The sequence below is a fragment of the Salvia splendens genome, chromosome 17 (genome assembly GCF_004379255.2).
Source record: "Salvia splendens isolate huo1 chromosome 17, SspV2, whole genome shotgun sequence".
Classification (NCBI taxonomy): domain Eukaryota; kingdom Viridiplantae; phylum Streptophyta; class Magnoliopsida; order Lamiales; family Lamiaceae; genus Salvia; species Salvia splendens.
In genome coordinates, this window is record NC_056048.1 from 26426790 (window position 1) to 26487737 (window position 60948).

At 35.4% G+C, this 60948-nt stretch overlaps 5 protein-coding genes and 1 long non-coding RNA gene across 10 annotated transcripts; 2 read left to right on the forward strand and 4 right to left on the reverse strand.

The window, feature by feature from the left end:
* Positions 1–440: 440 nt before the first annotated feature.
* On the reverse strand, positions 441–4073 carry LOC121773715 (ribulose bisphosphate carboxylase/oxygenase activase, chloroplastic-like). 4 transcript variants are annotated; one of them, XM_042170633.1, is made up of 8 exons: positions 3893–4073; positions 2625–2756; positions 2372–2482; positions 2167–2265; positions 1961–2071; positions 1542–1845; positions 1290–1429; positions 441–1186 (listed from the first exon to the last, which is right to left on the reverse strand). In XM_042170633.1, the coding sequence occupies exons 2-8, from the start codon at positions 2751–2753 to the stop codon at positions 650–652; spliced, it is 1431 nt and encodes a 476-aa protein (XP_042026567.1). In that variant the 5' UTR covers positions 2754–2756; positions 3893–4073; the 3' UTR covers positions 441–649. The 4 variants fall into 4 exon arrangements, with proteins under 4 accessions (XP_042026567.1, XP_042026565.1, XP_042026568.1 ...); XM_042170631.1 differs by lacking the exon at positions 3893–4073 and adding an exon at positions 2974–3284; XM_042170634.1 differs by lacking the exon at positions 3893–4073 and adding an exon at positions 2907–3281.
* A 5667-nt stretch (positions 4074–9740) lies between these two features.
* On the reverse strand, positions 9741–11314 carry LOC121775504 (expansin-A4-like). Its single transcript, XM_042172582.1, has 3 exons — positions 11086–11314; positions 10640–10958; positions 9741–10309 (listed from the first exon to the last, which is right to left on the reverse strand). Exons 1-3 carry the CDS (start codon positions 11225–11227, stop codon positions 10000–10002), a joined length of 771 nt encoding a protein of 256 aa, XP_042028516.1. The 5' UTR covers positions 11228–11314; the 3' UTR covers positions 9741–9999.
* A 15322-nt stretch (positions 11315–26636) lies between these two features.
* LOC121775381 (telomere repeat-binding protein 3-like) lies at positions 26637–31312 on the forward strand. Its single transcript, XM_042172462.1, has 10 exons — positions 26637–27045; positions 27886–28026; positions 28113–28953; positions 29057–29218; positions 29311–29358; positions 29459–29538; positions 29707–29945; positions 30105–30431; positions 30552–30615; positions 30919–31312. Exons 2-10 carry the CDS (start codon positions 27946–27948, stop codon positions 31111–31113), a joined length of 2037 nt encoding a protein of 678 aa, XP_042028396.1. The 5' UTR covers positions 26637–27045; positions 27886–27945; the 3' UTR covers positions 31114–31312.
* Positions 31313–33866: 2554 nt separating this feature from the next.
* LOC121774647 (scarecrow-like protein 14) lies at positions 33867–37800 on the forward strand. 2 transcript variants are annotated; one of them, XM_042171501.1, is made up of 3 exons: positions 33867–34003; positions 34979–37410; positions 37490–37800. In XM_042171501.1, exon 2 carries the CDS (start codon positions 35079–35081, stop codon positions 37308–37310), a length of 2232 nt encoding a protein of 743 aa, XP_042027435.1. In that variant the 5' UTR covers positions 33867–34003; positions 34979–35078; the 3' UTR covers positions 37311–37410; positions 37490–37800. The 2 variants fall into 2 exon arrangements, with proteins under 2 accessions (XP_042027435.1, XP_042027436.1); XM_042171502.1 differs by lacking the exon at positions 33867–34003 and having other exon boundaries at positions 34029–37410.
* Positions 37801–39788: 1988 nt separating this feature from the next.
* Positions 39789–42098, reverse strand: LOC121774648. Its single transcript, XR_006044967.1, has 2 exons — positions 40665–42098; positions 39789–40302 (listed from the first exon to the last, which is right to left on the reverse strand). It is a non-coding gene; the product is annotated as an uncharacterized LOC121774648 (long non-coding RNA).
* A 12151-nt stretch (positions 42099–54249) lies between these two features.
* LOC121773488 (actin-related protein 5-like) lies at positions 54250–59632 on the reverse strand. The gene is made up of 12 exons (XM_042170356.1): positions 59435–59632; positions 59260–59330; positions 58703–58827; positions 57706–57750; positions 56842–56944; positions 56543–56652; positions 56326–56435; positions 56153–56243; positions 55625–56056; positions 55326–55453; positions 54903–55248; positions 54250–54834 (listed from the first exon to the last, which is right to left on the reverse strand). Exons 1-12 carry the CDS (start codon positions 59533–59535, stop codon positions 54337–54339), a joined length of 2160 nt encoding a protein of 719 aa, XP_042026290.1. The 5' UTR covers positions 59536–59632; the 3' UTR covers positions 54250–54336.
* Positions 59633–60948: the final 1316 nt, after the last annotated feature.

Below are 60948 nucleotides of genomic sequence, written 5' to 3' on the forward strand. Positions count from 1 at the left end.
TGATTTTTTTGACACTTAGATAGTTAGATACCTTTTTAAAAAATGAATTAGGAGGGTTGATTTTCTAAAATAGATGCCTTTTTTATAATGTTCATATTTTTTACAAAATATTCAACCTGATTTTGGACAGCGTAGTTCAAATATGGATGGATTAAAAAGTTAACAAACTTGGATTTACAAGAACACTAGGTTCAACCATTCAAGTTTAAGGATCTAGGAGTGTTGGTTCTGAAGAATATGCAAATCATATACTTATATTTTTATTTACTTTTTTTGATTTAGGAGAGACGGTAGACATTAAATCCTCTAACTAATTCGAATCATCGACGTGCTAATTATATAACGAAACATCTTACCAACTAAAACACGCTTCATTATCACTTCAGCCGTTCATCGCATAGATAAAACTTAATTAACTCAACAAGAGAAGACCTCTTAGATACATAATCGAATAGTTGCAATGAACCATTAATCTCAGTAACATACAACAAAATATGCATCAATAAGCATCGTCTGATGAATCAACATGAATTACATATTTGAGTGAATACTCATGAAAAGAAAACCAAACATTACAAAAAGATACACATATTTGTATGGTCTACCTGTGACAGTAGGCAAAGAATGAATAGCTCCGACTTTTCGCCACTCACCTCGTTAGCAACCGAAGCCCCATTGTCAGATCTTCTAATGTGATGGTAACCAAAGAATCTGTGTCTATGCATTCAAAATCAATCCTCAAATCCAGATTCTCTCTAGCATTTACCAGCATTGGATCTACCAGACCTCCATTCATCTCTCTGCGCTGTTTTTCACTCGTTTCTATTTCAATCATCGCTTGGATGGCCTCTGCGCTGCATGAAGGATGCAACTTAAATCCGTACAAAGGACTGCTTTCACCCTGGTTGCTCATTTTAAGATGAAGAATATTGGCCAAATCTGCACTACTGAAGTCATCAAATTGGAAAAATTTTGTCACCCTTCTGCAGAAGCCCTCGTTTGAGGATATTACGCGCTTCATGGGTTCGCTGTACCCAGCAAATATGACGACTACTTTTCCGGTGTCCATGACAGACATGATCTCCTCCAATGCTTCTAATCCGTAATCTTTATCATCCGACTTTTGCATTGGTATCAGGCGATATGCTTCATCTACAAAGAGGATGCCACCCTCGGCTTCTTGAATCTGTAAGAGTGTAAGGAGTTAGTATCGTTAAGAAGTGAAGATAGTTGAACTATAATTGGCTAATTGTTTTTACGAAAAGTACAAAATTTGTCGAATACTTTACCTTTCTTCTTGTCTTTGGACCTGTATGCCCAACAAATTCTCCAACTAAATCTGTTCTTTGCACTTCTGTTACTTTATCTGTCGGAAGTATTCCCACCATGTGCAATAGTTTTCCTAGGACTCGGGCGACCATAGTTTTACCTGTAAGAGAATATCAACAAGATCAATCGTAAGAAATTATAGCAGAACATGCAAGTTTTGCATACTAACTAATCCAAAAAGTAAGGAGCAATTCAAGACAGTAGTTCAGTACCCGTTCCAGGATTTCCTAGAAAGGCCATATGAGGCGGTCTTCTGGCTCCAACTTTGAGTCCAAGGGCTCGCCGCCTCTCATCCAAAAGCATTCCCTTTGCCCATTTTCGTAGTTGTAGCTTCAGCGCATCTAGGCCCACTATATTTGACAATTCATTTTCGAGTGCATCCATCTTGTCTTTGGTCTGGTCGCATGCTTCAATAGCTCTTCGTTTTCGCTGCTCTTCAAGATGTCGGAGGAGAAGATCGCGCAATTTATCATTACCTGGTCCTTGTGATAGATGATTAAGAGGAGTCATTCCCTCCTGCATGTGAGGGTATTTAGAGTTAGCATCAACCAAGAGGATACAATAAAGAGTGCAATGTATCTAGTAATCCAAAAGAGACCATAAGAATGAAATATTAAAGCTAAGCTCGTACATTATCTTCAGCACTACAATTGGCATTATACTCTAGGAGTGTATTAACAGTTGAGCAATCTTCAGCTCGAAGTGTGTGCCAGACAGCAAGATGTAAAGGAGTCATACCATTCTGCCAAACAAATCGGACAAATGGAGTAAGAAGAAATCAGTAACCCAAGACAAAATAAAAGTTGAAAAAGGACAACTTAAGAAGCCAAAGCTCACATTTGCCTTGGCCTCAACAGTAGCACCGTGAGCAAGGAGCAACCTTGCAGCTTCGTTACACCCATTCTTTGCTGCCATATGCAATGGAGTTTCTCCATACTTTCCAATTCATAAGATGAAGATGCATAAGTGAGTCAACAAAAATGTTTTGTTTCTTGAAGAAAGTACGAAAGCAATGCTGATTAAACAACTTATAATGTACTACCATATTCTTGGCCTCCATTTCCACTTTCTCAGGCCCTCGCCAACCGAGAAGAAGTTTTACTATCTCAATGTTGTTGTAACCCGCGGCAACATGTAGGGGTGTCTGTGCCATCTGTATGACATAAGTTAAAAGACTTCAACATGATACTATATTTACTTTGGCTGACTATGAAAATTATTTTCTGGCATAATTCTTTTGAAAGATGGGCATGAGTACACAATGGGAAGGGAAGAAAGAGAAATAAGGATCTTACGACAGGGTTACAATCATTGAGAAGAGAGGGGTTGTTCTGAAGCAACTTCTGGAATGCATTGATATCTCCAGACTGCGCTAAGCCATGGATTGTGGTAGGCTTCAAAGATCTGGGCCGTTGATCCTTCATTTTCTGCATCGCAATGATTGATCTAAGTCAAAATGTCTACATATTGATTGTAAGACAAAGTTGCTTCAAAACTATGCACAAATTCATATTATTCCTAGACATAAAAAGTGGAAATCCTCATTCTAATGGTACAACAAGAATCTTATATCATACATCTTGAAAATCATAGCTTTAAGGCACACGCCACTATGAAATTTTGTAGTCAAGGCTTCGGACGTACCCACATAGACATAGTCAAGTATAATCAACATAGACACATAATCCCTTAGACATTACAGGTTAACAATGTGATTTCTCTAAAAAGTAGTTGTGTGTACAATGAAAGCTTAAAAATATGATATCTAAAGGGCATTAATGACAAGATTTAGCCTTTCCAGGCCAAAAGGTGGGGCCTTTTCACATGAATATCCCAATATGACATTTGTCCCAAGCAAAATCAGTAACTATTTAAACATGAGCCTGGAAAGGAATGTCTTTAGACACTTCTCAATAAGCATTTATAGACATAATCAAAGACAACACAACGAAGAAAAACATCTCAATTCGAAGAAACTGCAAACTATGACAGCCACTTTTACAAGATAGTTACCTAAGTGAAATGTGCACTACTATTTGTCTACAAATTCAGATAGCTAGTAAAATCTCTTAACAAGGATGTCCATAAACCAGCTAGCTCCCACCCTACCACTAATGCCCATCACTATCAGAAAAAAACTTATGAAACGAAATACAACAAGCACCTATTATTTCCATCCAATATTTTCTATGGCATACAACCTACAACACAAACCGAATAAAAACACCATAAACTAGCTGTACTCCACAAAGAACCAATCGAATTATCAAATTATTACAAAATCGATCCTTATTTATATGCAATTGAACGAATGAAACTAGCTGTACTCCATAAACTAGCTGTACTCCACAATGAAATGCAATTGAACGAATTCCAGCTATCCACACGAATTATTGTTGACTAGCTTTCCCAAAATCACGATTCTCAATTAATAAAGCACAATCTAATAAACGAATAAGGCTAATCAATTCAGAAAATAAAAAACTCCAAATTTAGCAATAGCTCCAATCCAAATTGTGAGAAACAAAACCCAAAAAAACTGTCGGAAAAATGCGAAGCGAACCTTCAATTCGAGGTGGAGAAAATCTGGATCCAACTCCCAGCCTTGATGATCCCTATGCTTTGGCGGCCGCGGCAACGAGAGGGGTACAACAATCGGTTTGTTGTCCCTTCTTCGCCTGGGAGATGGATCTGGTATTCTCTTTGAGGGCGTTTCCTTCTCGAGTTGCAGAGGGGAGAGACACAAAATGGGATTTCTCTTTATTTATATTAGTGTAAAAAAATAGTAATGCTACTATTTTTATTGTTATTTTTATATGGTTACATGCACATTATTAGTATACACGTGAGATCATTTCCAATTTCACAGTTGTTTAAAATATTTTAGTGTGACTGTGTGAATACCAAATTGTGACCAATAATTGATGAAACACGCAAAAGTTAACAACTTACAGCAGGAATACAGATATATTTACACAGATTTACATACATGTCCCAAAAATTTGAATGCTGATTTTATTTAAACGAGATATGTTATAATTTTGTTTAGAGTGATGCTAAATGGTCATAATGTGGCCGGCCATAAAGAGTTAATTTAGTCCATTTACATGTATAAAAAAATTAGAATTACCGATATAAACTTATATGTGTGTGAATGGACTTGTGAGTTGATACTTATCTTTGAATTCCATTACGTAAAACACATTAATATCACGAATTACTGTATACGTTGAGCAACAATCAAGAAATGACAGTAGTAATAAGTTGAGCAAAAACTACGAAAGAGCAACACTAACATGTTGAGCAACATATAATGAAGATGATATAAAAGTAAAATCAAGTAGTATTAAATAAAAAATAACAAAAAAATCAATTTTTTTTTGTTATTTAATTAATTTATGGCTGGCCATAATGTTGCCGCATAGCTTTATTCTTTTGTTTATGACTAATCTGCCCATGTGATATATTTTTGGACATAATCACTAATATAATTAAAAGTCAAAGGAAGAAGAGTTTTTTTTGGACATAATCACTAAAGACATCTATACAGTAGTTCGGAATTTGTTATCAACAATTGAATATGTCGCGTCACTTTTTAGTTAGTACTGTATGATTTTGTTAATATAATTAAAAGTCAAAGGAAGAAGAGTTTTATTTTTCCTTCCGTCAAAAATCAAAGTAAATTTCCGCTCTTGGATCCTTAGATTGGATGGTTGTGATAAGCTATATTATTAGACTAAGAAGTTATATTATTAGCCAAGCTATATTATTAGACAAAAATGCTATATTATTTTGCTAAAATAGTACATTATTAGCTAAGTTACATTATTAGACTAATAATCTATATTATTAGATGACATGTGACATTAATCTAACGGTTACTTCACAATATCCAATGACTGAGATTTACTTTGATTTTTGACAGAATTTCACTTATTAATCTGATCACGTCCCATTAATATCTACATTTTCAGAAAATTACTATTAAATTTATAAATTTACCTAATTAAGAACGTATACCTTATCACTCGTCTTTTTGACTGGATTAAATGATTACTTACTTACATTGTACAGGTCATAAATGGGCTTCCACAGGCCCAAATTTGATGTCACCACTACTATATAACTTCAACTATAAATTGAACTTACCTTGTACAAGGTCGTAAATGGGCTTCCACACAGGCCCAAATTTGATGTCATCACTACTATAAATTCAGAGAGATACAACCCTAGAATTATTTACAACATTTTCTCTGCAACTGAAATCAATTTGTTCTCTTCCCTTCCACAAACTTCAATTTTCATTTCCAATCTAGATTACCTTTGTGTTCATAATTTTACACAGATTTAAGAAATCTGCATAATTTGTGTGAGAATAGGGGCTGTGATTGGAAAGAGAGAGGCTCGAGTGGGATGGGCTGGTTTTCTCTCTCTAGAAAGTGAAGCCCCCATGAGAGAAGATTGACATGAATGTTTGAAGATTTGGATGCCGCCCCCTTTCATCTGGAATTGGCTGGCTATTTGGCGCCTTCTCTCATCACATTCATCTCCTTCTTTCTCTCTCCCCACAGTGAATACGCCAAAATTTACACTTGATATGAGCCCTTTTTTCGACTTCATTTTCATTTGTTTTTGCCATTTTCCATCTTATATTTACCAAAGCCTTTATTTAAAATTGGGTTTTTCATCTAATTTTATCAAATCTATAGTGTAAACTGTAATGTGATTATTGATTTGTATTTCGTATAGTAGTAATATTTAAAATTGGTGGTATGGTCATAATTTTCTAATGAAATTTTATTCAAGTGTTTCTTGTATTTGTTCCATATACTATGCTAAATATCAAAATCGATTAAAAATTTCAAATTTACAGACCGTTATTCCTATTTTAAATTCTAAAAGAAATTCCATCCTAATAGTATTGTAATTAGGTCTCAGTTAAGTTAATCAATTCTTCAAAAAATACGTTGTCCATCAAATCTATGATGGAATAACATCTTTGCAATCTTATGTAGTGTATTTAAATACTTTGTTGTATTGTTTAATATATTCATGTATGAGCAGTATGACATTCACAATTATTTAAAATTAAAATATATAAAAGCTGACTAGTTGTTCTTCAAATCTCTCATGTAATTAGGTCATTAAAATTAAAATATAAAATCTATAAATTAAAATGATTTCACAGTAAAACATGTATACAATCTATTTAGAGAGCAAAATAGTAAGTACTTATTTGCTACAATTTCCTAGCTAAATGATAATGGAAACACTCATTTATATCATTTGAAGTTCATAAAAATTTAACGTGGGTTGAGGATTGCAGCACATGAAAAAATATTTCACCAAAAATCTAAGTATACAATAGAGAATCAAGATTCCCGATTCTGATTAGCTAATCTTATTAGATAATGATATTGCTAAAATATGCACATCTGATTTTAGTTTTGTCACAGTATATGACGTTATATTTAAAATTTATAGCTAAATAAACATGGCAATAATTTTTAGAATACCAAAATGTTCTGGTGTAATATTTTTTGTTGGGTCATGGTCTCTAAAATTATAAACCTTGATCGAAATCTCGTATTTTCTACAAACTTAAAACTTGATTGCTAATTTGCACCTTGTAGGAACTTCCCACGATATTAATTTTTCCCAAGATTTAATTTGATGTGACATGTCAAATTATATAGTTGAAAGAAATGGTCAACATAAGAAACGACGCCGATGTTAATGGTTGTAAATGATGTTGTTTTGTCGTTACTCGAGTTTTACAATATCTCCCAATTTTCACTGAAATTCTAAATTGTTGGAAAACTTAGCACACTTCACAAGTTCATGAATTTTGTGACCAAGTTTTAAGTTTGTGGGAAATATATCAAAAATCGATTGATTTTATGAAACTAATTCCAAATTATAAGATGCCCATTGTCCATATCATTCAGCTGTCCCATTCTGATTTGCATAAAGTGAAAGAATAAGCCATATTGTAAATCAATAAAGCTATCTCAGTATATTACTCAAAAGTAGAAGATGATCACATGATGATGACATTTTCTATTACACTTTTTAACTCCCATCTCTACAAAGTATGCAAATATATGTGCAATTCCTCAATATTTGTGACAAGAATGGTGACATTCTCATCACATTTTACATGTAAAAACAAACAATAAATAGAGGAGCTGCCAAAGGCATAGCTCATTCCAATAAAACACCCCTTTCTCTCTCTCTCTCTCTCTCTCACACACACACACAAACCCAAATACAATGCTCATTCTAACAAAACCTCCTCTCTCCAAAATATGGCTCTCTTGCAAGGGTTGTGGTGAAAATTTTAATTTTAGTCACATAATGTGTCATATCTTTATTAGTGTGGTAGTTGCAAGGGTATCAAACCAAATAGTCTGGCATTATTGAGTGACGCCATAAATAGTTTGTTATCAGATGTTGTTTTCTTCGTTATCTCATTGTGGATTGCAGGATGTGAAGCTACCTACGCAAGTCATTGAAATTAATTCATGTGATTTGTGTGGAGAAGCTTCCCATCTTGATTCATGCAGCCCACAATGAGATACCGATGGAAGGAACATATGGTAGCAAATAAGCCATGCGCGCGTCAGTCAATATTGCCGGACTATTGGCTTTGTTATGCAATTCATATCCATCCATCCATCTCACAATTACCTTTCTCAAGCCTTGTTGCATCTGGGAATGCTCTCCATCCTCGTATCCTATTTATTTACCAATAGCTTCGGCGCGTTGTTTACACGTGTCAGTAATTGGTTGGAGGCAACGAGAGCGTTCGTTAATGCGACTATGCGAGAGTATCTTAATTTGCATACGAAAGTTTTTCCCAATACTGATTATTGTCTAATGTTTCTGCTTAATTTTTTAAAAATGTTGTTGAATATAAAAAATGCTCAAACAAATTCTACTCAATGATTAGTAACAGATATTGTTATGAAACTTACATATGCAATGAAATGTTAATCTTTTCTCCAATCTGCAATAATTAATTTGATTTTTTTAATATTTTTTTTTCCATAGAATGGTATATATGTATTCATTTTAAATTAATTGAAATTCGTGAATAATTTTAAATATTAATTAAATATCTGAAAATATCCATTATTAATTCTTAGAGAAATCATTTGGTCATTTTTTAATAACTCGTGAAAAGTCACACGTTATAATATGTCACTAATTCTTAGAGAAATCATTTGGTCCAAAACATCAATTTGTTTAAGTAAAAGATACTTATCATAAATCATGAAAAATGTCAAACGTTATAATATCTCACTAGTTACAATATCCCTAATTATTAGATAAAGCATTTGGACCGTTTGGTAAGTAAATTTGAACATTGTACAAGCCAATTATGTAAATAAATCTGCAAATTAGCATTGTTCATCACAAACTCAGTGAAAATGGAGCATTTATACAACGTAATTGGTCCATATGAGTCGAAAAACTCCATAAGTTGTTGGAGTTGATGTCGATTGCCAGCTAAAGCTGTTACACCGCTTCTTCATTCTGACGCTTACGAGTCGATGATGACTTTATTTGAAGCTACAGTTGTTTCCTAGGTTCTCAATTGACACATGTATCGGATAAAGATGAGTTGGGCCTCATTCACTTGGTCGTTTGATGACTTCATCCATGATTTAGCTACAAACCTACAAATTACAATGATAGTTTATGGTGGTAAATTCAATTATGACTTAAGGCATTAATTATATATGAAAATTTTCAAACTAAGTTCTACCCTCTCTTATTATCTGATTAATGTTGGGCTGATTTTAATGTTATTCAAATTTAAGATGGGTTTTCGATATGATGGTTCATTATTCAATTTGTTTGATGCCATGTTTCTGATAGACACATACTAATGATGAATGTTTCTATAGGATGCTTATTGGCCATCTCAAGTCTCAACCAATCACATGATTCTTTTTTGGTGAAAAGCAATTTGCATTAATCATAAACGGTTGCTTTTTACTATGCGTTTTGTTTTCATTAATACTCCTATATATTATTATAATTAACACTACTAATTTTGACTAATAAATTTAATTGAATATGGTCCACATTAAAAACGCCGACTTAGCCCATATGGATAAGCAATTGCATCTATATTGTTTAAAATAATGGTATATATAAATACAATAAATTATCTCATTAAATATACATTAAAAATTAATAAAATGATTACCTTAATATAATAAAATTAAAAAATTGGTCACTCCTACTAAACCAATTGATGCAATATTGTAAAAGAGCCACTTTGTGACATAATCTTGAAGAAAGAGGTAGAGAATGAGAGAAATGAATATATAGCCATAAAAAATGTACTGTGAATTCTTGAATAACCAGCAACTTATATATAATTATTGAGAAATAAAACATCCTCTCAAACAAAATATATATTTATAAATTATATACTCTCATAACAAATGGATCAAGCCGAGGGCCACACAATACTTTAACTTTTGCAGCCACTTCAAGCTTTTTTCCATCAAAAGTTGCAATTCAAGACCACAAACATATGTAAACTCTCCACTTTCACTTTTCCTCATTTAACTCTCCAATCTCTCACAAATAAATCAAAACAAAAAAAAAACATTTGGATTTTACTAATTTTGTAAGGCAAAATGTTGACTTAATTTAGACTCTGAAATTCTTTCCAGTGAAAGTCTGCCCAAATTGCCAATTGGAAGGGACAATGTTCCATGAGGTGGAGCCGCGGCGGTCGCTAGCCTTGACTCGGAACGAGAGGGACTGTCCCACCAATTCCGAGTTGGATTGCCAATTTTGCCCCCAGTTACGGCTCAAGGGCATCCAGTTAGTCCTTGACCCCTTCACCCACACCCTCGTGAGGTCACCTGCACCCGCTACATTCGTTATCAGAATCAAGTTGAAGTAACGGTGTCCGTTAATAGTGAACCTTATTCCTCCTTTCTTCTGGCATGGCACCCTAAAAAATCGACATTCATTTCACTCACATTATTACTATATCCTACAATAATAAAATCAAAAGAATGTAGTCTCTATCTAAATATGCATAAAATATAATAAAATATAGTCTAAGATAGAATATTAGATAAATCAACTAAATGTGACTGATTTTTTTGAATACTGTTATAGAAGGAAAATCATAACAATTTAATCTCCTTAATTATTAAATTCCATTTTCATCATCATTGATGCTTTAATTAGATACATGAATTTGTCAATAAGGATGCAAACTTGAGTATCTAAAGAGCGAGGTCTCGGGTTCTATTATAATAATAAAAAAGGAACTAACCGGCGGTAAGAGACCGGCACAATGCCGGCCCGGTACTCGGCGATCTTGAGGAACATGGGCATGGCGAGGTCGAAATGGGGGCGGGGCGGGTTGCACCAGCCCCCGTTATCGTTGGGCAGGGCATAGTTGGGCGGGCAGAAGTTGGTGGCGGTGATGAAGATCGAGGGGCTGCCCGGGTGGCACCACTGCGGCACGTCCCTGCACTTGATCTCGAAGCACGCCCCGCAGCTCAGCCCGCTGTTGAACAGCGCCGTGCTCAGCGCCGCATTGTTTACGCCGTAGCCCTGGCTGTACAAGTTGCCGTAGCCGCAAGCCCCCCCTGCAGCCCACCCCAGCACCCACAAACAAAATGTGCACACATTCATTAGTACTAACAAATTAACATCTCAAAATTAATTAATTAATTAATTAAATAAATTAATGTGGTTGATTTAAATTGGCCTTACCCATGGTGCCGGAGGCGTCGCTGCCACCATAGAATGTGGCGTGCGCCGTCTGCCAGGAGCCCCCGGAGTAAACTCCGGCGATCTTGGCCTCGACGCAGGCCGCGGCTAGTAGAAGGAGAGTGGCAATGCAAGTGAAATGCATTGTGGATTTTGGCTAATGGGAATTTTTTTCTTTTGGGGGGGGCTGGGGGGGCTGAGGATGGGATGAAGGAATGGGAATTGAGGAACAAGAAGAAGGTATTTATGGAGGCAGGGGAGGAGAGAGAATATCATGAGATATGAACAAACATTATTTTTTTTCATCCTTAATTAATGCAAATGTATGGGAATAGAGAGACTGTTGAATCAAATCATGTAACACTGTTTTGACGGAATTGCCCTTGGGTGTTTGGGGGATTTTTGGGCTGGAGAAGGGTAGTTTGGGGAAATTGGATTTGTGTAAGTTTGACAGATATGAAATGGTTTTGGTTTGCCGCTTTGCTTGAATTGCAAGTTGTGCTAATAAAAGCATGGTAACCATTTCAAAGATTGTTTCTTTCTTTTGAGATTCACCAAAAATAATTTAGTACTCCCTGCGTCCAATAATAGATGTAACACTTTCCTTTTTAGTTTGTCTCACAAAAGATGTCACATTTCCTTTTTTAGAAAAAGTTCTCTCTTGCATTAATATAAATATATTATTTTCTCTTTACACTTAACACAAAACAACACCTCCGAAAATCTCGTGTCATCTCCAAGTGTGACATCTACTATGGGACGGAGGGAGTACTAGATAATAGTACTACAAATTTTAATTTTATAAAATTAGTAAACACGGGACATAAATTGAAAGTATTCTGGTTAAAAATAGGACCCAGCTCATTAAAAAGAGATGTTTATCCTAAATAAATATGAACTAATTTTGGAAGATCGACGAAAATAGATATTTATACGGCATCAATGATTGATGCCATATTCTATTCCATTCTCTTGTTGATGTTTAGGGATAATTATTTTTTATTTTAAAGATTTTATGATTTGTTACCAAAAAAATATGGTGACAAAAGAATAAAAATTAAAAATAGAAATAACAGAAAAATCATATATAAATCAAATTAAATGTGACATCTAAAACTACTATATATTGAAGAAATAGTAGTATACGAATACAAGATACCAGAGGCAAAAGAAAGTACACAAGTACAATTGTGCATCCTGTTTTATGATTTGAAATATGTCAACGCATTTTGTTACTTTCTTTGAAAAAAATTTGGAGTTTTGTGTGTGTGTATAACAGCTATGTATATAGAAACCGTGTTTTCCGATTTTTTGTTATATCAAAATAAAAGTGACGCTCCAAAATTAATAAGTGGCAGATAAAAATTAATGTGGAAATCCAATAATAGAAATTAGAAAACATAAAAAAGTCTCTCATTCATACAGCAGCTTTTGTTTGAGCAACAAATTATATTTGGATTATGGTTTATTTCTATTACCAATTGATTTTATTTTATTTTATTCTAATTAATTTGATGTTGATATCTCTCTATTTTTATGTTTGCAACCGTTGGCCCGAACTGCCCAGACTATGTAATTTTTTTCTCTTTGGATCGGTCAAAAACGCATGGTCTCCTCAATTTGCAAATTTTTTTTTAAGAATTAATTTTTAATTATGTCATTTTGGGATTAAAAATTTAAGTTAAGAAATTATAATTTCATCCCGAACTAAAATAAAAGAAAACGATTTCCCTTAACCATCCATATAATTAATTTATGTCTACCCTTTTAAGTGTAACAAACCATCAATTAATCAATAATGATTTATGGCTGGACGTTGCAAAAATATTTTGGTCAAGTACGTTTCGTACGTACTAAACTTATCATTTATGAATATGATTTTGTTAAATTTCGACATTAATTTATTAATACATTTTTTTATCTCACACTTTTTTACTAAATTGGTCCAGGTTATACTTAATTTCTCCTTCAAATTTATGCTCTTTTTTCTAATTATATTTACTAGTAGTTCAGTTTATTTATTAATGGAATTGAACCGAAATAATTGGAATGTGTTTCTATAATTGTGAATTTCTCTCCCAAATCCCAATATAGTAAACAAATGAGAATTAAAATAAAACTGCATTTTATTTATTACACATCTGTATTTTTCGAGAAATGCATATAGTCACATTCACAAACATATTTATATGAGATATCAAGAACAATTCATTTCATTATATGTTTATGGATTAATTAGTCGATATTATCCAATTTGGCTAAGTGTTCTAATAAACTACTGTGTATTAAACCAATTGTTATCTATAGAGAAATTCTTTACCATCATAATTTTTGGTCCTATCTAAAGTTTGAGTTTATGAGCTGATTTTTTGAGTTGATTGATTCGAATCTTCTTTGACTTTCTTTTTCTGTTTTGAACACAAAAAAAGTAGTATTATTATCTGGAGTAGTACAAATGTCAATTAAATAACTCACCCACCCCTATTTTTCATTTTATTTCTTTCTTTGCTTGAATACCAAATTGATAAGAGATGACTTGATTGTAGAGAGTAAGTCAACATAACATTTCTAGACAATGTGAATAGCTAGCAAGGTTCATCTAATACGCATTTCGAATAGTGAGCAGATTACAACAAAAAATTATATTAATCGTTTTAGTTTTAGGTTGTCTATCAAAATGTTTATATATTTTTTATTTTAAATAGTTCATTATTTTTTTAATCAAAAGACTTAACCGAGAAAACGGTGAGCAGGTAAACTTAAACAACATTGTCCAAAGTACCAAAAGCCTAATGTCAATGCAACACTAACAACCAACCAAAAAAAGGCAGACATACCTCAAAAGAAACAGACAAAACACACAATAAATTCAAACCACAAGCAAGCCCGCACAACAAAACACAAAACAACAAGCCAAAAGCCAGAAGAAGGCCACCTCTTCAATGATCTTTGATTGCATTCTTGGTCCTAAGCTTGTAGCCCGACCATCTTCTATTCTTGACCAGATCCTCATACATTTTAGACAATTCATCAAACTTGATTTATATCTATATACAATAATTTTCTCTTTTAATTAAGAGGCTCTTTTTTTCACCAGTTTATTCTCTATACATGTCTATTACTTGACTAATTTTACGTTAAAACACATGTCATTTATTATCAGAATATTATTTTGGATGGAGGTAGCAATATACATATGTATATGTTTTTAAAAAAATCGAGAGCAAATTGCTGAATAAAACACCAAGTTTCATCAATTCTTGGTCAACCTCGTAATTTTAAAAGATTGTCGATTAATCATAATTTCACATTTTCTCAATTCTCATAATCACAAATTTGGAGGAAATTATGTAAAATGTGACAGACAAAAATACTATATGAACAAAATGATCAACTACTTAAAAGACGTCCTACAATCAGTTAGTCACTTCTTTAATTTTTACACGTACGTGTGTTACATCGATCAATTTAGACAGTAGTATGCCGGAATATTCCATCATGAAACAATTGAAAATAGTACTATATATCAATAGTTATAATATTACCAGTCATTTTAAAATTGCATGTATTGACCAAACTGCCAAATTTAATTTAAGATTCCAAGTCTTGATGTCTAAAGTTAGTGAAATAGTAGTATATTGGTAGTATTTCAATACTTTAATTCGATTACATATGTGGTCAACGAAGGTTAACTGATCCAATTATATACCTTCAGAAAAAGTTTTTGTCATACTATGTATTTGTGCGCACATGAGTTGAATTGCAAGTCAAATTCGAAATTCTTTTACGAAAGTGTATAAATCCTCAAACCAAACATTTACGAGAATGTGACAATATATATTTTAATCAAGTTTAGGTGGGATTCTTTAATCTTTGATTGGTTTCATTAGTCATAAGATCAGTGATTTCAGCCGAATTATCTCACCTCGAGATTTTGATTAGGCGGCTAAAGCACATTTTGAAATTTAATTTAGAGCACAAAAGCACTAACCAAACTCAAATCAGGTAACTTACCACTATATTATGATAATAATTATCCTCCCTAGAAAATAACATCGTAAAAGTTTAAATTATTAGGCATTTAGCATTGGCATATGCATTTGTTGGGATAATTTGCATGTAGCCCCTGAATTTGGGGGAAAGTCTATTTTCCCATTGTTTAGAATTTATAAAAAAATGATTCCACTAATTTCTTTCTTTCTTTCTCGTGTATTTAATTAAGTTTGAACAAAGGAAAATAAAATTCGGATGCATTGGGAATTTTTTTTTTACCAAATCCATATTTATCAAATCAGCATTTTCATTGTATTAGAAAAATACGAAATTAAACACCGTTCGTTAACTAGTGTTGCCATCAGGTCAGGAATCGTCAATTTTTGTTTGGAGCAAGCAATTCCAATTCCGCATAAGTCTTGCATTGAGACCACCAATGGTTTTACTTCATGTTCGAGTTCAAAACCGATGTTTTTTTTCCTTTTTATTCAGTTTTTTCCCGATCTTTGTCATTTTCCTATTTTTTGTGTTTTCGAATTTTTTCTAATCGTAACCAGACATGTAGAACTGCGCCATCGATTTCATCAAGGCCCATTGAATATGTTTTCAGTTCTAATATCGGAATCACCAGTTCGATTCCAGGTCCAACGATAGTTTTGATTTAAAAATGTATCAGTATCAGTATCGTGGGCGATACTCGACATATGAATCTCAAATCCCCTCATTCCAAATTCTTTTTTAAAAATTATTCTTATATCAACAATCAAATACAAATGCAACTAAAAACCCGCCAAATTTGAAAACAAAAATAACAGAAATAAATATATGAACAAACAAAAGGTAGACAAGCAATTTAATGGAATTTGTTGATGAGGTTAATGGGCCCACTTATATTCATCTCTCCACATATCACGCCATAAATTAGCCCAGTCTACTCAATCCCAGTTCATCAACTAATTCTTACAACAACTTTTTTCTTTTTCTTTTTTGTCCCAAAATTTTCCACGCTATGACTCTATGATTCCATCTCTACTTTAATATTTATTTCCCTTTCCTTATACCCTACACAAGCGACCTACTTTTCTTCATTCGTTTTCTAGAGAGGGTTTGGTTGTCGAACGAGATTGGCCCGAGACTGAAATAGTTCGAGACAAGATTAATCGTACATGGCACAATCCTAAAGCTAAGTATCAAACCAAATTCACCCGATCATACAACATATAACGAGATTATGTCCTCACTTACGTACTAACCGACACATTTTAGGGAACTATTTAATTCATTTTTACATCATAAATCTAAACTCACAAGTTAGAGATTGGATACAATCATACAATAGAATGAGTTACCATAATGTGGAGACAAATATTTACTTGAAAAGCACACAAATTCATATAATTATTATACTCCGTAAAAAGTGATCCTAATACAATAATACTACTCCATGTACACATAATATGTATCAAGTTCTATTTGATCATACCTTCGAACATTTTATTAACTACTATATAAGACGTGATTATCACTAATACAAAGTGATTGTCTTGCTTAATTATGCGAAATATGATTCCAACATTCAACAACCTGTGATCATTAAATATATAAGTTGATTTAATTTAAACAAAACACTCCCCAAAACAACAATTAGCAAGTAAGCATCCATGCTTCACAATCACATACATTCACCATAATTGAGAACATAATTATGAAGTCATGTCCACTCTATTAAGATCCATGCAAGTCATAATGTTTATTTATGATTTATTAGTTAAATAATTTAACTTTACACAACAGAATCGATGGTTGCTCAAATGAGAAATAGAAATTGAAATGAAATTGATACCAAGAGTTTTTTTGTGTGTTGTTTTGTCAATTGTTGTTGTTACTTTTGTTTTTTGCTTTAGAATGACTAGGTCAGTTGGCGTTGTTTTGCATTTTGCTGTTTGGTTGAGGCTCTGGTACCATAATTCTATTTGGATTTCTACGATATAACTTCGGATCACCTGTCACGGAGCTTTGCTTGCTGATGTTTGCTGACTAAAGCCTTTTTCATATATGCGACACCTAGTGATGAACTATTTCAGGGGTTATGCCTCCATTAAAACCCAACTACATAATCAATTTCTATTTTTGTTGGATTGAACTATTTCACATATGAACTAGGTTTTGAACTTTCCATGATATGGAGTAGTAAATTGTTTCAACTTTAAGCAATATCCTAAGCAATCTTATAAAGAAGAAAATTGATGCTTCTCAACAAAACCAATTGATGTGGGAATCACATTCTTATTCTATGTCTCTTTTTTTTCCTTTTTATGTCTTGATTAGATTGGCATAAGTTAGTTGAAGGCATGCTGAAAATTATTCCCACGGATCCATACCAATTGATTTTGTCTCCCATTGCTCCAAACACTTTAGTTGTAAGCATAACTAACATAACTACCTTAATCAAATATTGTAGGGAAATAAGGTGGCTAGTAATATCCTATCATTGTTGATGAACCTAGTGACATATCTATAATTAATTTTGTCTGTTAATTTAGCTCTTTAATTTTACATTGGACTGATGTATAGTTTAAAAGAAACTTAACGAATTTTAGACGTCGATAATTTCATGGATTTTGTACTAATATCCCCCAATATTTCAAAATCTTGGAGAAATCCCAGACATAAAATCTAATAAGAATCGAAATTTATTTATTTTATTTTCCTAAAATTTTAAATACTGTAATATTTAACTAATTTTGAAAGCTCTGTCACTATGAGTTAGAAAAAAATGAGGATGTGAATGAGGGTTACATGTGTTTTCAGCCCAAAATGAGGGCCCATGAGCTTTATTTTGTTGGATTCAATGTAATCATTAAAAAGATCAAACTATAGCATATTAATTTTCTTGAAATTACATACTTATAATATATAATATAAATTGAGTCATGCTATATAAACAAAATTACTGCACCACTAGGTAAGAACACAAACACCATATAACGTGGAAAAAATATCATCGAGGGACGGAACTAGACTTTCAAATAAGCCGGTGCTGAAATTTAAAATAATAATAATAATAATAATAATAATTATTATTATAATAAAATATTTAACTCAAATAAAATGTCTTTACAATTTTTTACGAAACTCTAGATGATAACTTTTTTCGACGTGTCGCCATTTCTGGAAACCATCGAAGGATGTCCCCATTTGCAATTTTGTTAAGAATTTCCCTCTCAGTATATACAACTAAGATATCATTCATCCAACCGTCAATCAAGAATCAAACCTTTGATTTTCTGGAAAATACAGGCTGTAATTTGCTGCCTCTGTTCGACAGTCCGACTCCAAAGTTATGCTATAATTCGCTGCCTCTGTTCTGGTTTTAGAAGGAGAAGAGGCGCTATTTAATTTTAGATTTGGGCTTCAATTAGGGCTGCATTATTTTTTTCATTATCAAATAAAATTACATACCATTAAAATATAAAGGCCCAACTTAAAGTCCAATAAAATAAAATTAGGGACCCACTTGAAAACCCAATTACACTGCGTTGTCTTCTTCAATTAGGGATAGCTCTTCTTCTTCAATTTAGGGATATTCTTCTACTCTTCTTCTACATCAAATTTCAGGTCATCCAAAGCCGGGGCGGAGATCGGGCAGAGTGCGGCTGCATAGGGGGGGGGGGGGTTTGGGTCCGGTTCCGGCCAAGCCCCCGCTGGAGCGGTGACTTGGCCGCCGGTGTCTCCGTCCCTGCATCGAGTAAATACAGAATTGAAACCGAAATATCTTAGTACTACCTCCTTCCACATTAGGAGTTACATTTGCTTTTCTGCACTCGTTTTATAAAAACGATAGTAATAAATAATTAAAGTGGAGAAATAATAAAGTAAGAGAGAGAATATAGGACGTAGTGCGGAAAAGCGAATGTGACTCCTAATGTAGGACGGGGGTAGTATTAATTTACATCAAGTAAATAGAGGATTGAATCCAAAAATATGTTAGAGTCTTGTGGTATTTCAATTTAGCTACTTTAACTATGTCTCATTGACCACAACAAATGGATTAAGTATTGTTTAAGAGTTTTGCATGTTTTCTTCTTTCGGAAAATTGTATCTATAGCTTTCATATATAATAAAAAAATAAAATTACTTTAATAATACATCATTTTCTCATAATTTTCACTTTATAATCCTAATAAAATAGAGTAGATTCTACAACCGACCATAAAGAAAAAAAACTAAACATCACTCAAGCCAACTGATAGAATGATCAAATCTTATACTGGTATACACAGTGAGTGCCTAAAAACAGCAAGAAATAATGAAAATCTAAAATTAAATGATTTATTATAAAAAAGGGTAGAAATCCACGTGAGGACATAACACCGCTAAACAAAACCAAATGAAATGAATCGAATACGGTTAGGCAAAACATATTTTTCTTCTAAATATAATGTTTATACTTTATATAATTAACAGTAAACATTATAGTTATATATTAATGTATCTTAATTAAAATATAAGACATATATTGAATGAGTAATTTAAATTGGAAAAAATATTTAACAAGACAAAGCTGTATCGATGTATATGAAAAGAATTTACGAGATTCGGTTATTTGAGAAAATTCTAGATGTATAATAAGATTAGAAGATATTTTGTAATAGGGAAACAAGATATGTGATTGAATAAGTTTGGCAAGTAATTTTAGGTGAAAGTGATTTTATTGCATTACTAGAAATTGCATTTAGATTTTAGTGCTATTCTAAATATAACACCCGTAATATACACAAAAATATGGTTCAATTTTTTAATGCACTTTTTCTAAAATATATCAAACACATTAATGCAATTAAAAGCAATTGACCTTCCAATGCATTACTTTTTTTTTTGGTAGTCAAAAAATTCTCTTGCAATATGAAGAAATCCATTTATGTTCCCACGTAATTAGACCAAACATTAGATTATCAATTTATTCAGCTAACATGGGTAATTTGTATTATGAATACCTAAACACATGTCCTAACTAGTTTTTCCAAATTCCAAATAACATCTAAATAATTTTATAGGAAAATCATTTCACTTGATTAGTTGTTCCATTATCATTGGATTTTTTTAAATCAGACTATTAGTCGCTTTTCTATCAGATAAAGGTTGAACGCTTTTAAACAACTATGATTCCAAAAAAACTATGAGATAGATGTACTCAATCCAAAAAATTACATATAACATCACATTAAAGAGAAATGAAATTACATATAACATCACATTAAAGAGAAATGAAGTAGCAATGAACATGTTCTTGGCCTCCAATTCAGCAAAAATACAGAAACTATTACTGGTTCTTCTAACTTTATGACCAAACATTTGAAGTTAAGTTCCACCACTCCAAAAAATATTGACATCGAGTTGATCCAACTCAGATAGAAAAATAATAACTTGGTAATTTGTCAAATACTTTTACTTATGCTATGTGCTAGTAGAATAAAAAAATTAAAAATGAAGAACTTAAATTGGAGACTATTAATAGAGGTGGAAGGTGTTGCTAAAGATGGGCCTAAAAGCCCAATCCAATTAAAACATGGAGTACTTTTTCTATAATTCATTACTTCCTCCGTAAAAACTTATTTTTACTATAATTACTTATATCAAGGACAACATAATTAAATAAATATTCGATTTCTTTTGTCTTACCTTAATATTTAAATTGATATCCATATGGCTGATCTCATCCGCCACTGAAAAAATAGTCGTGATAATATTCTTATTACTCACAATAATTGATCTTATCTCACATAATAAATAAATACATGTTCCTAGTTATAGGCAAATACAATAAAACTAGCCGTTCCCCATGATGGGATATCTTATTCTGAAGGTCAAATTATATTTAGTCGGTTTGATAGGGGATATAAACGAATTATTTTCAAATTTTTTTATTATTTTAAGTGCAAACTTACAATTTCATTGAGTCACAATCGACTCCTTGCCTAGGCCATTTCCGAGTCCTCAGATCTTCAATCAAAACATAAATGCAAACCATTATTTCTAGATATCGGGACTCGCAATGAAACACTAAGGCCACCCGCAACGCGTTACGAACTTACGCGGGTGGCTCGAAGCCCGTTCCTCCGTGACGAGACGCGTGCGGGACGCGTTGCAGCGTCCCGTCGCATCCCCAGCCCGCTCCGAGACGGCCCGCGAAACGTCTCGCCACGCGCGCGCGACGTGGCGCGCTCCGGCGCCATGCGTGACTCCCACTCGCCGTCCCGCGAGTGGGTTTCGTCACGCTGACGCAATAAATCATTTTTTTAAAAAAATCGAATTTAATAAAAAATAAAATTAAAATTAAAATTCGAAAAACGGTAATATTACCGTTTTTCGACCGTTTTCCTTTTTTTATTTTTTACTCTATAAATACTCATATTTCATCCTCGTTTCACACACAAACACACATCTATTCTTCTCAAATCATATCTCTTTCAACTCCAATTTTCATCTCAAATCAACTCTTTTATTCTTCTCCCAAAGTTAATCGATCTAATGGATCCATATGAGCAAATGCGTCGAATAATGGAAGAATCACTTGAAGAAGATCGACGCCGGGAGGCGGAGGAAGCCGCGCTGCCCCAAAGATGCTCCCGGACTTACATTCATCGTAACCAGGAGGAAGCCGCCACAAGGTTAGTCCGCGACTACTTCAGCGATAACCCGGTTTGGGGAGATACCTACTTCCGTCGACGTTTCCGCATGCGGAAACCGCTATTTCTCCACATCGCAAATACATTGGCAGCCCGGGAAGAGTTCTTCCAAGAAAGGTTCGACGCCATCGGCTATCCCACCCACAGGACGCTGCAGAAATGTACTGCAGCAATCCGTCAACTTGCGACTGGACAAACGACGGATGTGTTCGACGAATACCCACATTGGAGAAAGCACTGGGAGAATATGCTTGATCCAATTTTGCAAAGGCGTCCGGGCAGCCTTCACCGACGAATTTCTCCGGAGGCCAAGCACGACAGATTGTCAGTTTCTGCTCCACCTTCACGAAGAAGTGCACGGATTCCCCGGGATGCTTGGCAATGTCGATTGCATGCACTGGCAATGGAAGAATTGCCCTGTGGCGTGGAGGGGGTCTTACACTAGCGGCCACAAATGCACCCACCCCACCGTTATACTCGAGGTCGTTGTTGACTACCGGCTATGGATCTGGCATGCGTACTTCGGGGTCCTCGGATCGAACAACGACATAAACGTGGTCCACCAATCCGACCTCTTTGCCGAAGTTTTGGATGGTAAAACGTGAGCCATCAACTTCATCGCTAACAACCGGTGGTATAAAATGGGGTACTATCTTGCCGACGGCATCTACCTGAAGTGGCCAACCTTCGTGAAGACGTGCAACAGGCCTGTGAACGCAAAGCGGACACTTTTTGCGCAGAAGCAGGAGACTGCTCATAAGGATGTGGAGAGGGCGTTCGGGGTTCCCCAAACGCGCTTCAACATAATCAAAGCCCCGGCTCGTACGTGGTTCATGGAGAGTATGGTCGACATCATGTATACGTGCATAATCTTGCACAACATGATTGTCCAAGACGAAGGACCAGAGGCGGGAAATTGGTTCGACCCTGAAGCCCCCGGAAGCTCTACCGCAAGTAGTCCGCCTCGTAGTGGAGTGTACCATCTATACAAGAACGGTTGTCTATTCGGGCAAGGACACATGACTCTACCGCTCACGCCCAACTCCAAGATGATCTAATGAAGCACATTTGGGCATAATTTGGCGGAGGAAATTATTAAATTATGTATTTTTATTTTTTTAGGATCTTACGAATTTTATGTTGTAATTTTATTTTATTTAATGAAGTGTGTTTTTATTAATTGAATTTGTTGGAAATAAAAATAAAAAATGAAATTGAATGAATAGTAATTTAAGAGACGGTTAAGGGACGGATAAGATATGGAGGGTTGCAGGTTCCGTCCCTTAGTTTAGAGATGGAGTAAAAAAGTACAGTGGGGCCCAAGAATAGTAATTTAAGAGACGGTTAAGGGACGGATAAGAGACAGCATTGCAGATGGCCTAAGAGCATCCACATCCATGCTCTTGCCAAGAGCATGGATGTGGGCCCGGATCCACTTTTCCTTGCTCTTCTGCAAGAACACAACACTCACATCCATGCTCTTCCGCAAGAGCATGCTCAAGGTCCCACCATTCTATTATTTAATTTAAATACTTCAATTACTAAAAACATTTCTACAATATTAAATGCATTAAAAAAAATTCGAACTACTATTACAAATTACTAAAAAAAGTTACTAATGTGAATCTTAGGGATTCAAGACACATATGTTTGCCCCGGACTTGCTCTTGTAAATATTTCAATAATCCAAACAAACCCAACAAGAAATGAAACAATAAAAATAGTGGAAAAGGGAGAAGGTGAAGGTGTTATGATTTAGATAGATGCTTGGAACCTATGGACCTTCTACAAAATAATGAAGACAACCAAAGGCAACTTTCACCAAATAAAGAATCAAATGGCTCCACAAAACTAGCAACACAAGAACTAGAATTGCATACCTTAACATTCAATCTAAGTCCGACAATAGATTAAAATGCAACCACAAGGGATTTTGATAAATCTTCAAAGATGAAGAGGAATGCTCACAATGGATTCTTTGGTAGGTTTACAAAATGTTCAAAGCTGCCATAGAAAAATCCTAACATGGGTATTTATACAAGAGAATAAAAAAGGAGCAAATAAAACAATTCTTGGTCAAAAAGACACATCCCTGACAAAACGCTCGACCGGGCGTTTCCCTAGGCTCATTTCGCCCGACCGCGTGAAGTTTCTGGACAAAATTGATCTTTCGATTGCACGAGGAGAAACGCTCGCCCGAGCGTTTCGTTCTGCATTGCGCGACTTTAGTCAAACGGCCATATCTCTCTCATCCGAACTCCATTTGGGGCGTGTGAGGTACCCACGTAAAGGTATTTCGACGATGAAGATGATGTTGGTCTTGAATCAGCATTTGGACACCGTCTCAGTAGGCATATTGACGTTTGAACAGACCTCCACATTTGGCTTGACTCCTTGTTATGTCTCCACCCTCTTCTCGGACCCCAATCAACCCATGGCCCTCGACATCGTTGTATCCTATGATTGTGAATACATGGATTCACATCATCATCTCCTTCTTTGTGAAAGGATTTGTCCTCAAATCCGGTTCTTTGATTCATCATTATGACACCCGGATTCACATCAGTTACATAATTAAAATCAAAGTTACATAATTAAATCCTAAAAATTAAAAAATACATCCGTTGAAATTTAAAGTTACATAATTAAAATCTTAAAAAGTAAAAAATTAAAATAAGCCAACGGCATGGCCATTGGCGAATCAGGAGTTGTCACGTTGCCCTGCTCTTCGGCACGGCGGTGCTCGATGGTAAGAGCAGGGTCGTGCCGTCGGCAAGAGCACAGCGGCGAGCAGGGGTTCGGCCGCGCCGACGGCACAACGGGTGCTCGTTCCAACGAACACCGTTGTGCATGCTCTAATGTTGCATACCATAGTAGAGTATAAATTTCACATATGTTATTTTGCATAATTAATGTGAGACATTTTCTTGCACTAGAGTCTGTAATAGTCGATCTTCTAATTAACCGTAAAATCTTATACTGGAGTCCGTAACAATCGATCCTCTTCTGATGAACCAAACATCCTTCTCGGCCATGGATGACCTCTTCTCCAAAGCACTACTTCAAGTCGCCAGACCTTGAAATAGAAGTATTAATGTGTACATAATAAACATGAAATTTATTCCAAAAAGACTACTCCTTATATTAAAAGGAAAGTTCATTTAGTAGATAGACTCCATATAGACTACTCCTTATATTAAAAGGAAAGTTCATTTAGTTGATAGACTCCATATACATGATAGTAATGGTGGAGAAATAATAATGTGTAATATTACGGACTATGGATGTCAATCGGGCAGACCCGTCGGGTTTCGGGCCAACCCTACTCAGGTTGCGGGTCAATCGGGTGGGGGCTAATCGGGTTGTGATTCCTTTCGGGTTATAAAGTTCTACCCTATCCCTAAAAGCTCGGGTTTCGGGCTAGCCCAGCGGGTTGATCGGGTTGCTACCGATAATATTAACATGCGATCAATCCAAGATTAAAATTACTAATATTCATACAATGTAAAACATTTAATTATGATATACTTGAAATATATGCTTAAACTCAATCATAAACATGATCAAATACTAATATTTGAGATATTTCGTGGAATTTAAAGCATGTTTTAGAAATTTATATATTTTTTAGTGAATTTGAAGTTTTTAATTTATTTATCAATTATTATATTAATAAAAATTCAATATATAATTTGTGTATTTAATATAAAATTAAAAGTTATTTTTTTAGTTAAAATTAATCAATGAAGTGTCGAATTAGGAGTAAAAAAAATAGAATAATAGAAACTTCATCGGGTTTTCGGGCCAGCCCATCGGGTTTTCGGGTCTGGCCCTAACAGGTTGCGGGTTAATCGGGTGTGGGCTAATCCGGTTTTAATTTTATCAGGCTATAAATTTCCAGCCCTAACCCTATAAATTTGACGGGCCAGTCCACAGGTTACAGGCTATATTGATATCCCTATTATGGACTGTATTGGTGTAGAAATAATGATGTGTAATATTACACATAATTATTTTCCCACCAATACTATTATCCTCAATGAGTATTAAACTATTAATAGAGTCACAAGCTCAAAAAAAATCGAATTCAATGCTTCTTTTAATCTTTATTTCACATCATTATTTCTCCACCAGTACTATTATCCTCGATGAGTACGCAAACATTCTTAATTATACCTTAATTGTTTACTATATTGATCGTATTCAGATTAATTGTTTACTTATTTATTGAGATGTTTTAGCCATTTTGAATCTTTAATTTGACGATGATGTAATCCTTGTATACCCATCCACTAGTTTATTGCATTGATATCTCGATACTTAATACTACAATCTAAGTTGTGGATTCATTTTTATTTATTTTCCTGGATGAGACTTTTGGTTATTTATCTTATAGAGTAAAATTTGGTAAACAGTAATTAATAATTTATGTGATGTTAATAATAGGTAGTAGTACATTATTAGGATTTATTTTCTTATGCATTGACCCTTTGGCCAATGCATAACTGAGCCATTTGTTATGGATATTTGGAGAAATCATGATAATTCATAAATTCAACCATCTCCAAGAAAATGGCACATTCTATCTTATTACAGAGACATGTGGTGATGAATTCATGTGATAAATAGTTAGCCCAGAGTGGGCCCCACCGCAGCCGATCCAGTTCTATTCCCTCGTTCCTTCCTACCCACAAAAAGTCCATAAAACCAGATTGGGATACTTTTACCGGACAATTTTGCCCCTGCCACTCTTCGACTTTATGAATTAAATAAAATTGAATTTATGAGTATGATTTTATTACATAGATAGATTCTGACTCTATTAATATCAAATACTAATATTCTAACTATATTGCGCCATGTTATTTTTGGCTTGTAATATTGAACAATTTTATTATATCTAACTAATTATAGTTGTTGTAATATTTGTGTAATCAATAAATTTTTATTCGTTTATTTCGTTGCTATCTTAGTTTATGTTTGGTTGGATCGCTGCGTTTCGCTTTCATCTCCCAAACCCAGAGAGGAGAGGTTTTATTAAATCCTAACTCTATGTTCTTTTTTTATTTCCCTTTTCTCTCAGCTCAATTCTAGTCCACAAGCAATTCAATTCTTCACCCCTTCTTCATTCTCTGTATATAATCTAAATTAATCTCCCGTTGTAGCTTAATTGCGTGACGTAAATTCGATATTCTTTCTGGATTCTTTTATGGGGAAAATTGAAAAAAAATTGCACAAGTAGATTTCTCTGCCGGATCAGATCAAGAGCTTTTTTTTCCAGGTAATTATGGATTTATGCTTTGTTTTTATCTTCCTCTCGTTGTTTGAGGTGGCGAATTTTGCTTGGTTGAGTTGATCACGCGGAGATCTGATGGTAATTTTTGAATTTTTGGTGCTTTGATTTGAAGTATGGAGAAAGGTGAGATTTTTCGTTGTTTGAGGAATTTGATCCGTGGAATTTGATGATTCTGCATTTTGTTGCTTGAGACTAAAGAATGTGATTTCGCGTGTTTGGTTGGTAGAGGGGTCTGATCGGTGATCAGACTATGGAATTGGACAATAAGATCTGTTTGAATTTTGATTTTTTATTCATTTTTGTGCAATGGAAACTTTGTGAACTGAATTATGTGATGATGAAGAAAAGGATCATAGGAATTCTGGTCTTTTTCGTTTAGATTGACTTTTTAAGAAACTGTTTGTTTTTTTATGAGTTTTTTATGATGATTAGAGTGATCAATTGATGGTTGTGGCCTGTCTCATAGTCTTCAGCTGGAAACTTGCTTGATTATTTCGAAAAAGAGAATTTTCGGTTGAATGTTGTGTGATTGTTGTTGGATCAGGAACTCTTTCATATGTAATTTCTGATGTCCTTTCTCTGTGGATTATGGATTCCTTATATTGTCAATCTTTAGTGGTTTTGTTGTTTTCATTGGATATTTAACTTGGAGATGATGTTACAGCTTTTAAGGGTTTTTGAACTGGGTTTTTGTATCATCTACCTTTATCAGCGGTTCTGAATGTTAGAGATTTGTTGGTTTCTCTTTTATCATTGTTGTTCTTTTGGTTGTATCTCACTTCCTCTGACTATGCACTAATCATATCTTTGATTGATGTTCTGTAGATTGTATTGCAGTGTAGCTTCATTTCATTTGAAATTCTATATTTGCACTGCTGCTGAGCTATGGTGTCGAAAAAGAGGCTGGGTTATGGATTCAGCGGTTACCGGGGCCCTGTTATTCCTAGAGCTCCTAGATCTATTAGGGTAATCAAGTTTCTGAATTATGTATTTTCTGCCATCCATGTAATTCACCATGTAACCAAGAATCTCATATTTGTATGTCTTCTCAGAAGAGAGGCCCACACAAGAAATTAGTAGAGGATAGCCAACTTTGCGCCTTCGAATTGCTTGCAGCTGTAGCTGGAAAGTTGTTACTCGAGAGTGAAAGTTCTGCTTCTAGTAATGTAGCAGAAGCGAAGTCCCAGCTCGGCAGTTCCAGAGACAGAAATGAGAAACGGCAGCCTAGAGACGATAAAGCTCTGAAATCGGAAAGCTTTGACCATGGAAGTTGTGCTGAGAGTGCATTTGTTCCAAAAGTTTCTGTTGAGGATCGTAATCTCTTCAATAAGGGTATTCCGCAAGCAGAAAATGATCAGGTTGTTGAACAGACTGCTGTACATGTAAGTTCTGATTTCCAACAGAAACTCGATTGTGATATAAAGCTTGGGATTTCTGAGGAGAAGAGTTTGGATGAAAATGCTACATGTAAAATAGAAAGCTCCAATTTCATTGGTGAGAGTCTTAACAGCAAAGTAGAAAGTGGATCAGAAGTGCAATCACAGGATGACAAAAATCGGATAGGTCACTTATCAATGGCTAACACATCGACTGTAAATGATTCAATCGGTGAATATGTGAATACTAATGTTCTGTCTAACCCAGAGAGTAGTGTCAAGTTTCCCTTGTACAGAGACTCGAAACCTGATGCTTTGTTGAAGAAGTGTTACAACAATGTAAAGGTAGGGACCAGAGATGATGACGAAAATTCTTTTAGGTGCAATAAGTCTAGCACCAAGAGTAGGCCCTTGAGGCCACAGCCTAGTATTTTACGTCACAGAATGAGGAAGATGATGACGTCCAAATACTGGAGAGCAACTCCCAAGCTGATGGATTACGAACTTTATAGCACCAGTAAGTAAAACCAGCATGATTATACACACTTGATGGTGAAAACAACATAATTTGGAGTTAATTAATGCATGATATCCATGGTAATTTGTTTTTTTGTTTGCAGGTGAAGGAATGAAGACATTTTACCGGTATAGAAAGAGCATGCATGCACGAGAAAGGTGTGAACAAGCACCTCTTAAGAAAAGGAAATTGTCTGATCGCAGCTTTAGTGTTGCAATTGATCAGGAGCAGAGCAGTGATAGCATCTTCAATTTGCCTGAGAAGGGTATGCGTGAGAAATTAATATTTCGGCTTAAGTGTTCGTAATTTGATATTTTCTATCGAGCCAGATTTCTGAGTGATGTTGTATTTATGCAGCTAGTGGAGCTTCAATTAAAGGTCACGCAAAAGCAAAGGATCCTAATGGTACATTTTTTTCCCTTTAATGTTAACTATGCTGAACTTTTAGTTCTATAATATTATTTTCTGCAAAACTTTCTCAGACATTTTTTATGTTTTCCTTCAGTGACGTTTAGCATTAAGTCCTTCAAGGTACCAGAGCTGTACATTGATGTCCCTGAAACTGCAACTGTTGGTTCTCTGAAGGTTCGTGTTCTTATCCTGGTCTTTTTTTGATGAGATGTGTTATACCCATGCACGTGGATCAGAAAACTCGTTTCCCCTTATCCTTATTTCAATGATTTAAGGCATTAAATAACCAGTGGTTGTGCTTATGGTGAATGTAGTTAACATATGTGCTTATCTACATTTCAGAGGACTGTTGTGGATGCAGTTGCGGCTATACTTGGAGGTGGAATAAGAGTTGGGGTAATTTATCAAGGGAAGAAGGTCAGAGATGACCAAAGGACTTTGCAGCAAGCTGGTATTTCTCAGTGTGCCAACCCTGATAACCTGGGTTTTATATTAGAACCGAGTTTCACACATGTTTCCCCATCCGAGACTCCTAAGAAACCTACTGTGTTATTTCCATGTGCAGACCGACCCTCGCCTAGGTATCGCTATATATTTTATTTTTTGTGTTGTTCCCGCCTTCCGCAGGGGGGGGGAGTCTTGAGTGTTGTGGTCTCTTGATTGTTTAAAATGCACATACCAAGGAAATAATCTTTCAGATGGAAAATGAGGCGTTGGAGTGTTTTTTCTGTAATTTTCAGGTCTCCTATATCCCCAATGACCCATTCAGGGGTGTCAAACGCCTCGTTGGACCCTCCGCTTGTTACAAAGTCAGACAATGTGGACAACAATGAATATATATTGTCTCCAACGACCCCTGATAATAAGCTAACAGATGGAGCCGTTATCAACTCCAAGGCATTGATACCAGCCCCTGCCCCTCCAATGAATGTGGAGCCCCTTGCTGCAATCCCTGCAAATTTGAAACATAAACGCAGTGAGATGTCACAGCGTAGAACTAGGAGACCATTCTCTGTGACAGAAGTGGAAGCACTAGTTGAAGCTGTTGAAACGCTGGGAACTGGAAGGTAAAGGATCTTTGATTCGTAGAAAACACAGATAGTCGAGATTATTTGTGTGGTTCTGCTAACAGACATTGTCCTTCAACATCTGTCCAGTAACACTCTTCAATACCTATTTGTCTGCAGGTGGCGGGATGTTAAAATGCGTGCTTTCGAGGATGCTGATCATAGAACATATGTCGACTTAAAGGTGCAAAATCCATCTTATCACACATACTATTCAATACCATTGGATGTTGCCTTCCATCATGATAGCTTGCTTTTTTTGGCTTCTAGGATTTTTGATTTATTTTATTTTTTTGGTACCTACCAAGATATCTTTTTTTATGAAGTTACGATGATTTTCATTAAATATTATTCTGTACCTCACATGGTTTAGGCATATAATATTGCTACTGAATCTTATGCACAATCTTTCACATGGGATATTCTGTACTACTTTAATTAAGCAAATGCAATAATTACATATTCTTCCCATGTTTGGTTATTACAGGATAAATGGAAGACACTGGTCCATACAGCCAGCATTTCCCCTCAGCAGAGACGGGGAGAGCCCGTGCCACACGAGTTGCTGGACCGTGTTTTATCTGCGCACTCTTATTGGTCGCAGCATCAGTCGAGACAACACGGTAAGCACCCAGCAGACCCTTTGAATGTCGATTCTCGCGAGGGGATCCTTGGAGCTTGAAGGATCGAAATTGTTGATTGTAAAATGTTGTTATTTTAGGATTCTGTTGTAACAATGAAGTTGTAAAAATGTGTTGTATTCAGTTTGTTTCATTATGTATTCTCACATTGATTTGTTGTCCAGTATTTCACTGACTCTGACTAGTCATTAGACCGGTATTTTTGTAAATAATTCTTGTAATAAAATGGGTTAACATTAATCAATGTAGTCCTTGTAGCCTATTTTGTCTCTTAATAGTTTGATTAAACAAATCATTAGTGTCAAAAGTTATGCTTTTCCACTATAGAACAACGGATAACCACAATTTCTTGCTACCATTTAAAAATTACTAAAGACCCATTTTGGTCCTTAACATATTGCGATTTTATGATTTTGGTCCAAAACATTATCTTTTGAATTATTCGGTCCCTCACAAATAAAAGCGGGTCACATTTGGTCCATTTTGGACGATTCCGTCAAAAATTTGACGGACAACGAATTTTAACTTAATTATGACTGGATTAACAATTTTAACACAATAATGTATTCTACTTATTTGGTCCTAAACATATTGTCTTTGTTCATCCATCATCTCATCCCCTCCATCCCCAAAAAAGGCCCCAATCCACAGTGACGTCCGAAAGCAAGATTGGGGAAGTGGGTGGCAGAGATCCGCGAGCCGCAAAAGCAAACGCGGTGCTGGCTCAACACCTTTTCCACTGCCGAGTATGCAGCCCGCCCCAACAACCTCATCGCCTACATTCTCGTCGTCGCGGAGCAGACGAATTTGACGTGGTGGCCGCATTTGTGGAACGAATTGCGGCGACGGCTTGGGTTTGTTGGAGACTAGGGAAGAAGTCGGCGTCAGAGGTGGCGGCTGTGAGGGCGAGGTCAGCGTCGGCAGGTATGGCGGAGGGGGTAAAGGGGAAAGATGATGTTGAATGCTAGAGTGTAAAAGTGTTGGAGAGAGGTTCTTGATCTAGACGACAATGGTGTTGAGGAAATGAAATTGAGAGCAGAACCAAACTTTGGAGGTCCAAAACAAAACCTCTAGGGCTCGCTGCTTCCCTCCCTCGGAAAGCTCACATCTCTCCAAACTTTGGAGGTCCAAGACAACCAGCTCTCCGGCGCCCTCCCGAGTCTCGCCGGGTTGAACTCGCTGAAAACGCTCTCCGTCAACAACAACAAGTTCACCTCAGTCCCTCCTGACTTCTTCGACGGTATGACCTCTCTGCAAGAGGTCTCCATGGATTACAATCACTTAGCTTTGGGTTAATTAGATATTAGACATTAATAAAATATATTTATTAACTTAATCCGGTCAAAATTAAGTTAAAATTCGTTGACCGTTAAATTTTTGACGGAACCATCCAAAATGGACCAAATGTGACCCGTTTTTATTTGTGAGGAGCCGAATAATTCAAAAGATAATGTTTTGGACCAAAATCATAAAATCGCTATAGGTTAAGGACCAAAATAAGCCTTTAGTCTTTAAAAATTCTCAGAAAGATATTTTAGAGATCTAGAAAAGAAATTACTCGAGCATTGTATGTATCTTAGTGGTATTCATCCTATTTAATATGGACGGCGAATTAGTGATGAATATCTCTTTATCTCCAACCATAAAAAGTTTATTGACCAAAGTATTTAATAATATTTGTCCAAATGATGATATCATTTAGCCAAATTTCTTATTAATCTTGACTTTACTAATGGTTTATAAGAATGCACAATAGTTTTGGCATATAATATTGATAGGTATTTACTAAACTGACGTATATGAAAATTTGAGATTAACACATGAAGGCTAGAATTTTTTTTAAAATTCACATTTGGAGCAATCACCCATGTCACAGTTTGTTGGCTTCGTCCTAATGTTTCAGGATTGAGGTTCATTTATGTGTCTGTCTGTAATCCATTATTAATAATGACCATCATAGACATTTGCAATTATCTTTTTTTAATGTATCTAACTCCACGAGTTTCATTTCTTGAATATGTCATTGCGAATTGGCACAATTTTCCCCATAATCAACGTATGCAAAATTTACGTTTGAGTCTTGATTGATATTCTGATAAATTTATACTCAATTTTTTTGGCTAGAGAATTTATATTGACCAATGAAAAGAGGGTGAAATGTGTCGTGTAGCAAATTAAAATTGGACCTCGTTGTCTTTGCTAGAAGACACTAATTTTGATTGTTAGCAAAGCGAAAATGTGAAAACTGGAATTCATTCTCTTTCTATATTACTAGTATTATTTTTTTTCTATTTAACACGCTAAAATCTAGTACTCCTATTATTAATTTTCAAGTGTGACAACTAAACGGAGAGCGAAAACCAAAAATTGGATTACCAAACTTCCAATAAAAAGGAAATTAATGGAGTACTCTTTTACAATAAAAAAGCTTTCTAGGAGACACTAGAAATATATAAATAGAAATCGTACCCCATTCACACAAAAATAATAATAAGATTCATATTATTCAGTCTCCCACGCTCATTCTTTTCTCAGAAAAAAAATAACGAAAAATAGAAGATTATTTAAGCATTAAGAACCAATGACAAACAGACAAACAAATAATTAATAAATAAATATAAATATAGTAATATAACACTCCATCATTGTGAAAAGTGATCTATTTTTATTTCTAGATATTTCCTCACAACATTAGGTGGGACATTTTATTCACTCCATAAAATCAATAAATTGCAGCCCTTTTAAATTATAGAATAATCAATCCCTCGTATAAAAGTGAGTGGACTGCTTTATCCTCAGCGTCCTTTCCACACTTTATTGCATTAGAATATGTCAAAAAGGAGCAGACCCATTGTCTACATTTCAACCAAATCCCTTTTCTCTCTCATAAACCATAATCTGTCTCTCTCTCCCTCTCCCTGTTCTTGGAAGGTATGTCTTGACTTTTGTAGTTATTACTTCTTCAGCTTAGTTATTTCCAACAAGATCATGTCTGTATATATCTGTGCTTGTATTTAAATGTCAAGTAGGTCCTTTTCAGCTTTAAAGATTTTGATTTTCTGGTTGTATTCCCTAGGTTTTCTCTAGTAATACTCAAAATCAAGATTTCATTTTTACCTTAAATGACAAGTCTTCAGTTTTAGTTTGATTCAGTTGAATTCAAGGCTTGATTTTTGTTGAAAGGTTGATCTTTGATTGTGTGAAGTTTGTAGTCTTGGAAATTTCTTGACCTTTTGTAATAGGCAGTGGTAAGAGGAAAAGGGGTGATGTTGTAATATATATGCTGAAGGAGACTGTGATTTTATATTGGATGATTATACTTTTGTAGTCTATTTTCATCTTGAATTTGTTGTTGGGACTATAGACATGGATAAGAACTTCAGCAATATCAGTGGACCTGTTTCAAGAAAGAAATCAAGATTTATTATTTTAACTTTTAACCTTAAATGAATAGACTTCAATTTATTTGATTTTGCTGAGTTCAAGACTTCATTTTTACTGGAAGGTTGATCTTTGATTATGTGAAGTTTGTGGTCCTGGAAATTTCCTGACCTTTTGTTACAGGCAGTGGTAAGAGGAAAAGGGGTGATGTAATTTATGTTGAAGGAGACTGATTTTATTTTGGAGGATTCTACTTTATTAGTTTATTTTCATCTTGAATTTGTTGTTGGGACTATAGCCATGGATAAGAACTTCAGCAGTATTAGTGGACCAGTTTCAAGAATGAAATAGAGATTTCAATTTTAGCCTTAAATGACAAGACTTCAATTAATTTGATTTTAGTTGAATCCAAGACTTAATTTTTATCGGTGGGTTGATCCCGTTTGAGGGTCTTTCTTTTTCTGGGTTGAACTCTGATGATGTGAAGTTTGTAATCTTGAAAATTTCTTGACTTTTTTGTTACAGGCAGTGGTAAGGGGAAAAAGGGGTGATGTTGTAATACTTGTTGAAGGATTCTACTTTTGTAGTTGATTTAATCTTGAATTTGTTGTTGGGACTATATGCTATGGATAAGAACTTCAGAGCTATTAGTGGACCAGTTTCAAGAATGAGATCAAACAACGAAGCCCTTCACGTGTTTCCTAACGCTAATGTGATCAGTGATCTGAGGATTAGTGATAGGTTCTTCAATGGGAATATAGCTGATAACTCTAGGCATACCTCTAGCCAATTTAGTTTTGACACCGGGGTTCAATCACGGGAGGATGACTCTCCCGAGGATTTTGATTTCAATGATGGTGTGCTCAAGTTCATAAACCACATCCTCATGGAAGAGGACGTGGAAGATAAAACCTGTATGTTTCAAGAGTCTGCAGCTCTTCAAGCTGCAGAGAAGTCATTCCACGAGGCTCTTGCAGAGCAGCGTCCTGCTTCGAGTGATAATCATCCGGTGCCCAATTTGGACCAGGGTGTCGAAAGCCCTGACGAGAAGTTTCTTGAAGAATCAAGAAGTAATGTTTATGACCCTAGTGACGTGGAGGTGTTTTCTCCTGATTGGTTTTATGATCCCGACTTCAATGGATATAACGGACATCATATTACTGTCGATGTTCTCTCGACTTGTCAGTCATCATACAGTTCATCTTCTAGCAATGGTACCTTTGCTGATGGGCCGGTTGATTCGCCCGTTAGCATTCTTAAAAACGCAGATGTGTTCAGCAATCAAGAGTCGGCTATGCAATTCATGAAGGGAGCTGAAGAAGCAAGTAGATTTCTTCCTTGTGGCAGCAACCTGATTACGGGTGTGAGAAATGATGAGTCGAGGGAAAGGGCGAAGAAGGTAGGCTCCACCAGCGTGGCTGTTAAGTTGGAACAGAGATCTGATGAGGAGACCCTCGATATACCAAGGGGGAAGAAAAATCCTTATCGTGAGACATCAGGATTACAAGAGGAAAGGAGCAGCAAGCAGTCGGCCATTTATTCCGACACCACTTTGAGCGATGACATGTTCGATCTCGTTCTTCTGTGCAGTGGCGGAAAAAATGAATCCGCCCTGCGCAAAGAATTGAGTGAAGTAACTAAAAGCACTCCTCAGGAGGATCAACCGGAGGGAGTCAACGGTGGGAAAATCCAGGGTAAGAAAAAAGGAGGAAGGCGAAGTGTGGTCGATTTGAGAACCTTATTGAGCCTTTGTGCACAAGCCGTTGCAGCTGATGACCGTAGGACAGCAAATGAGTTCCTGAAGCAGATTCGACAGCATTCTACTCGAACGGGGGACGGGATGCAGAGACTCGCTTGTTACTTTGCTGATGGTCTTGAGGCACGTATGGCTGGATACGGAGATCCTGTATATGCTTGTGTTAATGCATTGCCTACCTCGGCTTCTGACATCCTGAGAGCCTACCATATATTGATAGCAACGTGTCCGTTTAGGAAGATATCTAATTTCTTTGCTAATAAAACCATCATGAATGTTTCTGAGAAAGCCACGAGGATCCACATTGTCGATTTTGGCATTTTCTATGGTTTCCAATGGCCTAGCTTTATGCAACGGCTGAGTAATAGACCCGGTGGGCCCCCAAAGCTTCGTATTACTGGAATTGACTTTCCGTGTCCGGGTTTCCGGCCAGCAGCAAGGGTTGAAGAGGCTGGGAGGCGTTTGGCTGGCTATGCCGAGACTTTTGGAGTACCGTTTGAATTCAATGCGATTGCTCAGAAGTGGGAAACGATTAGACTCGAAGATCTTAAGATAGAGAAAGACGAGTTGCTCGTGGTGAGCTGTTTATTTCGATTCAGGAACCTTCTCGATGAGACTGTCGTAGTGAATAGCCCGAGAAATATCGTTCTAAGCCTTATCAAGAAGATGAATCCTGCCGTCTTCGTCCAGGGGGTTGTGAATGGCTCGTACAACGCTCCCTTTTTCATTACAAGATTCCGGGAGGCGATGTTTCACTACTCCTCGATTTTTGACATGCTCGACACCATTATTCCCCGAGAGATTCATGAGAGGATGCTTCTTGAGAGAACAGTGTTTGGGCAAGAGGCCGTGAACGTAATTTCTTGCGAAGGAGCCGAAAGGATCGAGAGACCAGAGACTTACAAGCAATGGCAGGTCCGGAACATGAGAGCTGGATTCGTGCAGCTTCCTCTCGACAAGGAGATCGTGAAAATGGCTAAAAATAGAGTCAAGTTGTCATACCACAAGGATTTTGTGATCGATCAAGACGGCCAGTGGATGTTGCAAGGGTGGAAAGGGCGCATCATATACGCGCTCTCTTCTTGGAGGCCTGCTTATTGAGCTGCTCGGTTCATGACTAGAGAAGGCCAGACGACTGACTGGTTGCTGTTCGTGCAGGCTTTCCGTGTCAAATGTCGAACATCGACTAGTTAGAAGCAAGGTATCAATCATCTATACAAATTTATAAACTCAACATTTTATAGAGTTGTTATGTTAACAATTTGTCAATGCTTCTTCAGATGATCTGTTGATAACGCCTTTACGTCTTCTCCTATCCGAAGCTCGGGTGGAGAACCGACAGAGTGGTGCGAAAACGGAACGTGAGCTTCGAGTATTGGTAGGTAATGTAACCTTTCTTCATGTAGAGAAAATGACATAGATCAAGGTTTTTGGTTTAGGCTTTATAGCGAAGTGTGCATAATTGCAGTCAAAATGGCTCTTATGTTAAATGGAAACGACGGCGTTTTGATTCGCCTGCACATTACACAACAATATAGGAGTATGTGTCTTGGCTTACTGAATAACCATAAAATTACACTTTCTTGTCTCATCATTCCATCATATTTACGTATTAGTTCTCTGCATAATCTATGATCCATGAGCTTATTATATATAGTTGTTTTTGTTTTCGAAATTTAAAATTATTTAAGAAAAAATGGTGCATATTGTATAGTTTGGCATTATTCAAGCAATATGAGAGCAACTTTCAGGCGCAATTATTTTAAATTCTCTAGTTGTAATGAAATCTTAGTGGGCGGTGTGTATTTATTGGTAGATTTAACATTTTAGTATTATATCGATAAAATAGCTATTTAAATATCTATTGTTAGTGCATGAGGTCCACATTATTAGTATAGCGGAAGTATTGTTAGTGCATGAGGTTCACATTACTAGTGATGAAGTATAATAAGTTAAAAACTTTCTATATTGATCTAATTTTGGAAGATGACCCAAAATAGTAAAACTAGTTTAAATTTTCTATATTGATCTAATTTTGGAAGATGACCCAAAATAGTAAAACTAGTTTAAATTTTGACGACGGAGGAAATATGTGTGAAATATGGCAGGAGGAATAGTTTAGACGTTTAACTCTCCGAAAATCTCATATTTTTATATCATTAAAAAGACAATAAATTTGAGCAAAGAGATGCTGGAAATTTTCATGATTTTTTTTTTATCATGGAATTTTCATATTACATTTGATTCGGTTAGAACATGCATACCTTGCCATTGAACCAACAAGAAATTCATCAATATTACATAAAGACTAAAGTTCATTTTAAGATCATTTTACATCCCTATTTTTAAAATAAAGTAAAACGATTTAAAAAATGAACTAAAAATAAAATAAAGTAAAAAAATACTAAAATTGAATTGTGTGTTATCTAACAATGTTATAAGATCAAGTGAAACGACGTTCGGCGATTCAACGCTAGAAATTAGTTCAACACCGATCATAATCGGTGTATTTTAAAATCAAGATGCGACTTTATATATGAACGGAACAATAATCCACTTACAATGGAAGCAACTTCGTTCATAAATTTGATTGCATGTTCGAAATTTACTACGAACAATATCCCTCCCTTCCAATCTCCATATTGTGATTTGATAAATTATAATCTCGACATTTTAAAACCACCACCTCTCTTTCTTACCGCATGACCTTTTACACTAGAGCCAAACTTAACTGTTTCAGTTTTACCTCTATTTAGAGTTGTGAATATATTTTCAATATAAAGTTAAAGAACATAAGATTAGCCATTAGATTAGGAGATCTAATAGTTGCCATGAAATATCAACCATCTTCCTTCATTAAAAGTGAAAAAACTCATCTAAGGTATACATGTCCTAACCGAATCAAATGATATAGTACATCAAGAATTGAATTCATGCACACTACAAGCCTCTAATCCTGAACTCGTACTTCCCTCAACACCTTTGCAGCATCCCTCCGGCAGCATCCAGTTCCGAGCTCGAATCCTCCCACCACCGTTAGATGATGAGTCGACTCTGTTCGAAGAGGAGCACTGTGTATCACCATATTATACGGCGGGTGCAAACTCATCTTCCCCAGCATAAGCTTCAACACACCACCAACTCATACATCAGCCATCCTCTTAACAAACAAGTAACTAAAACTACTTAACTAGCAACAGCAATGCAGTTAGGGAGTGAGGCTGAGAGACAATGTATTATCAAACTTCTTATATATTTTCTTTTCCATATTGCAAATTTAAGATATTTTCTTTATCAAACTTTTTAAATATTTTATTTTCATCACAAGTATCACCAGCCCCATCATTATAGACTAAAACCTTTAATCATTGGTGGACTCGTGACTCTAACATACCATTGCCTACTATCTTTTAAGGGCTAGTTTGATTTGTCCTTTATGGTTTCTCAAGAAAAGGAATTGCTCTTGTTAGTAATTCCCTTTTCATGGTAGGAGAGAAATATTTCCATTGTTTGGTTTGTCCTTTATGGTTTCTATAGTTTAAATTCAAATGTTTGGTTTGGATTTTAAGCACTTAAGAATAGCTTGAAATACCAGAAATATCCTCATATATTTTTCTTATTTCCAATATTTTCCTCGTCTAACCCTAGCAATAAATCATTAAGGAACCGCCAAAATTCACAGCCTCCTCGCGACCTCTTCATCAAGATTTCGCCTCTTTCCAGGCTTGAGTATCGATTTCACTTCAATTTGCCGGAGAACCCGAGAACTTCGATTTGCTGGTTAACCTCTCTTCACGGTAAGTCTGTTCTTGGCCAATTTTTAAACTCTAATTTTCCCATAGTACTGGGCACAGCAATCCCACCAAGGCCACATCTAGCAATGGAGGAAAAAAGAGGAAGATTGAGATGAGCATTGAAGGCCTGGTCCACATGCTGGAGAAAGTGCACGACGACACAAACAGGAGGCTCGACACTCTGGTGACAGCTTAGTGTAGATCAGAAAAATGATACAAAGACGGGTGATATAATAATTTCTCATTATCTCTTCTAACATCTGCACAATGGTCTTGTCCTTTTTTGCAGGCGAATCCATCTACGAAGAACAGATATGCGTAGACAGTTAGAACTACCACTTCAAAATATTGACACACAAGAACAGTTATTTGAACCAGTTATTCACTTATATTTCTTTGAGAATCCAATGTTTAGTTTCTTGATTTGTAGAGCAATAAAACTCCAATCAAGACACACATCAGGAATATGAATAACTACGAATAGAATGCAAATAGACCAAATGAGTTAACTAGAACAAGCTGCTAAAACAGATTAAGCACACAAGAAGCACAACTTGTTTTTGTGGGCTACAAATCTGAAACTGTTTAATCGAAACCCACAAGATAAATTTGTGGGCTTCACTCACGAAATTAACATTCAAATACGCAGGTGGAAGCTTACCTTGGTCGTCGTGGGTATTTAACTCGAAGTCCCAGAAGAAGCCGATACCAATTGATGATTCCGCGGAGAGAAGACGAGAGCAGGCAGCGGTAAAAAAATGTACAGAAAAGGAGGTGAAATGTTACGTGATTGAAGAAGATGAGGACAAATGGGTCATTTCAGTTTTCCAATGAAGTTAACACTCTTGAGGTAGAAAACGTTTTTGCCAAAATTTGGAAGATACCCTAACTAATGAAATGGGCAAAAATGAGGCGGGCCGGACTCATTAATGGAGGCCATATTGAAATGGTATTCATCAAACCAAACATGAGAAAATGTTAGTTTTGGACATTTAATACTCTTATTTGCCAAACCAAACACCTCCTAAAGAAATAGGGGAACATGAGCAAACAAATTTGACTCATTTATACCAAATTTAAATTTTGGAGTACATGAAAATATACATAAACATGAAAAAATAAACTAAGAAAAAGTAAAATAGACTTGAAAATTTTAGTTTCCCTCTTGAGTTGAAGTAGCACAAAATGTATGACCTAATTCGTATTGAAAATATGTTGTTGTTCTTTATTTGATATTGGCAATAGTTTAGTCTCACTTTTTATAATTATTATTTGGTATTTTATTATTATTATTATTTGATTTAGCAAAATTTGAATATAAAACGGAGTATATGATATATATACATATTCAATTTTTTGAGAAGTCTAAAACATAGAAATATGAGTAAATGAAAGTCAACTCAATTCTAATTATATAATTTAAGTACATAATAAAAATAAATTTAATTTTAAAAATATATACAATTTTCAATAAATTAGAAGTCTAAATTAAAATTTAGCTTAAAACATAATAATAAAATCCAATATCCAAATTAAAACTCTATTTAATTAAAAATATCAATTACATGATTTTTACTACCATTATTTAAAACCAAAAGTATACTCCAAAATCCAATACACTAAAAGCCCACTAAATGCATAAAATAAAATCCATATAATACACAAATTAATATCCAAACCGTACAATGCAACGCCTCACGCCTCCATCCCTCTCTCACCTCTCTCCCCCCACCTAATCGGCGGAAATCAATCTCCCCGGCTAGAGCATCGTTCCTTCTCCCTCGTCGGCGCTCCTTCCACATAGTCTCGCCGCTCGTCCCGTCTGTCTTGCCTTCCTCACCCGCCGCGCTGCCGCTTCTCTTCGTCTCCGGCATCTCTCTCGTTGTTGCCGTCCAGCCACCGTCCTCACCCGTGTTGCCATCTGCCGCCACGCCGGCGTCTCTGGAAAGTTTCTGGAGTGGTCGCCGGATTTCGGGAAGATTCGCCTCCATGAGATAAGCATTGCAATCATAAAATTAGTGTACATTAGTTTAAATGAAATCATAAACATAGTCTGAATTAATTGTACACTTATTTATAAGTATTTTAAAGCTTCTTTGAGAAGTGTTAGCAATCCATGCTTCTTTGAAAAGTCTTGTAGCAATCCATTTGTACTAGAGTGTTTGGGAAGCTTTGCATCTTTTCTCATTTTTCATGACTTTTCCTTTTTTATTTTCAGACATGTACTTATCAATTAATTAATTTCAACCAATAAATAACTTTTTCTCTAAAAAGGGTATAAAAGTAACTTCATCCAACTGCCACTTTTAAGTAATATAGATTTCATCATACTCCATATGTCCTACAAGAATATGCATTATATCTTTTTTAGTCCGTCCGTTTTTAAAGAGCATGCACTTTCTTATTTTGAAACATTTCATTCCCCACTAGTAATACTTTTATTATATTTTTTTCTACTCTCTTATTTACCAGCTATGTCTTAAAACTTGAATCAGACCAAGATTGCATACTTTTGTGTTTTCTTACCAAAAGTTTGGTGGGACGAATAAAAATAGTAAAATTAGATTTTTATTATTAATGGATAGATGGAGTAATACGTTAAACAATGTAATAATATGTCATGTTTTCATTCTGTGTGAACGTAAATCAATGATATACGAGGGATATAAGGAATAGGACAATATATTTTATACTAATAAAACTACAATATGATATGCAAATACTTCCTTCGTCCTGTATAGATGTCACACTTTTCTTTTTAGTTTGTCCCAAAAAAGACATCACATTTCTATTTTTAGAAAAAATTCTTTCTCACATTAATATAAATATACTATTTTCTCTCTACCCCTAACACACAAAATAACATCTCCTAAAATCTCGTGTCATTCTTCAACTATGACATCTATTATGGGATGGAGGGAGTATAACGTAAAGTAAGAGATATAAAATAAAGTAGAGATAAAATAAAGTAGAGATAAATGTATTTTCATTTTAAGTAATGAGTCATCTTAGTGGGGACAAACAAAAGGGAAAATGAGTCATCTTCAATGGGATCGAGGGAGTAGATTATTATCATACATAAAAGTAGATTTATTGACCACTAATAAATACTCCATCTGTCCATTAGAAATGAAACATTTTCCTTTTTAGTTTATCCCATTAAAAATGAAACGTTTCCTAAAATGGAAACATTTCTATCTCTACTTTTTCATCTATCTTACTTTACTCTATCTTCATTAACTCACAAAATAACACTACATAAAAATCCGTGCTGATTCTCAAATGTTGCATATTTAATGGGACGGAGGGAGTATATATTAATATTTATATGAAAATAAATAATAAAGATATAAATTATATAAGTATATTATAATTATAACATAAAAGTAGATTATTGGAATGATACAATAAGATTGAATTTAAAAAGTCTAGAAAATAGGGAACGGCCAAATATCGAAAATAGTGCAGTTCTTTGAATAAAAAAATGAAATCGACATTGAACGTCACAATATCGAAAGTCACGGGAACATTCTCCTTTATTTAGTGCAATGCTTTTATTACCTTTTAATAAATCTAGTGACCAATTGTGTCATCTCGTTTATGTAGGTAAATGGTATTGGTTTGGATGGTTTGCCTTCCATAACATTAAATTAAATTAAATTAAATTAAATTAAATTAAATTAAATTAAATTAAATTAAATTAAATTAAATTAAATTAAATTAAATTAAATTAAATTAAATTAAATTAAATATGACATTAAATGGTACTCGCTTACATCACATTATAAATAGAAGTATTCCCATACTACGCATTCTCCAATTCTACACACGCAATATCATTCTACACACACTATACCATTCTACACCTGGAGCAAGAAATGACCCCAACCACCATTCCTCAACTTCCGATGCCGTCGATAAAACAGTTCCGTCTAGCTACCGGTTGTTGTTAAAAATCTTGTGCCACCTGTCCATCCGGGTGTGGTTAAAAATTTCTTACCAGCTGGCTGTTGTTAAAAATCCCTTAGCGGTAAACCAAAGTTTGAAATTGGAGGTTGTTTTGACAGTGTTCTTAATCAAATTTTTACTTCTTGCATGTACCTCAATATGTTGTCCTTTCTTAGTATATAACAAGTATTTGATTGTATACATCAAACGCGTCTCCTTCTCTTAAAATTTCTTTTCCCCCTAGTTTTTTAATATGGCAAATCAGGTGAATTTCATCGTGCATTATACTTTTCGTCAATTTTAACCTTCTCTCTACCTTATGCTTGCATTGATTTAACTTTTCCATAGATTGATTCATAGTTGTTGATTCATCGTTTTTTTGTTTTCCATAGATTGACTTATAGAGGTTTCGTTATTACTATTAAGATCCAAGTAGGGTAACACATCTTGACAATATAAGTGGTTGTATCTGCGTATTCAGGTATAGAATTTCTTTTTTAGGCATCTTGTTGTTTATTGAATCATATTTGAATATTCAGTTTACAACAGTGAAAAGTAGTTAACATGTTGATTTAGATACACTATTAAAAAAAATATCTAGTTGATTTCTAGGGCATTTTGTGCTATTACTAGTTGATTTCAGATCCTATTTCAATATCGTGTTTTTTATTGTATTCTAGAAGAGTACCCGGAATATATACTGTTAGCAATTAGGGAAAATGGTTCTCTCATATTCAAGAATTCATTTCGGGGTTCTCTAGTTTAGGCTGGGGCATTTCTCTATTCATCTAGTAAATTTATTTTTTTGATTTAGGCTATTATGAGATTAAAAGTGTGTCCCAGGGCTGTGGATCTCGTAATGGACATTGTAGCTGGGAATATTATGCTGTCTAGGTAGATTTATATTTTTGTATTGTGTTTCTTTCAATTCACTTGTAATATTATATATTGTAATCTCTAAATTGATTGCCCTAAAGAATGTTACCAATAACCGGGAAAGTCCGTCTAGGTTGCTGGATTATAATGTTCTGTGGGTGAGTTCGAAGCTTAGTATATATTCTGTCCAGTTCCTTGTAACTAAACTTTTGTTACTAACATTGAATTTGTTTAACTTATCCATATTTATAGGCATTCTTTAAAATACATTACTCCTTTCTTTTATATTATATAAAAATCTAAATACTTTTATTAGATAATATTTATATCTAGATAATTCTATTAAAAGTATTTAGATAGTCATACTAAAAGTATGTAATATACTTTAATACGTATTTCTAGTGAATTCTATTATGTAGTAGTATCGAAATTTAGATTATATTTAGATAGGGTAGGGATAAAATGAATATTAATTTTATATCAAAACTAAAGCCAAATATGAATTCTTATGCTCCTTCCATCCTTGAAAATTTGTCACTTAATTTTAATTTTTGTACATTTCACTTTTTTTATTTGTTATAGTGGACCCCACGTTTCACTAACGCATTCTCTCTCACATTTTATTATAAAACTAATATATAAAAATAGGACCCACATGTCATTAACTTTTTAACCTCTTCTTATTACATTTCTTAAAATCTGTTCTGAATTGTCACGACCGCATATTCTAAGGATAGAAAACACGGTTGATCGCGACTAGGGGAGGATTTAAAGAAGCGGGGAAGAAAGGGAAAAAGCAACACAACTCGACCATAGTTCCAAATAAATGGGAAAAGCTCGAAATAAAATCAGAGTTTTGAACAAAATAGACTTGAGTCTTTTAAGATGCACAACGGAAGCAAATGAACGCGGTTCCATGTATGAAGACATGAACCTCCGAGAGTCAAAATCTGACTGAATTAAATGTCTTGTCTTAATAGCACTTCCTGCACCACTTCGCTGCTCAACCTGCACATTTGGAAATATATGCAGGGCTGAGTACAAAAGTACTCAGTGAACACATTGCCGAAAATTACACATATACATTTGAAAATATTGTCAAGCCATCATCACAGTAACACTCGGGGGTGTTATTGAAAAGGCCCCGAGCTTACTAAAAATATTCACATTGGACTGTAGTCCCTTTTTCCTGTACTTAGCCATATCTGATCACATTGTGCCGTCGAGATGCTGTTCTCGCACGGTCACCTTCTCTGCCCATCATGTCAGAGGTATTCTTGTGCCGGGAAGGTGGCCACCTTCCACGGTCACCTGCTCTGCCCAGCATGTCAGAGGTAGCTTGTGTACACTAGTCCGAGCGGGGACACCACCCTCACTGGGACCCGAATTCGACTTATATCATCATTCATAATTCACTTGGCCGTAGCCAACAGATAGGCATCATACACAAAACATTTATGGCATAACAACATCATTAAAATCACGAACATGTGTTCTTGTTTTCATAAAATACGATTTGTATTTTTAGTATAAGAAAGCTCACCTTGTTCGTCTAATTTCCTTAACTTGAAATTCTCTCTCCAACTTTAACATGCAAAGATAACCTTTTGGAAAAAAAGTATAATATAATATATTAATTAGACTTCAAGAAATTCTTAAACTTTAATAGGAATGCATGCCTCCTAATTAATGTCTTTTATTTTTTACTTATCCTTAAAATTTCTAAAAAGCATATATTATCATTTAGTTTTCTCATTTGAAAGTATGGCCGCGCAGCTTAGTTTTCTCTCTCCTCGTACCATATCTGAACCTCATGTGTGAAACGAGAACGTGGCGACATTCTCGATCACCGGACCGGCCAACTCGAAAGATAGCGCACGATTCCCTCTGTGTACACTAGCTTGAATAGAGATTCACTCCCTAGACGAACCCGAATTCGATTAAACTCATAGTATGGACTCACTCCCCACTAATCGATCAGATAGGCACATCCTCTAAAAGGGAATACGGCATGACACAATATATTTTGAATTTAAGCACATAACTCATACTTGAAAGATATTGCGTAAATTTAAACTTTAGCCCACAAATAATGTAGGATAGAAAAGCCTACCTCGTTCGTTTAATTTTCTGAATTTGAATTTCTTACTTCCACTTCAATTTTATCCGCAGAGAAATCCCTTCCTTGAGTCCATGCTTCTCGTCTCTTTCATTTATTTTCTAGGCCGCCCGAGCTTCCTATCTCCATCGGCCCAACACTCCCAAAACTATATTCTCATTCTTGATTATCAAAAGCTCAAACATTAACTACTCCAATCCAAATCCTTCATTAAAACTTTCTGCCAAGACAAGCAATTTCCCATTGGATTTAACTCACTGGCCCAACCCTTACTTTAATTCAAAGTGGCCAAGACTAGTGAATTTATCATGGGTATCGGGGCCCCTCTTTTCTCCCATAATTCAAAATCCCAAAACCATCACTAAACAACTAACTAAATAACTAACCCAAAAGTCGGCGCATTCCCCAAATTTTCTAATCGCTCTCTCTCTTCGATTTTGATTCCAAAATCACACACAGTGAGCTTCAGCTTCTTCTTCTTCTTCTTCTTCTTCTTCTTCACAAAGATTTCATGAAATAAACTTCGGCTTGAAAATCAACATCCTTTCGAGAACAACGGAAGGATTGAAAAAGTCGGTGTGTTACATTCATAGAATTACAATTTTGAGACACACAGCTATGAATAGCGATGTGGTGTTACATGGCCATGCATATCTTATCTCCAACCTCTTAAACTAAGGTATCTTAGGTGAAACAAATCCCCTACATAGTACTAGTAACCTTTCAAGGTCTAAATTGTTTGAGCTGAAGATTTTTCTACGAGGAAAACACATGAACCTAACACTTGCTTCATCTGAACCATGCACCATTGCACAAGTTAGTTATCCTTGGATACATTTTTCCCACTTCCATGATAGAAATGGTACAACTTCATTGCAAACTAATGGAAGCCCAACTTGAGTACATGTGTCCAAACAGGCATAGGGTAATACCCGATCCGATACTGTTAGGATCGTCGACTGCAACATTAGTTTGATATTGTCCGCTTTGGGTCAAGCCCGCACGGATTTGTTTTTGGGTCACTCCCAAAAGGCCTCAAACTAATTGGGGTTGGACAGGAATTATATACACCTTCCAACTTCCCTCACTCATCCGATGTGGGACGGGTTTGTAACTTAACAAACCTCCCCTCAAACCGAGACCACATCGGGAACGCAGTCGACACGAACATGGGTTGTTCCAGCCCTGGCCCCTGGGTCATCCTGGGCCAGACTCTAACTTTGAGTCCTTCAGGGCCCGACCCTAACCGGGGCTCATCCAGGCACGACCCATAGCCACCTGGGCTCTGATACCACTTGTTAGGATCGTCGACTGCAACATTAGTTTGATATTGTCCGCTTTGGGTCAAGCCCGCACGGATTTGTTTTTGGGTCACTCCCAAAAGGCCTCAAACTAATTGGGGTTGGACAGGAATTATATACACCTTCCAACTTCCCTCACTCATCCGATGTGGGACGGGTTTGTAACTTAACAAATACATGACAAGTTGCGAGTATTTGGGCCGGATACTGTAGCTAGCAGAATGTCCGGTATCGGGTAAATATGAAATTGTTAATAAATTAATGGATTTTTATTAGAAATAACTCAAACAAACAAAAATATTACAAACAACTGATGCACTCCAAGCAATATTAAAGATTTTCTTTAATGTAAATTAAGTAATAGTTTGCTTTAAACGAGATAAAAATTTGAATGAATAGAGTACTAGTACTAATTAAAAGGCCATGAAGAAGGAACAAGTGAGATAAATTATGAATAAAAGTATTATAACAATAAAAATGTTCAATGTGGCTAATATATAGCCCAAAAAGTCAACCTAACCCAATCGTGAGACTCGGGACTTGGAAATATAAATCTAATGTAAAAGAAATCAAATCGACTCTTAATTACCGAAATATAATACTCCATGATAAAATGCAAACTTTAAATTCTAAGAATTTCATAGAATTATATAATATTGAGACACATCATAAAACATTATATAAAGATTTTTTTTTTCTTTCTCTTTTGAAGATAGAAAGATAAGTATTTGTTGACGTTTGAAAAGAGGGAAGGGGAGGAATACGCAGACACAATGACGGACCCAGAAAGTATACCTCGTGGGGTCGGACCAAATTTTTTTTACTAAGTATATAATACTACCATTTAAATAATAATTATATAATATATACTATTAAATAATTATTTTTATCATTTTTATTATCATTATTATGTTTTTGTTACAATTGAATAACAAAATTAAAACTTGAATTAAATCAATTAACTATGCTAATTAACAATTTTTAATATTTAACATATTTATAGGATCTACTAAAGCTATATGTTACATAAAATAAACAATCACATATTAAATATATTAATTACACTAGCTAAAACTAAAAAATATTGAAATAAAAATCATAATAAAAATATATTCCTAGATTTACAAAATCGCCGCCCCTCTCTTGCACTGGATTATGCAACAGTTTTCTTCAAATTCAAAATTCACGCTTCCTTCTTCACTAAATTTTTAAAGTATCTTTAAATTCATTCTTCTTCTCTAAATTCCCTTCCTACTTAATTTTTATAATCCACAACAATGTTTCTCTTACTCTCCTCGATCTCATTTATTCTCTAGTTTGTAGAGGCGAAGTTGTCGTACATGGGGTCGAGTGGGTCGGCCGCCGTTTATGGAGCTTCCCGAACAGTACTCATGAACCAACGGTGGGGTCGATGTCGTCGACCGGGTTAACAATTAATAGAATAAAAGCCCAAACAATATTACAAAGATTTATATTAATCTTTTACATTAGATCGAGTGAAGTGATTTTGTATGATTACCATGCTAGGAAATTCATCGGACGTTTCGTGATAACTGGGAGCTCGGCCATGGAATGTGATACCATTGGATATATTAGTAATCATCTTCTTCTTATTTTGCAATAGTATTTGGCATTTCGGGTGTTTGTTTTAGAACACAGTAAATCTTATTTTTTTTAATTCAATATATGATTATTTTGTTTCTATCTGGAAACCAAAAAGTGATCCAGGTAGTATGATATAGAAGTGCAAACCTATTGATTCCAAAAGCCTAAATTGTTTGATCAACAAAACAAAATTGCAATTGTAACTATTCATAGTGAATCACCTTTTTCTTAATATCATGTTTTATACTTAATGCATGTTTTTAACATTATTAGTGATAAAATAGATAGTAATAAGTTAAAATCTTTTCATAGTTAAACTTGATCTAATTTTGGGATGACCCAAAATGGTAAAACTAGTTTAGTTTTTTTAGGACAGAGGAAATATGTGAGAAATATGGGGGAGGATTAGTTTAGTTTAACTCTCCGAAATTTTCATATTTTTATATCACCAAAAAGACAATAAATTTGAGTAAAGAGATGCTGAAAATTTTCATGTGTTTTTTTTTATCATGAATAATCTACGTCCTAAATTGTTCATGGAATAGATTTGACTACACTAGAAAATATCAAATTCTTGTTTTATTTTTTTTTTGGTATTTTCATGTATACGTGATAAAATAAGTTCAATGGCTCAACATTTGGAATATTTTATTTGTTTTAGTTTTAAAATGACAAGATCTACGTGAAAATAAGGGGTACAGTTGTACCTCTAAAATTTTGTTCCTTGATGCTAAATTTGGACTTATACGAATTTTCTCTACTCGATTATTGTCATCTCCTTTCCATCGTTGGTTAAACAACAAAAGATTGTTATAATAATAATTTAGTCAAACAAATTGACAAAAGAGAATATTTCCAGACTTGTCACGTATCAGCAAAAGACCGCATTAAAATATTGAGATTATTCATATGAACAACAAATTGTCACGACTTCAATGAAAGATGTTTCAACAATATATGTCGATCGGCATTATTGAGGATTCTGTCACCCAATGTAACTAAATCTAATAGTGTAAGTTGAAATCCTCAAGGTTAATAAAATTTGGCAATAGAAAGTGGGTTGAAGAATGTAGTGACATGTGGGTCCTACTTTTATATATTATTTTTATAATAAAATGTGAGTGGGGGATGAGTTAGTGGAAAGCAAGGTCCACTACCAAAAATGGTAAAAGCGAAAGATGACAAATTTTTAAGGATGGGCGGAAAAGAAAATAAGTGACAAATTTTTATGGACGGAGGGAGTATATATCAGGCCAATTCCATATGGTAATTTGCACAATTAATACTATAATAATTTCCATAAAATCATTAAATGGATGTTTCCATTTTGTGTTGTTAATTTGTTAAGTTTGTGTTTCATAGATGTGCCATAATAGTTAACCCTAATCTCCGCTCGGACTTGGAAATACTATAAATCTATTCTAAAAGGAAATCAAATCGACTCTCAATCTTCAACATAAATATATATGTACATTATATATAATATAGACTCTCTTCCTAAACGCATAATAACAATTTCACCTAGTAGTAAAATATTGAGACACATATAGAGCTATGAACAACGATGTGTTGTTTGAGATACTATTTTATCTTCCCATACGATCCCTCTTGAGATTCATAGGTGTCCACATATCGTGGTCATATATCATTAATTCTCCACACTTTAAAAAATTGCACACCTTGCGCCGTAACAACTACAAAGATGAGGAGGTATATCTATGCTTTACTCCTTATTTCATTACTGGTCGTACACAAGCATCACTAAATCTCCTAGATAATGGGAAGTTATTGATGTGGTATTACTTTCAGCATAACGACCAACGGTTAAAATATGCATCTGTATTTGTGTCTGGGGCGGTTAAGGGTCTAGTCTGCATAAGTTCTCCTTATGCGTTAGCCATTACAATATGCAATCCTTTTCTTGGTCAATTCAAGGTTCTACCACTTTCTCCTTATGCTTCTACTCACTCCCGTAAACAACGTTTTTATGCTCATCATGTGAGACTAGGTTTCGACGAAGATTATAAAGTGGTATGGTTGTTGTGCTTGGAGCACAGTTGTGTACACACCAATCTATATTTGGCAAGGACGAATTCTTGGAGAGAATTGGATATTGATCGAGATTTGTCCATCAATAAACCCATAAAGTCCGTGTGCAAAAATGGATCTTTTGCACACTGGGAAGGGCGAAACACTAGTGGTGAGAAGATTATATTAAGCTTTGATATGAAGAATGTGGTGTTTCAAACAATTACAATATCACGTGGCCAAGTACTTGATAAGTACTTTAGGTCATGTAAGGTTTTTGCGATTCTTGCAAAGGGTGAGTACTCTTTTGTTATCCTTGTTGTGGACAAATGTAAGTTGAAGGTTTATGAGTCAATCGGTGAAGGAACTGAGCTTATTTGGAATAATGTGAATAATGTGGACCTATATTTTTTTTTGAAGTGCAATTTTTTGTGGAGTTATGATATTCCTTTTTGGAGGAACGATAATTGTGTGGTTCTCAAAGTTCATAGATCAAGAGAAGTGGTTTTGTATGATTACCGTGCTCGGAAATTCATCCGACGTTTCAAGATGCACGGGAGCTCGGCCTCGGATATAGATATCATTGAGTATGAAGGAAGCTTGATTTCACCTTAGAAGAAGTATTAGTGACTTCTCCTTATACTCCCTCCGTCCCGCACTACTCGCACTTATTTCCTTTTTGGGCGTCCCAAGTTACTTGCACTCTTTCCATTTTTAGTAAAAAATTTCACCTACAACCGTCATTTTTTACTTTCCTATACATTCATTCCTTAATCTCCGAGCCGAAAAGGAAATGAGCGAGTAGCCCGGGACGGAGGGAGTATTATTTTGTAATAGTTTTTGGAATTTCAGTTATTTTTTAGAACACTAATCCTATTCTTTTCTTTCTAATATGAGAATTTTTGTTTCATTCTACCAAAAAGTGATCCAATTAGTGTTTATAAAGATTAATTTGTGCTTATCGAAATAGAAGTGCAAACCTGTTGAATAGGTTGATCATGGTTTTTGGGTTTTGATAATTTGTTACTCCAAAAGCCTTAGCTGGCCTGTTTGATCGACTAAACAAAATTGCAATTCTAAAAAACATTTTCAAGGGCCATGAATGAATAAACTTATTATGAAAATAAAATAATTAACATGACTAAAATATAGCCCAAAAAGTTAACCCTAATTAATTTACCGGCGCCGTTACATATATGTTGATGTTCACACTAGGAAATAAAAATCAATCATCTAATCCAAAAAGGATATCAAATCGATTCTTAACAGAAGTACAATAACAGAATCATACACTATAATAAACTATTTCCCAAACGTGTACATCATATTATATTCTCACAATTTCATAGAATTATACAATATTGAGAAACAAAAATATGAACAACGATGTGTTGTTGGAGATACTCTTGCATCTTCCTGTACAATCCCTCTTCAGAGTTAGAGCTGTCTGCAAATTATGGTGTTACATCATTGATTCTCCACACTTTATTCTGCCTAAGTTCTCCTCTAGGTACGGTAGACATTGCAATATGCAATCCGGACTGGGTTTCGACGAAGATTACAAAGTGGTGCAGCTGTTGCAGTGCTCCAAGCACTGTAGTTTGCACGCCAATATGTATTCGGCAAGGACCAATTCTTGGAGGGAATTGAATATTGATCAAGATTTGTTCATCGTCAAACCCATAAAATTGTTGTCCAAGAATGGTTCACAAGGAGACGCGATAAGGAGATTATACTGAGCTTTGACATGAAGAATGAAGTGTTTCGAACAATTACAATATCACTAACCGGTGATGAAGTAGTTGATAACCGGTGAAGGAAGTGAGCTTATTTGGAATAATGTCAATAATGTGAAACTACATTTCTTTTTGGAGGCTCAATATTGAGAGGAGTGATGATATTCCAATTTGGGGGAATGATGATTGTGTGGTTCTCAGAGGTCGTAAAAGGGGTGAAGTGATTTTGTATGATTACCGTGCTCGGAAGTTCATCAGACGTTTCAAAATGGGTTGTATCTCGGCCTCTGATGAAGATATCATTGAGTATGTAGGAAGTTTACTTTCACCTTTGAAGCAGTTTTAGTGATTGAGGGATATCAATCTTGCAATTATCTTCTTGTATATTTTGTAGTAATAGTATTTGGAATTTAGATCACTAATCCTATTCTTCTCTATCTAATATGTTTATTTTGGTTTCCATCTACCAATATGTGATATTCTTAGCATGAGGATCTTTCCACATAACATGACATAGTGTCGCTTCTACCTGTAAAGTCGTCACTCACCAAGTTGTTTGAATCTATGAAAATTTGATCCTTTCAACCCTGCACTATTTCACGAATTGTAAGAAAACAAAATAAAAGAATTAAATTAACATTGGCGGAAAGGGAATAAATTTGATTTCTAAAATGAGTTGGGAAGTTCAGAAAAAATCTCTGTTGCTACATAATACTTTTATCAAATAGTGTATCTAGGTCGATAACTTCGCAGCCAATCTTCACCCTTTTCATCGTAATCCATCTTAGTAAACGTTTGCTGTGGAAATTGCATAGCACTAGCATAAGCCGAAGCTCCACGCCAAGCATCAAGAATCGGATCCGATGATCTCGCAATCTTTATAGGCGTACCACTAGGCCGGATCATCCGAATTCCGCCCTCCAACCGCTCTCTCATCCCTGGGAACAGACAGCTTCCGCCCATCAGTAAAATCGACTCCGTCATTCTATCTTCCACATCTCTGCCTTTTGATGGCAACCTCCTTAGAGAGACTCCCACCATCTCATCCATCCCGGCCTGATCAATGCCGATCAAATTTGGATTGAAGAGAATTTCTGGGCACCGGAATCTTTCTACTCCGAGTATGATCTGGAAGTCTTCTTTGGTTAAAGGGCGAAAGCGAGGAGCCTCTGCAGACGAGGACCCGGGCTCAGGTTTGAAAAAGGTCGGGTCGATTTCCTGCACATGAAGTCATATCTAAATGTGTGTACTAGGCTCGGAGGGGACTAGGTGGGGGGACGACTCACCTGTAGCCTAGAAGAGAGGCGAGTTAACTCTGCTTCATCTGGATCTGGCTTATCATCGTCATCATCATCGTTGTCCCGACTCATCAGCTTGTAGAGCTGCCAATCTTCATCTTTTGCACCAAAAGTATCCTCTCCCTTGCCTCGGTCAAAGGCTGCTGTGGTTAAGAGGCGCATTCTTTCTCTCTGAGACGAATTTAGCCTCTCCCCGCGGCCAACGCCTCCTGACCCATTCTCATTCCCATTGTTCTGTCCACCATTTGTCTTAAACCTTTTTCTCTGCTCCACTTTCTCAGAAAGATCTTGGTGCTTTGCTCGCAACTCTTCCAAATATAGCTCTGGATTTTCTCTATATTAAACAGAGGAAGAGTTCAGGAAAAGATCAACCAGAAAATCAGAATCATGTTGGAGCACTCAAAAACATACAATCGTCTTTCTTCCTCTTGTTTCTTTTGTCTCTCTCTTTCCATTTCCTCCTCGAGCTGTTTCTGTTTCTTCTGTTGCCTTGCATCGGACGTAGATTTGATAAACACTTGTTTTCTCTTTTGCTTGATCTGTCAACAGACAGGCATTTCAAAGGTGAGACAGAGAAACCAAAAGAACATACAGAAATGGTTCTGCTAATATGCAATTCAAAATTCTTCACCACAATAGGAGAGAGAGGGAGAGAGAATTGATGCAACGATAAAAACAGAACACATTTAGTAACAACAGAAACAAAGAACCTGCTCTGGTGTAAGCATCTCATCGGGTATACTAATGAGATTGTATCTATCGACAGAGGAAGGATCCGATTTCTCCGCGCTTTCAACAGGTTCTCCCTTTGCTTTCCGTAAAGATTGTGTAGCCTTCGACAGGGCAGATTCAACCTCCTGTTGTGAAGTATGCACAGTCTTTGCAAGGATTGAAGGAATATCATGCTCTGATGCATTCCTGAGTCTCTGTAGCAGAATTTCCAAGTCTCTTATTTCATTTTCAAGATCGTTTATCCTATTAAACCTCTTAGCTTCAGCCATCTCCCTTAATCTTTGACCTTGCTTCTCTTTCAAAGCTGCCTTTCTAGCAACTTCTTCCTCAGACGGAGCCTCTTCTACTGGTGCGGGAGTCCAAGGAAGCTGCCAACACCTGGTCTTTTCTTCCGCTTCCTTGTCCCCTTTCTAAAATCAAAGTAAATGATTATTTCCATGTGTTTCGCTGAATGTTCATGAATGTGATAAAAAGCATTGCATGGCATCACTGCTGAAAGTAGTTACCTGAAACAAGTGAACTTCAGACGCGTAGTCCTTCGCAATATAACAATGTTCCATCTTCAGGTCTTCAGCCTTCTCCCATGTAAGATGAGACCTAGTTTACGATTTCGACGAAAACAAGCCTCATTAGACTTTATATTTTGTCTTTTCATGGCAATAGAGTTAACGCAGCTTACATATGATGAGGATATTTGAGGGAAAGAAGTTGCTTTAGGTAATCGGTGATGTGATATCCGCCAACATTAGTTCGGCAGCATGCTTCATAAACAGGTTCTCCATTCAAAAACTAAAATTGGATAACAATTCAACAAATTAGTAGTCAATTGCTGGCTTTCCAGAGACTTCAAAGGCTGGATCACAACAACATACAGGCTACTCGATATTGTAACATACCGGGATAACATGACTTGTATTAAATCCAGAGCAGATAGCTAGTCCATCGCCACTACAAATGCCAAGCTGTTGATTGTACTTATAGATGAATGCTGCATCGATACCAAATGCTGCAATCATGTAAAAACTTTTACAGGGTGATCCAGTGTGATTCACAAGAACATAAGTTCAGGGGAAAAAAACAATTTTTTAAGAAACTCGAGCAATATACCCAGTTGGAGGATTTCTATTGTTATTTTGACTATTAAAAGTAAAACCACCAATACAGATAGGCATTTTCTCACAAGGAACAACTTTACCTACAGACGGCACTCCATAAGTCTCAAAAAGAAGTTCTGCCATTTTACTCCGGGATTGTACTGGATTGCACAAGCATTCTGTTATCAAGACTGGATGGTTGATCTGTTCATCCAGGATATTGAAAGAAATACCAAAGCAACGATAAATAAGATGAAAATTGGACTTTTGAAAGACGTGAAAATCTAATTGGCAGCATAACATGACAAAGTAAGGTGGCCAACAAAAGGTCATTGTCAATGAAAATAACACAAAGCAATATGTTTCTAATCCATTAATGTGGATATGGTGTATATTAGTCCCCAGAAAAGCGGCACCCAGCATGTCAGCTCAGCAGTTACGTTAGCACATTAAGTTTGTTATGTTGTTAAGGTTTCTTTTCAATGATATTATTAGGTGGATATTTATAGCTCTCAATTCAATAGTCAATTAGATATAGCTAACACCCAAATTTCTTTGGTACATTTGATGTGGTGAAAATTAAATTGAAACACTATCAGAATCTCATCTATACAGCATGTGAAATACAAAATGAAAAATTCATCAAGAGGAAGTGCTGGGTTAATTATAACCAACACATTAAATGGTGTCATGGCTATGAGCAAAGTGAAAAAACACAGTATAAGTTTATTCCCCAAAAACTTCTAAAACGAAAGATAAGGTTCAACCATTCAATTAGCAGAGTTCATAGCTTAGGTCCACCAAAAAAAACTAAGGAAAGACGGAAACTTCTAAGCATAATTGTGAGTGACCAATCTGGTGGCAATGGGCCATCTATGAGGGTTTTTACAAAATATAGTCTCGGGCCTAGGGAGATTTAACAAAACATTATGTGAAAGGCCAGAGATATAAGTGGGTGTATGTACCTGTGATTCATCTGCCCCCAACCGATCAAAGCCGAAGTCGAGAATCTAAATCAGCATAAAAAAAATATGAGAACTATATGTCATAAAACCATATTGGACTACAAAGGAGACTCATAAGCAATGTTACTTATAGGAGCGGTGCAATTATAAATATAGGTGAAAATGTGGGAGTGCCACAGTAAAGAAATTTCCAGTTAATGATACACAAAAATAAATGCAATATCCTAGCATCACACTGGATGAATGAAACTCAATGATCTGTTTCCAACAACAAAGTCTGACTTTGTTTCTCCTAATGTTAGCTACATAAGCTAGGAGTGGTTCAAATTGATTACATCTTGAGGAAAAATTCTTTAACAAAATTACTCATATTATTACTAATTGGAATCAGGCCCTACTAAAATGTTGCATATCTCCAGTTAAATGCTGACAGTTTTACCTCTAAAAGATTTAAAAAATCATAATTATAAGAAGATGCATTTAGTATGCAGCTTCAACATGGCAATGAAACTAAGCAAAGATAGGCATGGCTGACTGTAGATGATAAACTTCGCGAATCTGTCTGCTGTGATTATGTCAAGTGTTTTGCAAAAAGCTTGACATAACTGAATTTAATTTAAGCTATATAACGTATATGCTTCAACTGATAGAGGGAATCAAATGACATGTTTTTTAACAAAAGAAGAAGCAATAAATAGTTAAATGAGTACATATTTTGGTGGGTGCATTTGAGATTCCTATACATTAAAAAATGAGCAACTCCAAAATTAAAGCATTTCAGGTGTATCTTTTGTACATCAACTATCATGGAAAATAACCAACACAAATTCACAAATACACGAGGCACCATGCCGAAATGGTAAAGAAAAATAAATATCCAAATCGTTTCCCTTTTTTCCTCGTTATGGGGAGGAGATAACATATAACCACAAATTATTCGCAAAGATACAAGGGCAGCAAGTGACTGGTTAATCAAAAATAAGTGAAACAGCCTTACATATTCCATTATCTCAAATTGATAAACAACGTTGCTGTCAAAAGCCGAGCGAGGTCCTGACCTTGTGCAATCAAAATATTTCAGTAAAGCGGGATCATGGTCCCCTACAACTGTTATAGTTTCGCCTGCACCCAAAAAAAAAATAAGAACTCATCTCCCAACCCTTTACTGTTGAGCAACAAGACACAAGTAAACAGTAGCAAAACTATACTAATCGGATAGGTCTTTCGAGTTTTTCCTGAATCACAAATACATTAGCTTCACATTCTTTTCTTTTTTACGTAATCAATGAGTGCATTCTAGTCCTATCAACTCGTAGGAAACATTTTAGAACTAAAAACTCAAACAGATAATGTGGCTATTTCAGGTGTTAATTTCAGAATCAGAAGCTCAGAAAATTATAACGAAAAAGAGGCCAAGTTTCCACCAATTTCAAATTGCAGAGCAGAAAATTAATTATCTCAACCCCTATTAAAATCAAACAATGGAGCAAAAACAAGCAGAAATTAACAAAAAAAAAAAGCAGAAACACTATAAGCAACGCTCTCTGAATTTACCAGTAATCTTATGGCGCGGTCTCTGAATAATGTTTCGGAAAATAACGCGAGGCTCGCTCTCTCCAGCCCATCTGCAGCAGGAGCCACAGTTGTTAGACCTGAATTTTGCATACACAAACAAACAGCCCATTTTTCACTACATAAGAGCAGAAATAGGGTTTAATTTGGGGGTTACCCAATGCGGAAATAGGAGCCGCCATTGTCGATGACGATTGGATGGTTTGGAGGGAAGCTCCTGTAGTCCGACTGCCGCTGTATCTTCGATATGAATGGCATTTTCGTTACTTCCTTCTCTGTCTAATGAGAGGAGAGAGAAATCCTTCTAGTCGTCTTCTATTTTCATCTGCAAATTTCTGGAGCTGCAAGGAGTGAGCGAACCGGCGGTTCGATTTCAGCCGGTCTGGTTTTCATTTTATTTTGGCATTTTCTGTATTTTAGGGCACCTGCATCGGTGCTCTATGCATCGAGCAGGCGCCGTACAGATAGGGCTGGCAAATCGTGCGGATTGGGTCGTTATCGGGTCAACCCAATATCGACCCAACTTTATCGGGTACCAACCCAACCCAACCCGAAATCATCGTGTTCTTATCGGGTACAACCCAACAGATTCGTGTCGGATTCGTGCGGATTTCGTGTCATCCAAAAAATATCGGTCATCTTTTAATGATAGTAAGTTACTACACAATATAGTTTAACGCTATACGATAACGACCGACATATGATATTATATAATTAAAATTTGATATTACACGATAAAATAAGATATTACAAAATTAAAATAATTAATTTAAATAATTTTTAAATCCAAATAATAAAATTAGAGTATATTAAAAGTTAATCTAAACAATAAAGTTAAAATAATTATTTTTTATAAAATTTAAGTATGCGATAGTATTTTTTTATCATAAAAAATAATTAATAATAGTATTAATCATATTTTTATTAATAAAATTAAAATATAATATTTTTTAATTAATAAAAATAATTAAAATTAAAATTTAATATATTAATTTAAATAATAAAAATAATTATTTTTTTTCCTTAACGGATAACCCAACCCGACCCAAATCCGACCCAACCCAAAATTTTCGGGTTCTTATTGGGTCGGCCCTATAAGGACCCAAATCCTAAACGTGCGTGTTCGTGTCGGGTTAACTTCGTGCGGATTCGTGTCGGATTATCGTGTCGGATCAAAAATTGCCAGCCCCGATACAGATAGCGCGGCGAGGCCTTGCACGCCGTTGTGCTCTTGCCGACGACATGGCCTGCTCGATGCATCGAGCACCGTCGTGCCGATGAGCAGGGTGACGTGGCGGCTTCTGATTGGCCAATGACAATTCCGTTGGATATTTTCTTTTCTTTTTTAAAAAAATCAAAAAATAATACCAAAAATTAAGAAAAATACTTTCGGATTCTCAAAAATACAGTCGTTTTATTACTGTTATTTTTTTTAAATACACACATTCATCATCCATTTTTTACATCAAATTATCTCTCACTCATATTTTTTCATACAACTCACCTACATTTTCATCTCTCACTCAAACACTCTCTAAATTCAAAAATGGATACAAACGCTATCATTGTGGAAGCGGAGCGCGAAGAACATGAATACTATCAACAATATCGTGCCGCCTATGAAGCTTATGTCGCCGCCGCTGCCGCCGCCCCTCCTCCTCGACCAATGAG

Excerpts from the sequence above, each read along its gene's own strand:
- LOC121773488 (XM_042170356.1), bottom strand. The coding sequence starts at position 59,535 with ATGCCATTCATATCGAAGATACAGCGGCAGTCGGACTACAGGAGCTTC. Across the intron at positions 59,331-59,434 it reads GGCTCCTATTTCCGCATTGG|ATGGGCTGGAGAGAGCGAGC; the intron begins GTAACCCCCAAA and ends CTCCTGCTGCAG. Across the intron at positions 57,751-58,702 it reads AATTTGAGATAATGGAATAT|ATTCTCGACTTCGGCTTTGA; the intron begins GTAAGGCTGTTT and ends ATGCTGATTTAG.
- LOC121774647 (XM_042171501.1), top strand. The coding sequence starts at position 35,079 with ATGGATAAGAACTTCAGAGCTATTAGTGGACCAGTTTCAAGAATGAGA.
- LOC121775381 (XM_042172462.1), top strand. The coding sequence starts at position 27,946 with ATGGTGTCGAAAAAGAGGCTGGGTTATGGATTCAGCGGTTACCGGGGC. Across the intron at positions 29,539-29,706 it reads CAACTGTTGGTTCTCTGAAG|AGGACTGTTGTGGATGCAGT; the intron begins GTTCGTGTTCTT and ends TCTACATTTCAG. Across the intron at positions 30,616-30,918 it reads GAACATATGTCGACTTAAAG|GATAAATGGAAGACACTGGT; the intron begins GTGCAAAATCCA and ends TGGTTATTACAG.
- LOC121775504 (XM_042172582.1), bottom strand. The coding sequence starts at position 11,227 with ATGCATTTCACTTGCATTGCCACTCTCCTTCTACTAGCCGCGGCCTGC. Across the intron at positions 10,959-11,085 it reads CGACGCCTCCGGCACCATGG|GGGGGGCTTGCGGCTACGGC; the intron begins GTAAGGCCAATT and ends GGTGGGCTGCAG. Across the intron at positions 10,310-10,639 it reads GTGCCGGTCTCTTACCGCCG|GGTGCCATGCCAGAAGAAAG; the intron begins GTTAGTTCCTTT and ends TCGATTTTTTAG.
- LOC121773715 (XM_042170631.1), bottom strand. Across the intron at positions 2,483-2,624 it reads TCAATGATTGTAACCCTGTC|ATGGCACAGACACCCCTACA; the intron begins GTAAGATCCTTA and ends TATGTCATACAG. Across the intron at positions 1,846-1,960 it reads ATTGTAGTGCTGAAGATAAT|GAGGGAATGACTCCTCTTAA; the intron begins GTACGAGCTTAG and ends CCTCACATGCAG.